Genomic DNA, 60,948 nt, shown 5'->3' on the forward strand with positions numbered 1-60,948 from the left:
ATTAATTTTTTATTCATTATAGGACATATATCATATGACTTTGAAAATCAAAAAACAAAAAAACAGAAAACCACAGTAATACCGAACGGGCCCTAAATTTTTGTATTTGAGTTTTGATGGTTTTGATGTGGAGTATTACAACCCGTTTTTTTTTTTATGTACATTGGACTTAACTGATCCAGTCGGATCTCAAAACTTGATTAGTTCACTTACATAACTGATCCAATTTTATGTTCTAAACCGGAGCAGTTAAGCGTTAACTTTTCTTAATCGCTCCACCCGGCCCCCAACTGATGTGGTTCATTTCCAGATCAATTCACCCCATTTTAACTGGATCAGTTAAGATATTTTTCACTAGTGATTGTACTTCAAAGTTGCATATAATTACTTAAGTTGTGAAATATTACTCCTTTTGTGCATTTTTAGTGTTTTTTTTATGAATTTCATGTATTGAGAATATAATTGGAATATCACTGGACAAACTTGAGCATTCGGAGCATTTGGAATGAAGTTATATCGAATAAGGATTGTTAAGGATATTTTTTAGTGCAATTTGAGCTGAAGTGAAGCTGGAATTGAGGAGAGGAAATGTAGAAATTGAAACATGTCTACTTTTGCCGTCTATAACTTTTGATGGGCTAATGATAATTTCATGATTCTTAGTGGTATTGGAAATTAACTTGAAGGGATCTCCAATAATAGGTTGCACGATCCAAGACAAATTATATTTTGGGAGATATGGGTTTTGCAAGTTCATACTATTTTGCTGAACCTTGTCACGTGTGCGCATATTAGTTAGTTCTGCCCTTTCAATGATTAAATTGATCTTCCTTATCTTGTGACTTACATTCCTAGTTTCCTACGAGTACTATAAGATACACTTTTATATTATAATATTTCTAATTAGGTTAGGAGACATTATATTTTTATTATTCAATTAGAGTTATTTTCTTTTCTTGGAGTTTTTCTCTCTCTAGTTCTTCCAAAAGACTCATATTATTAGCCTAGTTTACTTTTTAGTTACAGTTTGGAGATTCAAGATTGTGTCTTTAATCAAGATTTCATATTCATCTTCCATTCGAGCATTATTAATCAAGTTTTATTCTTTTGCTTTTATTTCCTTGTTATTCTGATCATGTTTTTAGTTAAGTTTGTTGCTTTTGTTACCATGATTTATGAGTTATCGTTTTATCTAAGATTGAGTTGAGCCCTAGTATGGATGTATCTTATATACTTCTTCCGTTCCAAATTAGATGTTACACTTTCTATTTTAAGAAGTTTCAAATTAGATGTTACACTTTCATTTTGGGTAATAATTTCTCTCTATCTCTGTCCTATCACATGGGACCCTTTTGTTTTCTTTCTCTATCTCTCTTCTCTCCAAAAAATTGTCTAGGAGTCCGTGATCTTAAAAGTGTAACATCTAAATTGAAAAGGAGGAAGTATGAAATTTTCTCTAAATCCCATGTTATTGAATTATATGCTTATGGTTTGATAAGATTGTGCTTGCAATCAATTTTACTCATAATTCATCCCTAGTTTTATATATTGCCAATGAGTGTTGGAGTTGAAATTATGATTTATTTGTTGTTGGATTGTTATTTCATTAATTGAGTTCGTCAACTGAAGTAGGATCTTACTTAATATAATCTTGTCATTAATTAAATTCTCCATGAAATAGGAGAGATCTAAAATTGGGAAATCTTGTCATTAATGTTTTGATATTGACTTTTAATGTTTCTGATTGTGTATGTAAACCATGAAAATATGAGACATACATGTTGTTTTGTCTTTTGTTATCACGAAAGTGAGTTCTATGTATTTGAGTATAACAAAGGATTTAATTTCAGTTTGCAATTATGCTTTATTTTTAAGTTATGAAGGATTATCAATCTTACCAAAGCTGTAATTGCACAACAGGAATGTCAGTTATGTCTTGATTAATTTATTTAGTGATAATGCTCAATCTTAGTATTTTAATCATCATAGTTACTATTATTGGTATTTTTTTGTTACTATTTTGCTTCTAGTTATTTCACATCAACTTGGATATTGAACTGTTTAGCTATTACATAATTTATAATCAACTAGAGTTTAAGGTCTTGTTTGGTTGTATATAGGAAGTTATACTTCCTAGGAAGTTATTTTTTCCATGTTTTTGAAATTCCTAGGAAGTGTAAAATTGTGTTTGGTTGATAATGGGAAGTAGAACTTCCTATGGGAAGCTCTACTTACCTAGGGAGACCTAGGTAAGTAACTTCCTCCATTTTGGAGGAAGTAGAACTTCTTAGTAAGTACAAATTCTCATGGTTTTGTCAACCAAACAACTTCACATACTTCTACTTTCTAGGAATTTGCACTTCCCATGATTTGTTTTGTCAACCAAACAAGGCTTAATATTGCACCTCCTTGAATTTGACTCGTATGTACTACAACACGGGTATTCACTTAAGATCGACTATATATAACTTTCAATACCTCAGATGTGACAAATGACAATCTCTTTTTCGTGGCAGATGATAATTTTCTCCTCGACGAAACATACTCTCAAGTCATACACTCATACTCTTCCATTCTAGTGTTAGTTTAGACTTTAGAGTACCCTTGAAGCATATCATGTTGTCAAACAATATGATTGTAAAACTGTAGTCATTGAAAAAAGTATAGAATCATATAATACTGTAGACAATCCATTTTTCATCCCATTTTCTCAATATTGCAAAGCCAAACCTTAACTTACAAGCTACACTTAATGGAAAAAATTGAACTATCAAGAACACTAGTTCTGATTACAATTAGGATCATCAAAAGTATGGTGGTCTATAATCATGTTCAATTATAGGCACAGTTCTAGTTGCAGTAGCAGTAGGAGCCTTCACATGCCCAACCATGGTAACTTGCAAAGCTTCTTCCTCATATGCCCTTCTCACCATATCTTCCAATTTCGACCTCTTCTTTGCTTTTGCAAACATGGCAACTAAGAGCAACCCCAACAAGAAGACACCCAATGCAGCCCCTACTGAGCTCCCTACCGCGATTTTCCACCTACTGATCCCCTTTGTGTACTCAGCTGGAGGAGATGAGCGCGAGCTCGAACCAATAGTCTTTATCACCAGCCCTATATGACCCTGCTTCTTGGCTTCACAAACATGTGGTGACACCATACTTGTTAATGTCACCTTACCTTGCACTTCAAAGTTAGCACAATATGGCATTTTATCCTTCATACTCTTAGAATCAATCTGAGTAATATTAGTAAAATCCACCTTAATTGGATCCCCATCAGCAACAATTCGGAGCTCGAATGGGTCTGGACTACTTATGTTTTGATAATCATCTCCACCATTATAAGCTAGGATGCCTAAAATTGGTGTAACAAGTTGATAACCTTGTAATTTATAACTATCATAGTATATAGTAGACCAATTTAACCCAAGTTCTTGTCTAATTAGTATAACTCTCTCTACACAAGGATTAATCATAACACCTTTCCTTAAGTAAAACTCCTTAACTCGACCACCATACCTCCTTAGACTACCACATCGAAATCGCGCTGTATCAACCTTAATACCAGAGAGATTTGCTGGTAAATTTACATGGTTTACCTCTCCTGTTCTGAAGTTCATCTCATCATAGAGTCCAACTGTGTAGTCTCTAATGGCAAGATCAAGCAGACGAGCAGAACGAATATTAAGGACTGTTTTATCGTCCGACGTCGATAATGTATCTGTACTTACTGAAGAAAATGATGCTGAAGATGAAGATGGTGATACCAATGATATAAGGGGGAGAAGCATCAAAAACAGGGGAAAAACAGAGCCCATATGGGTAGAAGGAAAGTATAATAAAGGGTAATTAAGGGGTGATTAGGAAAATTTACGACGATTTCGAAGTCGTTTTTTCATTAAAAGGAGTGTTGCTAATGAAAGGTAGCAGACTTTTTGGGGAATTCAGGGTGGATTGAGGAAGAGAGTATGTGAGAGGGAAAGGGAAAGCTTATAGAAGAACAGGATTAAAACAGGGGAAGGATTAGAAGAAAAAGAGGAAAGTAAAGTAGATGTTTGTTTTTCCATAGCATGGTGTTTAATTGTGGATAGAATATGCGTTTGTTGGGCCATCATAGCTTTTAAGTCAAAAGGGTTCCCTCCTTTTATAGGCAATGGCCAATGTGAGAGTAGCAAATGATTTGCTTTGCACTACAGTCTGCATGTATTTGTATAATTGTATTCATTCTTTCTAAGCCACGGGTTGTATAATCTAAGTTAGAAAAATAGTAACTATATTTTGGGGTTGATCAAATATGAGAATATACATGCATGTCATATTCTAATGATATGGTCAAAAAATTTGATTTTCATAGAAGAAAGTTATCAAATGTTTCATGTTGCATAAGTTATCTATCACACAATATGGATATATACAAGATTAGATACTTAAACTTTAAGATGAAAAGATGACAACAGACATGCGGATTTACATGTTGAATTAGATGCATGGTAAATCAGGATTAGGCATGAGTTAATAATGTTATGTCAGGCTAGCATTTTTTTTCCAGCTTTATCAGCACAAGTGTCATATCATGGCGTGGGACAACTTTCGGCATTTTTTTTTATGTTTAGGTTAAAAATAGAGCTTGATATATTAGTCAAACCAAGTAAAGTCATCCGTCATGGTAGGTCCAATTTTCAAAATTGTTAAAGACGTCGTTGCCACGATCCTCAAGTAATATATGACATTGCATCAGGCTAGCAACAAGCTCGTATGAGTTAGGCTTAGATCAAGCTAGCCCAAGCACGGTGGCATAGAGGCACGACCCATGCCTAGTGAAGATATCGTGGAAAAAGATAATAAATTAGGAACGGTTATCAATTAAATTATGCAGTAACATAAAATTATAATAACCATCAAACAGTTAATTTTATTTTTTTTTGAAAAGGTATTGATCTTGGAGATCGTAATTCGTAACAAGAAGTTGCCAACAATTTGAGGTAAGTAGGGATTATATCTTGTGTCCAATGTCTTTGTCTATTCAATAATCTAATATAAAGTATACTACAAAGAAACAATAATAGAACAAATTAAGCTTACATTTTTAAGTACTGTAAAGTTTTACGTACCATATCATATTTGTGCTGGATTAGATCTGGAACAATGATCTCTTGGTTTAATTTGTAAATCTTTTGGACAGAATGGACATTCACATGACTGACAATAGATCTCAAAAGTGTAATTTCTACTGGTAATCATAGTTAGTTAGTTACAACTTACGCAAATGTCAAAAAGATTAAGCCCGTTGATCCCATCTTTATTTAATAATAATGGGGTCTTTACAAAAACGGTGCAAGTAGCATGTCTTGGAGCACTAAAGTTCTAACAAATAATAATTTAAGCAATTAGATTTGAGTAAAATGTAGGCAGAAAAGAGGAAATATTGACTATTGAGGTGGAAAAAGTCAGGTGACAAAAGAAGAAATTAAGAGAATGATTTGGAGCGTGATGGTGATGATGATCATTCATATGATAAAAGTTTAGCAAAAAGAAGACTGGGGCGTGCTGTAGGAGTACTTATCATGGGATAAAAAAGCTCAAGTCAGAGGCATATGCAAGTCCTCCACTTTAGGGCTCAACTACTCATTCATTGTGTTCTTCTTATGTCTCCTAAATCTAACTACTTTTGTGGGTGTCATGTCAGCTTAGTGTATGTAGTCTAAGATCTTAGGGATTTCCACCCTTGTATTAATATTCAAAATATTGGTTATTTTTTCTGCTACAATTACAGAGAAGTTGTTGTAGTGTTGTGGTCTCATCTTTGATCTCTCACGCACAAGAGTATTATTAACATTTTGCGTAAAAAGAATAAATGACTGATTCATGAAGTTGATACTAAAGTTCATTAAAATTGTATCAATATTAAAATAATTCTTACTGGTACTAAAGTAATTCTTACTTTGTTGGTACCAACTTATACCAAAAGTTCATTAAAATTGGTACCAATACCAAAGCGAAGTGAACCTTGGTACTAACTTCTACCAAAGTTCAGTATAATTGGTACCAATATCAAATTAGCTCTATACCAAAGTGTAAGTAAATTTTGGTATCAACTTTGAGTTTTAGTATCAGTTATACTTATTTTGATATATACATCCGATCCACATATCAAAATGAGAGGTCATTTTAGCCTCCCACGTTGAGACGCCTAGTGAAGCTCACAATTAAAGCCTAGACGGAGTCATATATGATAGTACCCCTCCCCCTCCTAAATAAATACCCTATTTATATATGTTAACTAAGCAGTGATAAATTCGTAACAGTTTTGGCCTCAAACGCAATAATAAGTTTTGGAATATAATATTTGTGTTGATGACATATAAATTTTTTTATCTTTTGTAAACATTTCTATCTTATTTTGCTACTTCTACAAATATATACTATATTATCCACACAAACACGATATCCCAAAACTTAGTCTTGTATTAGAGGTCAATCTGCCCTACCCATTATGTTTTATGCATATACTTCCTCCGTTTTGAATTATTCTTCGCTACACTTTGAAAATTCCACTATTAATCTATGAGGTTTAATCATGTATTATTTACTATTAAATAAAATCAAATGTTATAATGTAATATGTTGTTGGATTCGTCTTAATGTATATTTTTATAGAATCAAATTTTTATACTTTACTTTAATAGACAATTAAAAATATTAATAGTAAGTAGTGAATCATCAAGTGTGAAAGTCAAAGTGTAGCGAGTAAAAAAACGGAGGAAGTATGATATATCCATCTCCCATGTTCAATGTCGTGCTACTAAGACACAAATTTTTCAACATGTTCATCAAACAAGAGGAGAGACTCTTGCTCTTGAGCTTATCATGAGTAACAACCAATACACCACTTTCACTATCGGAATCAACATAGTTTACATATCGGCGAAGTTTATGGGTTCCTTGCCTTTCGTGGGCTTACTATCCCCCGATTGCTTGTTTTTCAACTTGTAGCATTCGGACTTAATGTGTCCCTTTAGATTACAATAATTACAAGTCTTGTGCCTATTAGAATTGGGCTTCTTAGACTTAGAACACCCCCTATTCTTACCACCATTACCACCTTAATTAGTAGATGCAACATCATTTGATCTACCCCTAAAAACAAGCCATCAATAGAGTTTGATGACATGTTGACAAAGCCTTTGCCAACCACTAAGTTCACTTTGTGTGTGAACTTGGTGGGTCTCTCCTCTTTCTGTTGTAGGCGCTTATGGGGTAGGGCCTTGGAGTTTGATTAGTATTTTTGGTGTTATTGGAGGTGTTTGGAGAAACTCAAGTCAAGGTGGAGAATTGTAATGTTTGCCTTGATGTTTCGTGGCCAAGGAGAAATGAGAGGAAGATCTTTGAAGCTTCGCACAGCGCAGCCCGGATCACCAAAGCACGAGCCCGACCTTGGGGTGCAGCCCGGGCCGGCGGTGGACAGCCCGGGAGGGTGGTGCATCAGCCCGGGCGGGTAAGTCATGCCTCCAATATTTTGCCTTTGAGGCAGATTCTTTTCGAAAAGCCTGCACCGCCCTGTTTCAGGATTTTGCGATTTTAATCCAATTTTTTCGAATTTCTTTGTTTTGGGGTTTGAGTGATTTTGTAAACTTTAGGAGGTCATATATAAGGCATCCTAAAGTCATTTAGAAACCTAAGATTCAAATTAGCCGCAAATATAACTCACTCTCTCCTCACTCTCTCCTCTCTCTCTCTCTCTCTCTCTCTCTCTCTCTCTCTCTCTCTCTCTCTTCTTCTTCTTCTTCTTCTCCATTGTAATTCCTCCATTAGAGAGGCTAATTAAAGAGAACTCCAAGATTCTTGCTTATGGATGTTGGTTAAGGTTGACCAAACCACGTAAAATCTTTGTATTTCTTTATTGCTTACTTTTCTCATTTAAAGTTTACAACTTTGCATTTATTGTTGAACTTGAACTTAACTAACAAACCTTAGGTCCTAGAAATTGCATTTATTGCTAACAATGTTCATAATAAATTCATGTGTTCAAGAATTCAAGATTAGTTGTAGTTGATGTACTTTAATGAAATTGACTCCTTAGATTTAAAAGCTTTTACCTATAGTTCAAAATGTTTATACCTATTTTAAATTAAATTGAAATCATAATTAGCATCATGATCTCAAGGTGATTGATTGATCACAAATCCTTGTGTGTTAGGTGCTACATCATAATATAGGGTGTAACAACCCACAAACCACCGCTTATTTTGTAAAAGAAACTCAAATGACATGAAATAAATGACATGAGATTAATATAAAGCAGCACAATCCATAAATATTTACCACATCCAACAAAAAAATTGGAAAATTTGGAAAGAAAGTATGATACAAATTGAAAATCTTCACGTTTGTATTATCTTTTGTATCTTGGAGCCACTCACAATCCTTTTTCGGCTACACTTAGATACAATTACAAAGCAAATGTTCTTAAAATAAAGTACACTTATGGAGGAAAAAAAAAAGAAAATTTTGATCCTGTTCAAGGGCCAACAGCAAGGCCACATTAGAATCAAGATCTACGTACGTACAATGTATGCTGCTATAACATTGGAGAAAAGAGAAAAAGATACATAAGATTTAATCATCGGAAGTTAACTTTAGCTTGATAAGTCATGCCTACGCTCCAGTAAGGAGGGACAACATTATAGGCAACAATAGTCTGACGAGTGGTGTATGACTGAAGTTTGAAAGATAAGCGTTGGCCTCCTAATTGAGCAAAGGCTTGGTATGAAGCTCCCCAATTGTGGCTCATGCTAATCCACCCTGTTCTGCTTCCTTTTACCCACATTTGAGCTATGTCACCAGCACCACCAACGTTCATTACGTATGTTAACAACCAGTAATTGTTCCCTTGGAAGCTAAATCTTATGCCTCCTCTCTTCGCACATGGAACCCTGTCAATTAATTAACCAACAAGTACAATCGAAAAATTAGCGTGCATATCCTCGTACCACATATGCTAACCTCTTAGGACATGTTTTCCAATTTTTGGTTTTATGAATATAAAAGTCATATGATATATATAAGAGGTATAATAATCTTAAATTAGTCATACTTATACTAAACATGTCCACTTTGAAAACTGACAACTAAAAACTGAAAATTACGAGCCCGTTTCGTTATCCTTTTTTGTTTTGAGTTTTCAGTTTTTTTAAAACTAAAAACTGATTTTAACTTTTTAGTTGTCACTTTTCAAAATCATCATGTTCTCAATAAATTTAACTAAATTTTTATTCATTATAGGACATATATCATATGACTTTGAAAATCAAAAAACCAAAAAGCAGAAAATCACAGTAATACCGAACGGGCCCTATTTTTTTTTATTTTCATATTTTTGTTTTTGGTTTAAAAAAAAATGAAAACACAAAATGAAAAACAATAAGGAACGAGCCCTTAATTAATATGTATGACTTAAGAGCATAGTGCATATATGTAGTTATGTACCTCCGGTACTGGACTGGAATGATGCCAGCCCTCCAAAATGCAAGTTTCTTAAATGCAGGCATGGAGAGGTCGAAGTGCACTCGAGGCGGGTTGCACCATCCACCAGCATCGTTAGACTGACCCCAATTCGGAGGGCACAGATTCGTGGCAGTGATGGTAATGGAAGTTGGTCCACCACCATAGCCATAACCACCACCACGTTTTTTATTGCACCATTTTGAATTTGCACACATTAGTTGGTAGCATGTCCCACAACCATATCCGTTGTTGAACAATACCGTGCTCAAGGCAGCTGTATCTGTACCATACCCATTGTTGAACAAGTTTCCATATCCACAAGCTCCTCCTATCAATTACGAAAGGAAATTATTAGTAATGTGTTTGTAAGAGTCATTTAATAATGGCTTCACTATATCGAAAACGAGAGTTATTAGGCTTGATCATGCATGCATGTATATATTTGCAGCCGGAGAAAAATTCATGCATGCATGGTACGGTACTTTTATTTCGTTTTGCATGATAAATGGTACTCCAATCAATTATAGTGGTGTTAATGAAGCTCCTTTTATCTCAAAAAATGAATTCTATGTAATAATTTAACAGACTATTTTATACACCTACTACACGACCAAATATGAGTATTTTTGCATGGTTACACGTTTGTTCAGATACTAGTTCATGATGTAAATTTATAGTTTAATTTGAATGACAAAGTTTTCAAGTGATAACTTCTTGTAAGACATTAGAATGTACTCCAAAACATATTACAAATTCTCTCTAAATTGAAATAAAAATTACTTCTGATCTAAGTACTAATGGATTGTTGTGAGATCATAAGAGCTTAGTTTTTTTATATATGAAACTAAGTAAGGCAAACAATAATTTGGGAAGCCTTTTCTCAAACTTACTAAAGATGACACTATCATATTAATGAAGCAAAAAACCAGCAACAAAAAAATGATGCATGATGGATTTAGTTATTTACCCATTGTCGCAGAGGCACTCTCATCACCATAAAAAGTAGCATGAGCAATCTTCCATTGGGTTGGCTTGAAGTAAGTAGGATATCCATTTGAAAATCTCACCATTTCTAATAATACAAAGAATCCGACTGAAAAATAGAGGCTAATTTTCCATGAACTTTGCAAATTAGAAGCCATGATTAATTAACTATTCTTTGATACTAGGAATGAAAAGTGAACTAGATGTTAATTTGAATGATTTAGTTACATAAACCATAAGCTTTATATAGTGTTACCAAGTAGGTAGATTCTTGAATTTCATACTATACAAAACCTAAAGTCTTAGTGACTCCCACGAATAGTATAGCAGAATATGCACAAAAGTAAGTCTACGTTATTTCCACGCACGGATGTTGCTATCGGAGATTCAATGTTTTTGCTAATAGAAGACCAAAGCCGTCCATAACGTGCTGCCAAGTTATATGCAATTGTCTATAGAGTTTGGTAGGAGGAATCTTTTTTAATTTATAATGTGAATCGGATATAGTCCCTTTATTTATTCAATTGATGATATATGCTAACAAATTATGCAACAGGCACAACGTATTTTATTGGAGATATGTTTAATTACATGGGTTGAATTAAGTAAACCTTATCTTCATTAGCTACGTAACCTATAGAAGTCCTCCAATCATTTTTCGTATAGCTGAATAACAAGAGACATGCATGCATGCATACATGCATGCGGTTAGAATGGGTGCACCAAGATCGTAGCTTCGCATAGGCGGCTAAGGCCATGTGCAGGGTGAGCAACTGCACAGGGTCCCCCAAAAGATAAGGGGCCCAGTTCTATTAGTTGTCCTCTTAAAGGGGAAAAAAACCTAACTCTAATTACGAACTATTCATTTTCAATTTTATAGAGGGTAATGTTGGAAGCAAATTTTAAATTTTTTTTGTTTGGTGTTTCTTCTCCTCCTATTCTCCAAAAAAGACCATTAATGACGACCCTCCCATCTCTTCCTATTCACCAAAAAAATGTAATTTTTATAATTTAATTTAGCACAGGGCCTCTAGTTTTATGAGACGACCCTTAACGTACCTAGTTATTTTTTCTAAGTTTTTTTCATAAAGCATTTATGTTTTGTGATAATGTAGTTTTTTTGTAAATTTTGAAAAGAGTAATTTTATATGGTATTCCTCTGTTTTTGACTTTTTTTGTGTACTACTCTAGCATGTTTTAGTATTTTAACTAGTGAGTGTCCCGGGCGATGCTCCGGGTTGTTTATTTTCTTAGATTTTTGTCTTGTGAGGAAAAAATTGACCACAATAGTCTATTATCATTACCATTAATGTGTTAAATATCTTACTACTTGTATAGTCTTTTAATTAGATATAATTACAAAACCTTATTATATTTTATTTTGAAATATTAATCAAAGATGTTATGTTGGATCAATGGTTATATTAAGCTCTCAAATTTCCTTTCAAAGGTCTCGTGTTTGATACCTTCTAACCACACAACATTATTTTTTTATTTGAGAGGTTGTTTGACATGAAAATAGAGCATATGCCTTAGAGTGTTAGAGAAGAGTGCCACATGGCACATAGACGTTCTTATGCACGTCTTTTAATATATTAGTATAGATTGGTACCTTTTAATTATTTTATTTTCTATATGGTACCTCTTTAAAATCCCTCCATCTTCTTAAAAATGAAGTTAACCACTCTCTACAAGTCATCACTGCTATTATGGACATCAACCAGACTCATTAACCTCGTTTTGCTGATTCCTCTCAATGAAATTTTCCATGCTCCTGCCCCTGCTTCTATCATTGGTGCTATCATCGTTTCACAACTTTAGCTCTTTATTAATAAGGATGTTAACTATAACTTGGGTGTACGTACCACCATAAACTTTGGTTAGTAATTAAAATATCACATACTATTGGACTTGATGCAGTGCGTATCATCAATGACATTAGAGGTATTTTTTGGGTGTCGTCGGAGCATCTTGATTTTTTATATATATTTTTCCCATTTCCTGCCTATTTTCCAGTCCTATTTTTTCATCTAAAACCTTTTTTTTCCCTCCAATTATATGTAATTTCACCGCTTCAAATGCTTCACTGAAGCAAAATCTCTTTGTTATTTGAGATTGTGATGAAGTCTCTTGCAATACGACGTCAAAATCACCTAATCTGCATCCATATGCGGCGTTTCACAGAGCAAATGAGGTGATTTCGACGCTGCAGAAGAATGGAGGTTGCTCAAGTCTAGACATGATACATTCTCTTAACTTGTTAACAAATGTTTTCTATTGCCTCTTAACTTATCAGGATACATTCTCTTAACCTCACATAAATAAAGTTGAACATTAATTCGAATCTAATCATATACAACCACATACAAACATAAGATTAGAGGTGGCAAAATGGACATGTACCCGATACCTGACCTGAGAATACCCTACTCAAGAGTATTTCACCCGAAAACAACCACCCAAAACAAAACCCGAAATAACTTGATCCGTAAGAACCTAAACCCAAATATGACATGTGCACGAAAAACAACCCAAACATAACCTACCCGGCCTGAAGTGACCCGAAAATAATATTGCAATATTTTTCATGAACATAAACTTTTTTGGTAATTAAGTTGAACAACCAAATAATAGAAACAAATAAAGAAACATAAAAACTTCTAAATCAGAGCAAAAAGTCTAAATATCACATGACTGCGTGGCACCATTAATTCAAAATATTAATGTAGGTAAAAGAACTCAAATTGTTTTTTTTTTAAGAAACTTGAACTATTCTAGTTGCTTGACTCACTTTAAGCTGGTTAGTATATGTTTTATTTATTTGTTACATAAAGAAAGTCGATCTAACCCGACCCAAATCAACCCAACATGATGTTGACCCAAGGCATCAAACTCGTTTCCGACCCTACTCGAATTTTTATGGTCTCGAGATGGGCTCAAACACGAATGGACCCGAACAAAAGGTGATCTGAATATGATCCGTTTACCACCTCTATATAGTTAAAATTAGATATAATAACACAACCAACCTGATATGAACATATGATGGTTCCAATTCAATTAGTAGAATGCGTCGTTTGAGCTTTTATGATCGGGTCTTGTGTGCTCAGTCCTGACCAAGGGTGCTTATCGACGAGTCGAGCCTGAATAGCACTGGGCTCGACTCGAGCTTATTTAACTTTTCATGGGTTCGGCTCGGCTTAGCTCGTGTGCTCGTCGAGCTCGTGATTAGAATTTGCAGCTTGAGCTCGACTCGTAAGCTCGTTTAGGCTCGGCTCGTGAGCTCGATTATGCTCAGCTCGGCTCGTGAGCTCGTTTAGGGTCGGCTCTTCTCTATCTTTTTTGTTTTCCTTTTTTTTAATTGTTTTTACCTTTTTCTTTTTATCTTTATTCTATACCTTAGTTAATATCTTAAAAGAAATACTTAATATAATTTTTAATATAATATAATAATCAAGCTATTCACAAGTTTTGTCTAGCTCGGCTCGGCTCGTTTAAGTCTCGAGCCGAGCCGAGCCCAAGCTGCTCCTAAATTGTAGACTCATTATCACTCCTCGTCCTCACACGTGAAATAAAACGAGCCGAGCCAATCCGAGCCGAGCCGAGCCGAGCCCAAGCTGCTCCTAAATTGTAGACTCATTATCACTCCTCGTCCTCACACGTGAAACACTTGTTAAGCGACTTACACAAACACTAAGGTGAAACTCAGTCGTCCAGCCCTTGCTGTAAACGCATCATAGCAATTAGGAATTAGCAAGTATGGACAGAAAAAGGAGCAGAGAGGAGAGAGAAAGAGTAGGCGGAGGCGTCGCCGAACCACCGCCCAGATCCTCCGGTCGCCCTCTTCCGCCGCCTCCCCCTCTTCCATCGCGAGGCCTACCTGGTCCCCCTCCTCTTCGTGCGCGCTTCCAGCCCGTCGATCGTGAAAAGGTCCTTCTTTATCTTCTCCTTTTTTTTCATTATTATTCTTCAATTTCTTCTTCATTTGTCAATCCCCTTAGTTTATTTTCCCTTTTTTGAACGTTTCTTGGTGCCAATTTAAGTTCATGTTATTGATTTTGGAATTCGGAGAATTAGGGTTTTGGGTTTAGGGTTTAGGGTTTATTTAAGTTCTCATACTCTCAGTCATTTACAAACAAATTAGTCTTTGTGGAAATGCAACATGATCTTGAAGGGTAGAGGAGCACATTACCAAAGTTGGAACGAAGATTTTTCGAAGAATCATAGATAGTGTATTACTGTCCCTACTTATGTTGTGGTTCTTAGAATGTTCTATTCATAGGGTGCAAATGCAAAGTTAAATTGGGGTATTCTAGTTTGAACATTGTAGCTATGATAATTGGTCTGGTGTCATATTTGTGTGCTGGTATTTGCTACTGTATTCCAGAGGAAGTGCGTTTAAATATTTTTGGCTGATTAGAACTGTGATCCTATCTATTTGGTGGTGGAAAGGAAACTGTGAGATTTATAGTGGAAGTTGCGTATTTCTCAAACCTTTTGTGCTATGTTGCTCAAACATGGTTTGAGTGTCTACTCGGATACGGGTGTCCAAGTGTCCGACTCAGCTACTTTGTAGAAAAAAGACAAGTTTTAAGTTTAAAATGGAGTATCCAATTAAAGTGTCGTGTCAAACATGACACAACCCGACACCTGGTTTTTGAGGTAAATGGAGGTGTCGGAGTAACATAGCTTTTGTGCTCTTTTGATATATGCTTACAAGTCATAAAATGTTATGATTTGTGTAATTATAGTAATACACTTCTCTTTTTGTTTGCTCAAACTAGCCTCCTTAGAACTCATTCAAGCTCTGCTTCTATTGGGCATCCATCCGAAATTATTGTATAATGAATGATTCTTAGTGCGAATTGGTATCACATTTCTCCTTTTTCTTTCTTAATTCTCTAGTTTCTTTGAGAAATGTGTTGAAATTGTCAACTTAACTTGAAACTTTAGTAGAGTGCTTGGAAGCTGTATATTTCTGTTCATGCATGTGATTTCTAAGAACTACTGAGTTGATTCTCTGTCTTTTGCTTATGCAGACTTGTCCATTGTTGCTTCGGGTTTTCACCAAGGTATGTGAATATCCTTAGAACTGTAGTTTGCGTTTGTCATATATCCTTCGTTGGAATTCTTTGTGTGTTCCTTTCATTAATTCCCATTGTTTCTTCTGTACACATGTGGGACAGTATTCCTGATGTCTTTAGGGTTTTCGTATATTTGTGAAAGTGCTGAATGTTGAAACTTCTGATGACTTGATTTGTTATTAAATTGTAATTTCAGGATAGATGTAAACTAAGCAGTGGGATTGAGATGGCATTAGCATGTTAAATATTGTTTTAAGTTTTTCTTTTCTTCTCTCAGTTCCCTATTGTTGGTTTCTGCATTAAGTGCAATACCTCAGGCTCAAATTTGAGATCTGGAAGTAGTGGGAGAGGTGGAACAAAGGTTCCATTGGGACTTTGGGAGATCAAATAGAAGAGTTATATGCGGTAATTGGCTTATCTGCCTATAAAATATTTTGTAATTGAGTCAATAATGATAACTAAACCCTTTACATTAAATACATCTAATCAAACTTTTATAAGGCTCCATCCCTTTTGGACGTTTATCCTGATCTTTGTGAGAATAAAAAAAATGTTTTTTATGAATTGCTTAAATGTTTTTTAGGAATTGGACTTTGAAAATTTAATTCCAGAGTTAGCCCAAATGTGATGTTTGGATAGCATATAATTCGGATTTGGTCCACCTCTTGCATTTAACACATAGCCCAAATTGTTGGACTTCTAAATGCCATTTCAGTACATGGAATTTTAAAGTTCACTAAGCCTTCGTTATTTATCATTTTAACACCAAATTTTCCTCTCTCTCCTATATATCCACCTTCCAGCTGCCATTAGAGCTCCGTTTGCAGCTCGGTTTTCCAGGGGATCCTCCATAAGATAGTGGTTCAAGCATTTATCACTCTCGATATATCTATCATGATATATTTTTTTCATTCTCCTTGATTTTCATGCCTCTGTTTTTCTATGTCAAGGCTATTCAAGTGCTTGGAGAATATCAATTCCAATTTTCAATCTAGAATTGTTCCAAAGTGTTTAAGTCATAAGCACACCACCTCAATTTGAGTCATACTCCTATTGTTTTTTTTTAGATGCAACATTTGCTCTTTTTAATTCTCTCACCAAAAACACGAATGTTGCATCTAAAAGAAACAAAGGAAGTTATCATTGAAGTATCAGAAAGAATCGGGATGGAGACACAAAAAGTTCAATTACACCAAGGTGAAGGCGTTTGTGGTGTAGGAGATAGGAGTGGTAGGCTTCTTTTTTAGTGGGTTTTTTTGTGCCTTATACCACTTCTGCAGTTTCTCTTCGCTTGCAAAGACAAATGAAATTTAGTTTTTCCCATTACTTTCTCAAATAATGACATAAATAGCAGAAGCTTTTTAATTTCCTTATAACAATTCCTCACTTCCCAAATAGTATGATGGAATGTGGAATTCTAGAATTATTTCTAGTAATTGTCAATTATGTTTGTAATTGAATATTTTAGATATCACATTTCAAAATTAAGATCAATAGATTTAAATGACATCCTTATATGATGAACCTTATATATGCAATTTAATAACGTGGCAAGACAAGGGAGATGGACGGAGTGTGGCATGTTAATTGAGTTGGCCAAATATAGTCGTTTCACTATTGGGTTATTTACTGGTCGTTACATGGTAGTTTTTGTTCAGAGTTTTTTTGGTCCCGGTTATCCTCCCAAATTTTATAATTAATGGCGTAGTATAATGATTTTCTGTACTCACAAGTGGAACCAGTTATTTATTTTGCTTCTGAGGCAAATTTGGAGGACTCTTGCTCTTCTTGACAATCAAGTCAAAAAGCTTCTTCATAGCCATAGATTATAATGATCATTGATCCATCACAAACACATATACCTGCATCTGATTACAATTTGTAGCACTTGGGCTTTTGCACTATTTGATGCTAATTTTGAATTCTTAACTGTACTTTGTTTATTAATAAATAAAAAAAAATGTTTGTATGTAAGATGTTAGATTTATCTTGATGTATAATGTTGAATATATTATTGTGTTTTCCACTCGGATAATTTTAGATGATGAACAGACAGAGTTACGTGTTAGAGAAAGTAGAATTTGAATTGTTGCAATTCAAAAGAAACGGAGGAAGTACATTGTAGGATACGGATAATAGGAAGGAATGGAATCGATTCTTCAACTTTTAGACTACTAAGAATTGTTACAATTAAATTTAGCATCTCTAATTATAATTGGACTATAGAAATAATTGATAGTTTTGCATGTAATATCTATCAACAAGGAGATCCATGCTACCTTGCTGCCTCATGTCTTGGAAAATGGTAGCTCATGTCTTGAAAATTTATGTGATGATAAATTCTACCCAATGTGTTGGCTGCTCCTCCTCGTACTGAATATTTTACCTTTAGTAACTATCCTTTTTGACTGTCAAGGTGCTTGATCTAATTTGTGCGCAAACAAATATCGATTCAGAGCACAATAAACAGAGAAGCAAGAGAGAGAAGATGCAGGGTTGGGGGGGGGGGAGAGAGGGAGGTAGCTTTTATGAGACGATGACCTGACGACTAGAACCAGACTGAAAACTTGTAGGGATTGGCTTCAGTCAATTTCAGGCGGATGAACACAAATTTATGAACCATATTATTAACGTTTTTAAAAGATGCTGGTGCTGGAATGCTAGAATATCAAATGAATGAGTCAAAGATATTATGCTGCATTGTATTGATGAGACATGCAATAGGAGAAATGAGCAGATGCTTTGGTTTTGCTATTATGCTCCAATATGCATTTCTTGGTTTGGCTAAGAGCTGTTTCATTTTGATTTTAATTATGATGTTTTCTAGACTGGAGGTCACCATACCCAAGAAGATTTTTCAGTGAGAGGCAAGGAGCCCAAGGATGAGGTCCAAATATATACATGGATGGATGCTACTCTTCGAGAGTTGACTGATCTTGTATGTATGCCAATTCTTATTTCTGAGTTTTCATTCTGTATTTTGAACTCTCCCCTCCCACCGAAATTGACAGCTTTCTTGTGTGTGTATCACACTGATTGTTATAATTACCTGAAGGTGAAGGAAGTATCTCCAGCTGCCAGAAGACGAGATGCGAAATTGTCTTTTGCAGTTGTATATCCTGATAAAAATGGGCGCATGCAAGTAAAGAAGGTATTTGCTGAATTGCCTAAGCTAAATCATGGATGATTGTTCATTTGTTCCTTTTCTGCTTTTAGACTTTGCAGTGTTAATTCAAATCTACTACCTCTACATATTGACTACTGAGACAAGCAGTTCTTCCTCAGTATGAGTGTTTCTATACCAACAGAAAAATACTTGATAAACACAGAAAGCAGCATGCAAAATAATAAAAGGAAAAGGAATTAGTATTTGGGCATAAGGGGGGGGGGGGGGGTTGCTAAGTTCCATTGTGCTAAAGTAGACATGCCGAAACTTTTGGTATCAAGGTGTTTAAACTTTAAACTGTTCATGTCAACATTTTTTCAGGTAGGTGAAACCTTCTCAAATGCAAATAAAAGACGGTTAGATGACAACAAGGCCTTGTCTGAGATATACTTCCAGGTAAATCTTCATCACACAGCTATACTGAAGTTTTGTTTTCCCTAGTCTCCGTAGATCAAGAGGATCAGTGATTCTATACTTTCTTTTTCCTGGTACTTCACAAAGTTAATCACTTTCTAATATTTTGTAGATTGGAGATTACTTGGATGTGTCAATTGAGTAGAGCGGAGTGGCTGGCTGCACATGCATAGTTTTGCCGAGGCACAGATAGATGGCTTCTGTTATTCGTTAAAAATGGCATATAGAGTAATAGCAGCACGACATCAATGCTTAAGCTGTCATGCCTGCAAGTAATTCACATCTCGGCTATTCCTTTTAGTAGTCTGCTTTTAAGAGTATGATTCGTGTTAATTTCTTGTATTCTGATTTTAAGATTAACATTAAACTGTTAGCATTTGTTTCTATGGCTTGTAAAAGATGCCTTGATTAAGTAGTTGATACGAGCGGTTCAATGATCTATATGCAAAATGTATTCATTTTCTCACTTGCTGATTTTCAAAAAATGTTTTTGCTTGTTTGGTTAATGCTATAGAATTCATGTACACAATATATGAAAATGTACACAATCATGATCTAGTTGATTGTTTCACTCAAATGATTCAAGAGCCTGTATAAGAATTACATACAGAATTCAATTCAATATCAATCTGTCTCTAGTATGCAGGAAGTTTACAAGAATATACATAGATTACGTAAATTTATTTGTGTACTGTAACACCTGGCAGATTTTTTCACATGCATCCCACAATTTATAGATCTTAGTCATTTGAATCTCCAAAGGAACTAATATACCGCCCCTGTGGCCAAAAACATAAGTTCCTCACATTTGCATGATCAGCTGAATATCTTGCAAAATATTCTGCAACAGAGATTATCTTCAATAAGAGTAGCATTTTAATAATGGAAGTCAATATATACATTTATAGCTAAAATTCGTAGAGCAAAATATTCCGAAATTTTGACAAGAAAATCTCAAGGTTCAACATATTCTAAAACTGTTGCAAACTTTTACTAGGTAAGAAATCATCTTAGTTTTTTAGGGTATCATTTTCAATATCGAAGTGTTGTGTTATATGCATTTCGAATTTTTTGAAAATACTCGAAACCTTGGATGAATTCTTAGTAATGAAAGGGCGAGGTTGTTTCCAAATTGGATGTTGAAGCTTGTTGTTTTTTGAGTTCCTTTTTTTTTTTTTTTTAATTCAATAGTACTTAGTTGTGATTGGAGTCACTAGATCTAGATCAATAAAAATAGAAGGGATGTTAAACCACTAAAAGTTTTTTGTTCCACTATAAGTAAGGTGGTCGTCTCACAAAGTAGAGTGAAAAATAGTACCACCAAAACATTTAAGTTCGTCTAAAAATACCAATTAAACATTTCCTATTACCAAATTAAAAATTCATAATACTGATACCATCATAAGGCTTCTTGGCACCTGTACTACCAAAGTGTTTATTGCAACTTTTTCTAGTACCAAAATCCAGTGATATAGCAACAAATAACTACTTAGTACCAATATTATTATGTGCTAGACCATTCTCAATAAGATAGGACTAGGGAAGAGGATCCCTATTAAGTGTTAAACCATGGAAAACTGAGCATATCAGGTGATTGGCAAAGGATTACAGATTCATCTTGTGTACCTTGCCTTTAAGCTTGGCTTCCTTCTGGTATTGTCATTAGACGCTTTTTGGAATCATATTCTAATACCGTTCCACAGCTGCAAAAAAATGTTTCATAATCATCATTAGACAAGGAGAAGTATGTTTCTCAAGTTAACAACCATAAGTTTTACCAGTAGCTTTACTCTTACTTTGAGCATTTCAAATTGTTCGTGGTGCCGCCACTGGAAACCGAAAGGATAGTCCCAAAGAAGGAGAGGTTCTCTGTACCACAGTTGGGACAAGTGCCCTAGCAGATACGGTAATAGCGTGTTAATCACATGACTAGTATATGCTAATCAGATTCATATATCATAAGTTTCATTAATCCGGACTATTACCTTCAATATAAGAAAATCTTTGACAATAAGCTTTGTGATGGCCTGAGATATCCACAGTATAGCTGGCAATGCTGCAAACCATACGAAAATGAAACTGAAAGGCTCTGGAAGCTGCATTAAGGCCAGTGCAGACAGACAGATTGATCAAATAGTGACCCGAGAACGGAAAACAAGAAGCATAGTATAGTTATACAGATCTGACAATGTTGAAACAGGAAGTGAGGTTATTACCTCCAACAAGTAAGTGATCTCAAATCCGGTCAAATCATCCAGGAAAAAGAACCTGTTTAAGCCAACAATAGTTGTCATTTTCATTTTCTACACCAGATTTGTTAAGCTTGCACCCCTATCTGCCTATGTTACTCATACTTTTCATTTCCTTTCGAGGACTCATGTAAAATCCTCAGACTCTCACTTGGATGTGAGCTTCTTTTAGACAAAAACACGGGTAATTTCATAAAACAGTCTTGTCAAAAATTGGATATTACATGTTCATGTCTAACACTTTTACCAGAGTTTGAGCAAATTAGAATAAAAGGGAGAGGCCAGTAAACCGATATGAACTTTGTCATCATGATACTCACAGTCCAAGGGCAACGACAGCAGCTGGAACATTCAACAAGAACATTTTGAAGTAGTCAACTGTGAGGTCACTGTAGACCTGTCAAACTAAAGCTCATCAGAAAGAAAGAAACAAAAACCCTATGGAATATATTGAGCAAACAACAATCTAACACAGAAGCAATATATTGACCACTTTAAGCTAGTTTCTAACTAGTGTTGGAACCTAAAAGAATTGTAATTGACAAACTTGAACAAATTAGCAAAAGCTAAAACATATGAAAGTTAATAGTACATGCATTAACACGACACATAGGAACACTAACTGAGACACCAATGTTAAACTCATACCTTTCTACTCCTAAGACTGCACCGAGGACCCTCCACAACGATCATACTACCTTCTGTCTGCAAAATAAGTGACAACAATGTACAAAATGAAAATCAGTTAAGATTAGAAAATGACTAAATGGCCTTTTCTCTCGCTTGTTTACTGTTTATACTCATAAGAAAAACACTTCATACGAGCAATCATTTTCTTTTGTTTACTATAGGTTAACCGTCAACTGAAAGGTACAGACCTTAAGTTTCAGCCTTAGTTCATCAAACTCTTCATCGGACAGGATTGGATTCCCAGCTACATAAGCCATGGAAGCTTCTAAAAACCTCTGCTCGTCTGAACCTGTTTTGTGAATTATTCAAGAAAACAGAACAAGTTATGCCTTTTATTATCATGATTAGTCAGGAAACAACTGAATATCTTCAGATGTTTTGACATTTTATTATTGAAACTAACTTAGCATTACTATGCTGCTTCCTTCCCACATCAATTCTTCTTTGAGGTTGTCGAATTCCTCGTTTGACATGATAGCCTTTCCCTCATAGTAGAATGTCTGATCATGGTAAAGAGGTTGTATTAGGCTTTTGCAAATGAAATGTTTGGTTCTAAATACCAAGAAGTAGGGGTGAAAAGAGAAGCTAAGTAAACAATGTGGTACGATGTGTTTACCTGTAATGCTTGCAGGAATTCCTGTTCAAGCTCTCCAAGTGATTTCTTCTTCTTGTCTAAACTACAATATTGTAACATATTACTGTCTACCACTTCATCTCCAGCTTGACCTGAATATACAATTGCTCATGTCTAACTTTTGATTGTCACAGTAGATTAATTAGATTGAAAAAGCAGAAGAAACTTGCTAATATGAGTTTCTCATGGGGTTATGTCTGTTTTCTACAGTTTTCCTATGCATTAATACTATCTCTAGAGCCATAGGAGAATCTAATGACTAGTAACATACTATATATTGGTACGATCACACGATCAGGAGTCAGAGTGCACATATATATGACAAATTAGGATTCTCTACATTTCCTTTACTCCATTCCCTATCCTCTGATACCACACCTAAGCTATAAAAAAACAATCAAAAGTTAGAAAACCACCTCTTATTTCCCCTTCATGCATTTCCATTCCGCGTATTTTCTGTGTGGCTGGCCACATGATTAGCAAACCATATGACCGCGTGTGTGAAAGACAAACTAGCTATATTAAAATATAAGTAACCCTTTCTATACATATAAGTAATCCCTAATAATCTCTAAGACAAGTGACCCTAAAGCAACCTTCTTAGATGAGGGTGTGCAAGGAGTCCAATAGCACAGGGCCCCCAAAATATAAGGGCCCCAAAAATATAAGGGCCCTAAGATGTATTGTTCCTAAAAAAATGTACTTCATATTTGAAGAAATCACTCTTGTTTTCCACCTTTAATAAATTTCTTCGTGATCAATCTTTGAATAATCAACTTTTCATCTTTAATATTTCAAACTTCCATCTTTATGTTTTATAAGTTGGGGGGATAATTTTCATGTTATAACCGGCCCCCAAAATCTTCAAGACGGCCTTGGTAACCACGACAATTATAAGTAATCTCTACTGTATTAATAAGTAACCCCGATAATTATAAGTAACCCCTAATAATCTCTAAGACAAATAACCCTAAAAGCATTAGTATCCTCTAGTATATTAATTAGTAACTTCAAAATATAATAGCTAACATTATACTACGTGAACTGGCGGCGCCATCAAGTAATGGTGTGGCTGGCCGTATATAAGAATTTGCGAAAAACATATAAGACATAAAAGAAAGGCAAACCTTGCTTATCAGTAGCAGCTTTAGGTGGAAGAAGTAAGAGCTTGCGCCTAATTGCGAGACGTCGAACACCCATGAACTTAGCAGAAACATCCTTCAAAGAGAATGATGTTGATGATGATGATGATGATGAAGAGACAGAAACTAAGGGTTTTCGAATTGGAGCAGTAAAAACACTTGGTGAAGTTAAAGCAGCAACCCCTAGTTTGGAAGCCATATTTAATTTTTTTAAAGCTTAATTAAGAAAGCTAATTATTTTGTTTTCTCCCTCTTTTTATATATTTTTTTCAATCCAAACAGAGCATTGTGTTCAAAGGTGGCAAGAGAAGTGGAGAGTTTCTGGGCATTGTGAGGAGAGAGAGAGAGAAAGATTTGTTTGGAGTTTTGGAGGGGATCGTTGGAGATAAGGCAAACGGTCAAATGTGTGGAGGGAAATAATTGGGACTGTAAAAAAATCTGGTACTTCTGTTAGACTTAAGACTCTTATGGAGTTGGAATATTTGTTGGTGTTGTTTTTTATTTCACAAGTTGTGCCATGTCATCAAGGTGGAATTGTGCTTGGGGTATGGCTTGTCATTGGTTGACACGTGGTTAGATTCGAGATGTCGCGAGGTTTTTTAATATAAAATTTTGGTGAACTCAATTTCACACGCTATCTTATATTTTAGGAACATTTGTTATATTCTTTTAAACTAAATTCGAGTTGCCTGATAGGTTAAGGGGGGTTTCTCATTCGTAAAGTGCTTGTTATATTGGTAAAGCTTAAATTAAAACCTCTAGTGAAATTGGAGCAACTCCTTTACTAACTGATCCACCCACTTCTTGATTAGAAAAGTTATTTAAACTGCCAAATTTGTATCATTATATTCGAATTTAGAAACCAAATACCTTACAACCAAAATTGGTAAGAAGAATTCCTCTAGGCTACACTTGCGGCCCCTATCCAAAGGCTCATTACAAGCCAGACACCCCCAATTCTCCTCCCCTCTTAAATCCCAAGCAAATGCTTGAGGTAGAAATTGAACCCTAGATCTTGCTAGGGAAGATGAGAAAGTTCACCACTTAAGCCAACCCCAATTTCTATAGGAGTATTGTTTAGTAGCCTATTTTTTCTTTTTCATCCGTATACTACTAGCTTTTAAATAATTTTTTAAAAGTAAATTGATTTCTCTATTTTGTCTTCCTTTAGCCCATATCCAGTACCCACTTCCAATAGAGGTGGGCACGGGCCGTGCCGGGACGGCCCACGTTCCAAGCCCGCGTGCCTCGTGCCACAATGTGTCGTGCCAAAATGGGCCAAGAAATGCTCGTGTCGTGTCGGGCTCGTGTCAAGTTGTAAAATCTAAGGCCCATGCACGACCCGGCCCACGTGTCGTGCCGGGCCATCGTGTCGTGCCATCGTGCCGGGCCGGCTCGTGCCGCGCCATCATGCCTTATACAAATTTTAAATATTATGAGATTTTAACCAAAATAAGCGTGCCAACTTGCGGGCCGACCCATCGTGCTCGTGCCGGTTTCGTACCAAACTTTTAGAATGTTGTTTATGCGTGGCCCACGGCCCACCACTCGTGTCGGCATGCCGTGTCGTGCTCATAACGGGCTCGTGCTGGGCCAGGCTCAAATCGTGCCGTGCTGAGTTGGCCCTCGTGCCGGCGCGGCCCGACCCATGCCCAACTCTAACTTCCAATTACAACCTACTATATATGTCACTTTCAGGTCGTGTTTGCATGTTCATTTCATTTTATTTACAACATTAATTTATCAACGTAAAATGTAAGAATAAATATATGACAAAATAATCTAAACGGGTTGTGCTCGGTTGCTTGTGTCATGTCGACTTCTTGTTTTCTCTTAGTAACTTCGTGTCCTGTGTCGCGGTTTCGATTGTGTCGTGTCAGAAACTGTCAGCCCAATTCTACTTGCAATAGTATTTGATAAAGCTATTTGACATCTCTAATCTACATTTCTTAGTATAATGATTGAAAAGAATGAGAAACTTGGAAGGAAACAAACTTCAAAACATTTACTAACAATAGCGCATTAGAACGTTATGCATGATCAAGTCATACCATACATTAATATCACAAAGTACAACATTTTTATCAATGTATATAATATAAGCTAGTAGAATAAGCAACAACACCATCAGAAAGAGTTAACAACACCCTTATTTAGATCTCTTCTCATACAATTATCAACTTATTAATTTGTGTTTTCAGTAAGAACATTTTGATCAGTCTTCCTGAAGAGTTTGTATTGAACATGCTGAGCGAACGTTCGAGGCGGAAAACGAGCAGGCTCTTCCTCTGCCACAAGGTCCGGCAAAGGCTTAAGGATGATCTTCTCTTTTGGTGGTTCACAGAAAACTGCCCAAGAAATCCTAACCTTCTCCTTATTAACAAGCCCTCTATGTAGGATACTTTTGTACTTTCCATTGCTGAGTATCTCAATAGTGTCACCAATGTGCATGATAATGGAATTAGGGACAGATTTTGCAGTGACCCATTTACCCTCATAGAAGAGTTGAAGGCCAGGGACCATGTTGTGTAGGATGAAAGTTAAGGCACTTACATCAGTATGAGCCTCAACTCCTAAGGCTAGCTCTGGTTGAGGGCATTTTGGGTAGTAATTGATCTTGAACTGTAGGAGAAGCTCTTCTATGCCTCCTACTTCTTTCTCTAGCCTTCCTTGTTCTAACCCCAATGCGAGTGACAACGCCGAAAGGATCTTGGTTGCTAAGGATCTTAGTTCCTTGGAATACTCTGATACTGCTGGACTGTGTCAATAATATGATGAAGGTGATTGTTAATATGAATGTGTAGAATGAATATACATTGTGGACGATTTTGCAAGAAAAATGGGAATATGTTTCATCTTGCAAGAAAATCAAATTTATTGGTTTTTTTTCGCAAAATTGAACTTTTAAAAGTTTTTATCTTGGACCAAGTGATTAAAACGTGGATTATGCACTAGGGTATACCTGTACCATGCTCTACATGCACTTGGGTACATGTACATATTCGCGCCAAACGATTGGTAAATTTATACTCGGCAAAATATTTAAAAAAACAACCTTAGAAGTAAAGCTTACATGTAATCCGCGGGAGTCTTAGGCCAAACGGACAAGTCCCTTTTATCTTGAGGAAAACTAAGGTGGAAAAAATAGTCCTCCCACTCAAGTTGTCCACTAACACTATTTGCTAACTTGCTTCCATACCCTTGGACATTCCCTGAAGCTTGATCATTAGCATATTTCTCCTTCTCCGCAATAGGGAGCTCGAAAAATGCCTCTCCGGCCACCTTAACGCGATCGATGAGCTCGTCAGATATACCATGGTTTACGAGGTGCATGACACCCCACTCCATGGCGGCTCTTTTGAGCTCGTGGATCGCCTTGTCTCGAACCTCTAGATCCTCCGACGCTATGTTTTTAATGTCTATTGTTGGAACTTGAGATCCTTCATCTTTTTGTTCCTCCTCAAAGACATTACCAATAGAGATTAGCTCCTCTTTTGGTCTCACGTACTCCTTAGGGATTGATTGCATGCCACTGCTTGCTAGTGTCTCAACTCTTGAAGAAGCAATTGTGGCCGTCATAACTATCAGCTTACAACAAAGCAATAATATAATTGTTATGGCAATTATGTGAGATGTGATGTAGCCTTTTTATAACAAAAATGAGGCATGACTAATTCATTAGAGGAACATTTTACACTGTAACGTACAAACTCCAAATCTATCAGTACAAGGGAAAAGTATGTTTGTATCAGACTCTTAGATTGCAAAGATAAGTAGATGCATGTAATTTTGCAAATGTGAAAGCTAGGTCATCACGTGATGAGGTGTGCTTACCAGTCCTTAGACTAGCTAGTAAGAAAGGCATGGGGTTAAAGACAAGAATGGTGGTTGGCAATTGTTCCTTCTCTAACAATCACGCGGGAACCCTTTAGTCATGGACACTAAAACGTCCGAGATTTTTCAATACAGTCCACTATGTAGTTATGAAAACCAAACACACAATGTGTAGACATATACTCCCTCCGTTTCCTAAATATCTTCCCTCTTTCCGTTTAAGGGTGTTTCCAAAAGATCTTCCCTCTTTTGCTTTATTCCTTATTTGGCAAAACAAATTTCCCTATTTACCCTCTCATGTCACTATCATATGGTCCACCATTACATTATTAATTCAATTTTACTCCCTTTCTCTCTCCTACTTTAACCCCTTTTTATTTGTTTATTTATCTTAACCCCTTTCTCTCTCCTACTTTACTCACACCATGCCCCACACAACTTGATTTCCCTTGGTATCTGTAGGAACAGTAAGTGGGAAGATCTTTAGGAAACGGAGGGAGTATATATAATACTAAACATTACATATGATTATAAGATTTTATAATGTTTTACTTTGAAAGATTAACCATTGAAATTGTAGTGATTAGTGGCTAAACGCTCACATTTCATTTCAAAAACTGTGTGTTCAAATCCTAGTAACTACACTTTGTTAATAATAAAATGAGATTATAAACATGTGTATTAGAAATTAAACTTGATCAGAATAGTGACATGTGTCATCATTCTTTTGATAGGAACGCCTTTTAATATATTTGTATACATAGATAATATTAAAGATATGCCAATGAAATTGGCCAAACTAGAAGAACAAATGATATTGTTAAAGACAAAGCCTTCTTAGTTTGAGTTACTTGGCCCATAGTAGAGGAGAAAATCAATGATAAGTTACATACTCCATCCGTTATAAATAAATGAAACTCTTCTCTCTTTTATGTGAGAGTTTTTTGAGACAAATGTTTCATTTATTCAGAATGAAGCAAGTATAAGATTAGTGATATACTCCACTTACTTTTTATAAAAAAAGGTAAGAAAAAATCCTCTTGACTGGCCTTACACAAGGCCTCCCACCAGAGGCCTATTAGAGTCATACGGACCCCCCTCCCCCCTATTTCCAAGCAAATTGCTTGGGGTATGTAAAAATTGAACCCTAGACTTTGCTAGCAAAGATGGAAAAACTCATTATTTGAGCCAACCCCAATTCCTAGTATACTCCACCTATTAACAATTAGCTTTAACATGAAACTTATTTTATATGTTTATTTAGTCAAGCACCACATATGTAAGACTTTGTCTTCCACGCTTGCCAAAACACACAAATTTGGCCATCAACTATGTATTTGTAAAGATTATAAAAACAACTGCTTCTACTGTTGTGATGTGATGTTCAAAGATTAGCTGCTGTTTCTGGGTTTACAAGACATTTTCTGCCTTTTAGATATTTGGGGGTCCTCATTTTCTCTAAAAGACTTATAGCTTCTCAGTGTGATGCTTTAGTGGATAAAATGACTTGTAGAATCAAGATTTGGAGCTCCATACATTTATCCTATATGGCTAGAGTTCAATTGATTAACTCTGTCTTCATGAGCCTTCACATGTATTGGGCTCAACTTTTCAATCTTCCCCAGAAAGTTCTTAGAGATATTGTTCAAGTATGTAAATCTTTTCTCTAGAGTGGGCAGTCTTTTAGTCAGAATCCTGGGTCTTTTGCTTGGAGTAAATTGTGTCATGTGGTAAGAACTTTGGTGGCCTGGGTTTTAGGGATGTATTTCTTTAGAATATAGCTCACAAGGGCAAATATATATGTATGGGTTGTGGCTAATAAATAAGATAATTCTTGGATCAAATGGGTGAATAATTCTGTTTATCTGAAGAATGCAATTCTGGTGGGAATACTCACCAAAAGCTAATTTCAGTTGTACTGGAAGAAAGTTTTCCATGTTAAAAATATTTTGAAGCAACACTATTCTTTAACTGATATGTGTGCCATGCCTAGTTACTCTTTAAAGGTTGTTTATAACAAGCTTGCTGGTGATAGTGGTCCTGTGCGCTGGGATTTTTTTGTCTAGAATAGGCTGAGTGTGCCTAAACACAAGCTCATCTGCTGGTTGGCAATACAAGGGTGTCTGAAAACTGCAGAAAGACTTGCTCAAATTGGATGTGCATCTTTTGATCATTGTTATATTTGTGCTAATGAAGTAGGGAGCCATTGTCATTTATTCTTTGGTTGTCATCTCAGTTCAGTTTGCTTGGCAAACATTAAAGTTTGGTCGGGTATTACAACTCAAGCTGAAGACTTGCAAGGCATCATTAGCTGAATTCAGCATAGTAGAGCTTCTAAATTCAAGAGAAGTAGCGTGTGGTGTGTTGTTGTTTATACAGTAATTTATATAATTTGGAGGTGTAGAAATGAGTGCTTCTGGAATGGGGTTATTCCTTTACTTCCTAAAATCATTAGTGACCTCAAGCAGATCATTAAAATGCGAATTAGCTTGGTTTTACCTTAGAAAATTTCTGTTAGAGATAAAAACTGGAATGGGCTATAAGCCTTAGCTTGGCTGTTCTGTTCTGTTGTTATGTTTTGCTGCTCTTGTTCCTCGCTTCCTGCTTGGTCTTGAGTTGGTTTGGTTGTACTTCCTCCGTTTTTTATTAGATATTACACTTTTCAAATCACGGACTTCTAGATAATTTTTGGAGATGAGAGAGATAGAGAGAATGAAAAACAAAAGGGTCTCATGTGAACATGTGATAGGAGAGAGATAGAGAGAAGTTATTACCCAAAATAAAAGTGTAACATCTAATTTAAAACTTCCTAAAATAGAAAGTATAACATCTAAAAAGAAACGGAGGAAGTAATTGGGTTGCTTGGTGAGATAATACTTATCTCTTACTTAGCAAAAACAAAAGATTATAAAAATATTTTAAAGGGAAATTCCTAATGGTGGGCTTCTATTCTTGAGAATTCCTAGTGTAGATTCAACTTCTTTTTTCTCTATTGCTAGGACATATTTTTCCTAATTTACCCAAAAGTAGCATTAATAAGGCTCAAATGTTAATTTCATGTTTAGTTTTAATATTTTATCTGTTAAGTTTTGTCTAACCCCTATTAACTATGGTTTATTTAGGTTTGGATTTCTAACAGCCGACGAATGGGATCTCAAATTTTTCCAATGACCTCCACATATTTGCACTTTCTACGATCCCATGATGAGACCGTTTCTTGTCAGAGATAAGGACTCTAGAGTGTCACGATGCATAAGAATGTGATTATGTGAAGCCCTTAAATCATATTCAAGGATCAACACTTAAACTCTATCTAATCATTCTAGATTTATAAAACTACAAAAATTGTCATGCTTATAGATGAATTTGTAAAAAAAAAAAAATCAGGATAAGCTTTCTTTGTCAACTACCATCCATATAGATTTCTAGCTATCACTATTCAATTTACACTACTCATATAGTAGTAATATATACTTCCATGAATTTTAACTACCATCCGTATAGATTTATGAACATTTTTGTTAGTCAGTTAGGAGTCTAAACCTAAATAAATCATGGTTAGTAGAGGTTAGACAAAACTTTATAGAAGTGTAAAAACTATACATGAAATTAACGTTTAAGCCTCATTAATGCTACTTTTTGGTAAATCGAAAAATTGAGGCCTAGCAATGGGGAAAAAACAAGTTGAATAATCTACCATTAAAAATTCTCAAGAATAGGAACCTACCATCAGGGATTTTCCTATTTTAAAATATACATTAAGACTAATCCAAAACTTTTGTACAATAACTAATTCTTCGGCCCGAGCATACCACTAATAAAAACATAGAAGAGTATATATTGGTTGGGGTTGGCATTGCATCATAAGCACAAGCCCATAACTTAGTGGTTATATAATAAGTGACAAACTAAAAGGTCAAGGATTCAATACCTTTCATTTTATGAGTAACAAAAGAGTATTATTATCACTACAAAATTAGAGCATTATAGAAACAAATTTTGGCCACGACTTTTTGAACTGTTGATAAATAGCAACATTTCCATTGCCTATTATAAAGTGGTGTTTTTACTCTAATTTTCCAACAAATGAAAGCAACATGTTTTTGATATGTTGCTATTGAAAATCAATGGTTTTACATTTTGTTACTTAATGGCATCATATTTTCGTTTTGTTGCCAATTAGCAACAAAGTACGATAATAAGTTTTAACTGTTTTTAGATTAATTTACTTTCAATATCTTTAATTACTTCCTTCGTCCCTAAATAGAGTGGTCCATTTTTCTATTTATGTTTGTCCCAAATAAATTTCTCATTTTCTTATTTGGTATGGATTCACCAATTAAAATATGCTTTTGCTTTCAACTTTTATTATATCACCCACTTTTCCTTATGGCTCGGTCCACATTATCTCTTCTTAATAAACAATTCATAAAAAAAGTGTACCAATTTTTATATTTAATTATGATTTAATACAACTAAGGCCCTTACATAATTTCTTCTTTAACACTTGTGCCCAAAAGAAATTATCAAAATAAAAAAAAATAAAAAAACACTTATACCAAGAAAAAATGGACACTATATTTAAGGAAGGAGGGACTAGGGAGTACATGTAAATTAAACTTAGCAGAAACTAAGTATAAATTCCATGAAGTTTGCTAGCCTATGCATAATTCCAACAGAAAAAGTGTTCCTGACTTTTTATTAGCATAATTCCCTGGCCATATTTCTCCTCTATCTTTCATCAACAGTCAACACTGAGGTAATATCTATCTGTCTCCTTGAACTACTACTTCATCGTATTTGTTCTATATACATGCATTAATTTTGCGCGATTTATTTACCCCTTTTATTGCTTAAGTGTTTCTTGTGTTTTTTTTTTCTTTCAGGACTTGATTGATTGGGGGTAAATAGTAGAAATTAGGTTCTAATTAAGCTGGGTTTCTGCCAACATCTTTCTTGATTGTATGTTAGGTTCAATCTATGGATTGATTTAGTTGGTAACTTGTTTTTCATCTAGAAGAACTGTTGAAATTGAAAGATGCACTGTCCAAAAACAAAAGAAAAAAAAAACAGTAATTGAAAGATCAAACTATAGTATCTGGTAAGTGGCAAGTCTAAAGTCACCTTATCCAAATTTCAAATATGTGGCTCACATAGTATACCTTCCTTTCTTTGGCCCAGTTAGAGCAATTCTAATGGTAGGGTAAAATGGAAGTTGGCTCAAAATGTCATGTAGGTTTTCGAGCTAATTCAATTTTAGGTTAACAACTTCCACAATAATTAGCTAATATATTTATTGCTTGAGTATGTCCCACTTGAAGTAAGATAGTTTTTTTTATAGAAAAGAATATAGAAATTATTTACCAAAATTTCATGTGTCCACAACTTTAGCTCAAGCATATTGACTTAGTTAAGCTACATTGATTAGCAAAATGAAATTTCAACTACTTACTTCAATGGTTGGGCAAATTGATTAACTTTTTTTTATTTGCTAGCAAGTCCCTAATGCTCAATATTGGAAATGCTCTTACTGGAATGAGTGTATGAGAGCAACTCCAATGGTGAATATTAGGGACTTGCTAGGAAATAAATAAAAAGTTGAGCAAGTAGCTCAACCATTGGAGTGAGTAGTTGAAATTTCATTTGCTAGTCAATGTAGCTTAACTAATTTGCTTGAACTAAAATTGTGGGTCCATGTGGGAATTTTGATGAACTATTTCTATATTCTTCTCTAAAAAAAAAACGATCTTACTTCAAGTGAGACCTACTCAAACAACAAGTATATTGGCTGTGAGAGTTTTGGCTTAAAGTTGAGTTAGCTAAAAAAAATCTATGTGACACTCTAAGCCAATTTTCATTTTGCTTTACCATTGGAGTTGCTCTAAATAATCCCCATTTCCCAACAAATGTATACTTCAAACAATTCAACATACAACCTCCATATCTATTTGTTCTTTCTCCAGATAAAAAGAAACGGAAGGAGCGGTATTTATTCAACTCCCTTCGTCTTTTTTTACATTTATATTTTCCATAATATAATGTCCCAACTTACGTGCTACATTTTCTTCTATGAAATTTGTTGTTCTAGATTGATTCTAAGTTAGGATCCTTTTTTTTTACAAGCTTGTTATCATCATCCTAAAATAGAAAATACTTCCTCCGTTTAGAAATAGTTGCACCGTTTCTACTTTTCACGCATGCCGATGCATGATTTCAACCATTAATATCTTTAATTATCAATAAGTAAAAATTATAAAAAGTTGATATTAAAAAAAATTACATCGAGACAAATCTAACAAGATCCCACATGACTATGTTTTTTCTAAAATATAAATCACCAAAGACAATATAAGTGTAAGATGTGAATAGTGCACAAAATAGAAATGGTGCAACTATTTCTAAACGGAGGAAGTAGATGTAAAGAAACAGAGAGGATCCTAATATACATTAATCCTAACTGTTTCATCCTTAATTTTGGCATTTGCACTTTTTTTTATCATCAACTAATAAAGTTAACATCCTGACTTCTTTTATCATCCCCAACACTCCACACACATCTCCTAACTTCTTTTGCCAAAATGAAAGGTAACAAGTGAAAAAAGATCAAGGGAGTACTTTGCAATTTACATGTTTTTTACATGTTAATGCTCTTTCAATTGTATCTCCATGTTTTTTAAGCACACATGTAAATTATATAGTCTATATCTTGAACATAAAAAAAAATTGTTTTGATCATTGTAAAAATTTCAACACGAGTAAAAGTTTTCAACGTGAAATGTAAAATACTCAAAATAGCTGATTACAAACAGAGCCCATATATAATTCCCTTTTTTCATACTATACCACATGTTATTTCTCAAAATATGATTTTGCTCAGTGATAACATAAGGTGTTTCAAATTGCAATCACCTTTACATTTTGGTCTATACTTACCTAATGAATTCTTGATGTTGATGTTGATGTTGAAGGTGAAGAGTATCTAGATGGCAAGCTTTTACCTCCAAGGCCCAGCTATTGTTAGAAGTTTTGCCCTGTCTGCTTCATCCAATGGTATCTTTATAGTATTACTCTTGCTCACCCTCTTCTTACACTTTCATTGGCTCCTTGCAAGTAATGATGTGATAATTGGTGTTTGTAGGATCTCCTGCGACGACTCAGCGAGTTGGACCAGTGGTGTTGGAACTTCCATTAGCTAAAATACGGAGACCACTAATGCGTACAAGAGCAAATGATCCACAAAAGGTCCAAGAACTCGCGGATAGCATCAAGGAGATTGGTCTTCAAGTGCCTGTAAGTACCATATTTCGTTCTTACAAACACGAATAATAATGACCAAGAAATATCAGCTTTGATGTTAGTGTCCTCTGTGAAACGCTGCTGCGGGAGTCTGCATCTGTTTCGGTTATAGAGCTCAGAACTCACGAGATAGAGAAGAGATCGAGAAGATAATATGTAACCTTCAAATACTTTTTACAGTATCTAACAAGTCACAGCTAATAGAAGTACTTCCGACACCAGTCAAATATATACAATTCAGATCCAGACACTCTTAGCCAACCAACAACCAAATCACTGCCATGCCTTCAAATTTAGATCATTAGCATTTAGCAATAGGTACATCCATGGGTGATTGAACTATATATACATAAAAACAAGCTTGTTTCTAGGTGATAAAGCTAGTAGAGCAGATCTTTTCCCATCTCCATAATTGTTACATCTCCGTTACACAAATTGGTCACGAATTTTTTCGGTGAATTATCAGAGGAATGTTTGTAATAAAATGCTTCCAGGAACAGTTGTAGGATCAGGAATTGGAGGTATTCTCAAATTTGAGGTGATTAAAGAATGAAGTTGTTCAAACACTGTAGAAAAAAGTCTTACAGAAATAGAAAAATTCAGAAAGAAATCAAGCAACAAATGCACTAGCTAAAAAAATAGGAAGCTAGATTCACATAATCTGATTGTAGAAATTGATAACAAGAATTTAATGACCAAAAGATTACCAAAACTTCTGTTGAACGAGTGAGTCAAGAAATTAAGAAAAAAGTCTCTGAACAGAATCAGAGAGCTTTCACAGTGCTTATCTAAGATGCGAAGGATCAAAGACGCAGAAGAAGTGCTCTAGCTCTGATACTATGTTATCAGCTGAGATCAATCAATGAATACTTCATTTTTTACTGAAATTCTGTCCAAGACAATTTTACAGTAGATAGAATTTGAGAGAAGAAACTAAAAGAGAGGTTCTTATCCACAAATATGTCTGAATAACTATGTTATTTATGTGATGCTAAATATACTAATACATCTTGCTGTCGTATTCAATCAGAATACAGCATAAAATCTTACGACCAATCAGAAGACAGAAATAGAAGAAGCTGGTTAGTCTGGTATTCGGTTATGTGCCCATTGTGGGTTATACTCTTGTGTAGTTGTGTGTGCAGGTGTAGGATGGCCTCTGGTGTAGAGTTGTAGACTATAGGAGTTATCTTCTTGTGTGTCTGCTAGGATCATTAACAAATGGTTTCCCTATTTGCCACCACTGTCAAAGTTAAGAAAAAACTGCGAAAAAAGCCGCTATCATTATGCTGAATGTGAGACTGATATCTTCTCACTCTTTCAACAAACAACCTCCTGGGAACTACTGAATCACTTCTTTCTTGAGATTTTTTTTACAGATTGATGTTCTGGAGGTTGATGGAGTGTACTACGGTATGTCGATGTAAATATAGTAGTGTTCTACCCTGGCTACTGCTTTCTAATATGTCACTCTTGAGCAAGCACCTAATATTGTTCTGAAATAAACTGTTCAAAGTCATGCTTGTTTAATTAGTAGAATAAGTTGTCTTAATCTATTTACTTTAGGTTTCTCTGGTTGCCACCGTTACGAGGCGCATCAGCAGTTAGGGCTCCCAACAATACGCTGCAAGGTCCGGCGTGGAACAAAAGAAACCTTAAGGTTGCCTTACATACAAATCTGCCCCTTCGAATGCAATTTTAGTTTATGTCCTTTCGATTCTAAATATATTAGCAACTTCATGAAACCTTTTCTATTACATTACAGGCATCATCTTCGTTAAAGCCGGTGGAGTAATTTACATCTTGGATTTTCAGCAATATTCTCTGCATTATTAACTAATTGCCATAGTAGCTGCACGAAATATATACATGATGGATATCATGATTATCAGTAGTTGGCCAAAACAGAGAAAAAGAACAAGGGTCAATGTTCAAGCAAGGAGATGCTTATTTATACCTGTACCAATAAGCAACATTTGATCTCTGTACCAATAGAATTTGATACAATGATTAAATGATAACACTACTCCAAACTTATAGGAGTAAGTAGGGGCTTGTTTGAAAAGAAAGCTTCCAGATTTGCTACCATAATATCTTCTGCAGCATTAAAGGATTCCGGAGTCAAGACAGCTCGGTGAGAAGACAGAACCACATTCTCTAAACCAAACAGTTCTTTAGGAACATTAGGCTCGTCTTCAAACACATCAAGACCAGCTCCACCAATTTTACCTTCCACCAAAAACTGCACCAACTCAGTCTCTTTGATTAGAGCACCTCGTCCAATGTTAATGACAACGCCTTCCTTCCCTAACGCAGCCAAGACGTCCTTGTTGATCATGTGGTGCGTTTGGTCGGTTAATGAGCAGCAAATGATCAGGATATCGCTTCCACGTGCCAATTCGGAGACATTGGCATAGTATGGGAGAGAAACCGAGGGTTTCTTTTGCCTAGAGTTGTATGCAATGTTGCAACCAAACGAAATAAGTCTCGTTGCAACCCGAGAACCAATGCTTCCAAGGCCAACTATGCCTACTCGCTTTCCACGCAACTACAATTGAAAATTATCTAGTTATTGAACTGTATCAGCAAGTATTCTTCAGAGATATATGGACAGAAGTATAGTAAATTACTCCTAAAGGCCCCGTAGGTGGTATTAAATGTCATGGTAATGAAATCATATATAATGTATAATTAGTAAAACCTCATCTTCATCATATCACCATGGTAATTCCATCCTTAAACATTTGATATTCTTCACAATTTACAATTTCCACTCCATACCATTACTGGTAATGGTAATGAGATTTTATAAAAATTCACAAGTCCAAGGATTGGTCTCTCTTGGATTGTGTTAATCTCCATAATTGGAGATGTAACAGGAGACATATGCATTGATCCATATTTATAGGGAATATCACCTAATTCGCTATCTAATTCGCCTTTTGAAATCGCCAATTCTCCCAAAATGGACCAAAAATGAACCAAAACCGACAATTGTAAATCAGGCTAAGCAATGTAGATAGTAAAAATGACTTGGGGAGAAAAGTCATTTGAGGTGTAGGAAGGATGAAATGATAAGAGAAATTATGTGCTTGTGGATAGAGTAGTCAATTAGGTAAATATCTTACGAGGAGTACAACTTTTACATGTTTATGGACCAAACAACTTCCCCTCATCTTACTTCGTAGAAAATTCTACTTCCCGTAAATTTTTATGTCAAATAAACAACCCCAAACCAGAAAAAATTCAACAAAACAAGCAAAAACAGGGGGACTACTATAAGGCCCATTCTTTTGGACTTATTTTCAGTTAATTTCAGTTCAGTTTCGTTAATTTCACTCTAATTTCTCTCTACAATTCAATTTCTCTCACTTCAGTTCAGTTTCTCTCCGTCCAAAAGACCGGATACTTGTATGTTGTATGGAATAAAACAAGAGAATTTACAAAAGTAAGCAAGCAAGGCTACTCACTCTAAATCCAAGAGGAAACTGAGGTAGTTGAGGCCAAGACCCGGCCCGAACAAAGCGATCAGCGAGCGATATACGACGGAGCACATCAAGCATCAATCCAACAGCACAATCAGCAACATCATCAGAGAAAGCGTCGCCAACATTCGCGACTGATATGCCTCGACGACGACACTCTGAGATATCAACATGATCAACTCCAACGCAGGAAATGAGCACGCACTCTAAAGAAGGCAGACAATCCAATATTTTCTTCCCTAGTGGAGAGAGCCCCACGCAGAGGAGAGCGCGCGCGGAAGAGGCGTCAGTGGAAGTGATGGGATCGATGAGAGTGAATGTGGGGGAGAGACGGTCGTAGAAGAAGGAATTGTATGAAGGTAAACTATGGATTACGAGAAGGGGTTTTTGTTGAGAGTGAGATTGGGAATCACCCATTTTTTATGCAAATTCTACGGTGCTCTCTGAGTAGTGAACTAACTAGATGTAACTTTGTAACTATGTAAGTAATGTAAGTGTAACTTGGGTAAATTCTAAGGGTAAATACAGAGGTCAACGACTCAACGGACAATATGTTTACGTAATTTGAGTACAATTCATTCACGCAATTGCAATTATGCCGAAGGTACACCAAGGACCTTTGGGTTCAATAATATGACTTTTTATCTCTCATATGGAAGATCAATGTTCAAATTTTGGTGAAAAATTTTTTTCAATATTGTTGGGCAAAGGAGAGGTTTCGAGCTTGTTGGACCATTGGGTGAGTGGCCCTGTGTGAGGGCAGCCCAGAGGAAATTCATTTTCTTGAGAGGGGTCCAAAAGTATGGTCCCATTTTGATTTCTGAGCCAGTAATGTGGTTTATCAATTATCACAATCTTAGAAGTTGCAAAAAATCCATCTAATCTGCCAACCTTATTCAAAGTCGATCCAATAATAATGGGTAAGACCAAAATTTTCATCCTGTTTTAATTAAATGGGTTGACTCTATATCTAACTCGTTCAATTAAATAGTTTGGGTTAGGTTGAATGGTTGAATATCCAATCTGGATTCAACCCATCTAACCCGTTTATTTGATGGGTAGGTTTCAAATTGGGTTGACCAACTAACATATTTATTTTTCGAAACAGGTAACCATCTTAAAAAGTTAAATGAACAATAAAAAGGATTGGATTGGATTTTGGTTTTTTTCTTGTTATGTATAGAATCTCTTAGAAGTTTTTCGAATGTGAGATACTTATGTAATTGCTAATCAACTTGCCATTAACGAAAATTGAAAAATGCTATTAGAAAGGGTTAGTGGGTCAATCACCCATATATTATCAGTTTGGCTTTAACTAAATAGGTTGGGTTGGGTTCACGATCTCAACCTGTCTAAGCAAACAAGTCAAGTCGTCTAAGTAACTAGTCAACCCGAATCCAACCCACGTCGACTCACTGCTAACTACGGCTATGTTCAGTTCACCTTATTTTTGCTTATTTCAGATCTAATCAGATCAGATCAGATCAGATCAGAAAAAATAAGTTCAGATCAGATCAGATCAGAAAAAATAAGTTCAGATCAGATCAGATCAGATCAGTTCAGATCATATCATGCTTATATTTAAAAACTTATTATTATTAAATATCTTTCACTACATATTAATAAAAATTATAATAATTGAATATTAATAAAGTACTCATTGAGACGAATCAAACAAGACCCCACATGACTATATTTTTTCTTATATATTGAGAAAAATCTAAAAGATTATCTCTTATTGTGAATAGTGTCAAGATTCTAAGTGACAAAGATAAAAAAAATACAAAGGGGTATTATTATTTACTAGTATATTTGTTCAAAAGAATTATTATTGTTGTTGTTGTGTACTTATTAATTATTAATATTGGTAATTATTATTAATCTTATTGTTACCATTATAAATGTCATTGTTATTATTATATTAAGTTATTTTGTTGTTATTAAATAATAGAAAATTAAAAGCCACGTGTTAAGAACATAAGATTGACGCAAAAATAAGAAATATATAAAATATGATATCTCAAATTCATGATAACGAAACTACTATGTTCGGTTACATTTCAAAATAAGCTAAGTGTGAGATACAAATTATAAATTTAGATTCGGTATACCTCTTCCTACCGAATTTCAAATCTCTCTAGCTATTTGAAGTTGCACGATATTTATTTATTTTTTGCTCAAGTCATAGTTGTTTGTATATCTTGTTCTATTTTATATGGAAAAAAAAAGAGTTCAGTTTGCCGACTTCTCAAGTGTGAAACTTTTTTTAAGGGAAAGTGTGAAACATTGTATAAGTGCTCTTATAAAATAATGACTTGAGTTATATAATTATTTTTAGTAATAATAATAATTATGATTATAATTATTATTGTTGTTCTTATAATAATGATAATAATAATAATTATTATTAATAATAAAAGTTGTATAAAAGTTGTAATAGAAATAAAATGATAATAATAGTAACACTATAAAGAATATCTTATAATGTATTGCATAATATGATTTACAAAGTAATAATATAATAGTAATAATATATATTTATAAAAGATAAGATCTTGTTGAAAAATAAGTTCAGATCAGATCATATCAGAAAAATAGTTCAGATCAGAAAAAATAAGTTCAGATCAGATCAGATCAGAAAAAATAAGTTCAGATCAGATCAGATCAGATCAGATAAGTTCAGATCAGAAAATTTCAGGTGAACTGAACATAGCCTACGTGATAAACTTGTGCTTAGGAAGACTCAATATGTTCCAGACCACAACATCCCATGTAACACTAGTCTGCTCACCCATCAACTTCTCGTATACACTCTTACCACATTAACTGCTCATATTACTAAGATCAATTTTGTGAAGACAACTTTCTTAGGCAGAACTGCTAATACTGTAGCTCTAATTATGTTTTTAATCTATTTAACACTAACTTCAATACTGGGAACATATTGGTACCAGTATACAAAATTTCTTCCTTGCCATATTACATACACCAAGGCAATTAGACCAGCCAATAGAACTTGTCTCTGGAACTTGGATCTTCTACTGTTCTAAATTTTTCTAATCAAGTTGTGCATATCTTTAGTTGTGCTTCTAATATTGAACCAGATCTTGATGAGTCTCAAACACCCAACACTAAACTTATAGGAGTATAATAGATTCTTGTGATTTTCAGTAGCATTACCACAAATCATTTGAACTCGTACCATATTGAGCTAGCATTGCTGTTGTTTGAAGTTTTTCCTGCAGTGCTGCTAACCAGGTGATAAACCTGTGCTTAGGAAGACTCAATATGTTCCAGTCCACAATATCCCATATAACACTAGTCTGCTCACCCTTCAACTTCTCAGATACACTTTTAGGGGGGGGTTTGGTATAGAAAAACTTGATGTAGAAAACAGATTCAAATAAGCTTTTCCATTTCTAATTGTTTGGTATGAGTGTTAAGTAACAAATACCGTTTTCAAGGGGAAACATAATCCCCCCATTTGTTATCCTTATCAAACTAGTGGAAAGAAATCATGTTTCCTTCCTCAATCATAAACCTCTCAATTGTTTCCGTTCCACTAGGAGTATAGGATACCAAACAACGGTAACAATTATTATTTCCATTTCCCCTCCTTATCCAAATCCTTTTCATTCCGTTTCCTTTAATCATACCAAACGCACCCTTAACATAATAACTGCTCATATTACTAAGCTCAATTTTGTGAAGACAACTTTCAATTGTTCTTTAACAGAATACATTTTTCTCCAATACCAACTTGCACCTGAGGTAGGCACATAATCCCACCATCCTGCTTCTTTCAAGAACACTGAATTTATCCATTTAAGCCAGACACTATATTGCTTAATTGATATGGCCCAGACATACTTTCCAAGTACAGCAACATTCCAAAGCACAACATCTCTAAATCCAAGCCCTCCGGGCAGCTGACTTTGAATTGCTTAGTTTCTCCCAAGCTATAGCACCAAGTTTTGAGCAGAAATACTGTCCACTCCAATGGAATGCTCTACATATCTTGCTTATCTCTTACAATACTTTCTTTGGAAGTATGAATACTTGGGCCCAATGCATTATGCATATGACGTAGGCAGATTAGCGGAAAAGTTCGAAAAGGATTTGCGGAAAAAGGCCTGAACTGTTTTGCGGAAAATGGGCCGACGGAGTCTGATTGACTATTGTGATACCTTTTCGGAAGCGGAACGGCCCAACGAGTCAAACTCACGGCTATGCCGTGATGTATAGGCGTTGTAGGCCATCCGGGTCCGTTTAAGGCCCGAAATCAGCTTTTTAATTATTTTCGAATTTAATTATTTCCTTAATTTCGTTTTAGGGTTTTGTTTAACGTATTTAAACATGCATTATTAGGTCAATGTTTGGAGGCAGTTTTTGTCTTTTAATAATATCACAGAGTTTATACTCTTTCTGGTGGATTCCGGAGTTTTTACAAATTCATCGCTTGTGAATCTGCTTGTTCTTAATTCGAGATTAGTGCTTGCTAATCTCCATAGTTTCCGACTGCGTCAGCATGTGTAAAATAAAAAGTGCAGAGTTATACCCTAGTAGTATAAGATAAGTTTCTAGAGCTCCAGATTTTGATTCTCATTGTCATTTTCTCAGTAAGTGTTTCACACTCAGCTGCATATATCTTATTGGCACACATGGGAACATCAAAGTATGGCCTGTATTACGGCCTTAATTTACAAAGTATGGCAAGAGAAGAATAATGCTTTGTGGAATATGCAAGTTCATACTATATATCATGTAATTAAAGATATACAATATACTGCTAGGAAGCGTAATGAGTCTAGACTACCCAAAAAGATAAAGGATGTATATATAGCTTGGTGGTCTGAATTATGTTAGTTGCTGCTAAGGTGTGGTGTTTGTTCCTGGTGGCCTAAGAGTGTTGTTGTGGTGTCTGTCTTCTTTGGACTTAGCTTGTAAAGTTGCCTGATCAATATAATCAATATAAACTTGCCAAAAAAAAATACTTGAAAGGTAGCTATATCGAGCAAAGCCTGATGCTTCAATTATATGTGAGATTCATTCCACAAGTGTACATAGCAGACTAGTTTATATTTTCTTTTACTTATCTATATTTTCTTTCTTCATTTATGTATTAATTTTGGTTTTTTTATTATTGAAGAAATTAACAAAAATAATCCCAAATATTAATTATCTTTTCGTATTAAACCCAACTTCATTTTTACTTAAAAAAAAACTAATTATGGGGGGAGGGCAATTTTCATATTAGACTCATTTGATTGCTAACTTATACACTAGGTTGCTCTTTATATCCCTCTGTATCACTCATTTTTTCACATAGCTTTATTAATGTATATCAATCTTCTATATTATTAAAAAGTATAGACCAAGCAAGAACTCTAAAACATGAATGTCACGTGACATGAAAACCTTTTTTTTTTTTTTTTTTTTTTTTTTTTTTTTTTTTTGGACATCGGTAAAACATACAAGAACACAAACGAAACAAACTTAACTAACTACAGAGTGACATGAAAACCTTTCAATAAAAGAAAATTCACATTAATAATCCCAATTTTTATATTTTCTCGTTTTATATTACTCGCTACACTTCTCAATTCACAGACTCTTAAGCAATTTTTGGAGAAAAATGAGGTAGAGAATAAAAGGAAAAGGGACTCATGTGAAAGAAGAGAGATAGAGATAGTTTATTACCCAAAAAGGAAGTGTAGCAAATAATGTGAAACTTCCCATGATAAAAAATGTAGCGGGTATTATGAAAAGGAAGAATGAAGTGTTTTATTTCTAGTAATGAAACATGATCGAGTTGCTTTTATGGTATGAAAATTCTACTAGTTCTTCCATGCAAAGTTTCAGGCCATACAATTGCTTTTGTATACCAGAGTACCACACACTTCTCTCAAATTTCATAAATCTTGAAAACTTCAAAGAATTTAAAATATAAAAAATAAAACAAATCATGCATTTAAATTTTAGTAGTTAGAGATTTTAAAGTTGTGCATATAAATAGAACTTTATATCTGGATATCAGCTATTTTTTTCTTCAGATTCGTTACGTCAATAGCAATGTTCCCCTCATCTATGACCTGTCATTCGAACATTACGGGGTGAGTAAATAATATCGAAAAGGAACAAGAAAAAAAATAATGAAGTGTCATGGGACTTGGGAGAATATACTTCCTCTGTTTTTTTAGTTGCAACAATTTTTATTTATAGATATTTTTATATACTTACGACAATTCCTTTTTTGGTAAATGTTTTGAGACACTTTGATAATTTTCTCCTCACTTTACCTATCCATATGCAAAAAATATGAACAATTAGGTCAAATCTTACTAGTCCTCTTCTTGTCACATTGGGATAAGTTCACAAGACACAATAGGCGCATTTCACAGATTGGTAATAAAATCAAACTTAAACAACATAGTATGAAAATTAAGATACAATGGTTGTCTGGCTTTATTCAAGATTAGTTCCTCCGTTTCTAAATACTTGCACCTTTTTTATGTTTTTACGTTTGTCAATATATTGTTTCTGATAGAATATGTCAATATTCTAGTTTAGTCAACGTGTATCTTATGTAATCTCCAAAAGAATATTCTTTGTATAGTTTCCTTGTTTATAGGATTCTGTTACCTTGCATATATGTAGACTCTTGTAACCTAATTTGAGTTAAGGGAAATTATCATTTCTAATATGGTAATCAGAGCCTAGGTCAATTTTTTTTTTCTCTCCCCTAGCCGTCTTCTTCTTCGCCGTTACTGCTACGGCTTTTCCCTTCTACCTACCATGGCCGACAAACCCTCTGCCATCACCCTCAACATCAAGCATCATATCCCCCTTGTTCTTGACATGGAGAACGTTCATTACTCTTCATGGGCCGAGCTTTTTAAGATTACCGCTCGAGCAAATCAAGTTCTTGATCATATCATCCCCCCCACCACCCCTACCGAAATCAAGGACAAAGAGTTATGGAACCATCTTGATGTTGTGGTTCTCCAATGGATCTATGGCACTATTTCTGAAGATCTCATGCTCACCATTCTCGAGCCCGATTCTACCGCTCAACAAGCATGGGAACGCCTCCGCGACATTTTTCAAGATAACAAGCATTCACGTGCCGTCTACCTTGAGAACCAATTTTCTAACACTCATCTTGAAAACTTCAAGAATGTTTCTGCGTATTGCCAACGCCTCAAACTTCTCTCCGATCAACTTGCCGGCGTCGGATCCTCGGTCTCTAATCAAAGGCTTGTCCTTCAACTTGTCGCTGGCCTCACAGATGCATATGATAATGTGGCGTCTATTATCCAACTGAGTGAACCTCTTTATCCCTTCTACAAGGCCCGTTCAATGCTCACCTTGGAGGAATCACGTAAGTCACAACAATTGGGTTCTTCCTCCTCTAATGCTCTTGTTGCTTCCACCGAGCCTACCTCCAACGACGGGTCTGACGAGCCACCGGCAGAACCACCACAGCGGTCGTCAAGTTCTCGCGGCCGCGGCCGGGGTGGTCGTGGGGGACGTCATCACAGCAGCCGCGGTTGCGGACGTGGCAAACCGGGAAACCCCGCTATGCATCCCAGGTATCCTCCTCATGGTTTTTCTCATTCCCCCTACGGGCCCTCTTACTATCCGCACCATTATTATGGACCCCCTCCTACATGGGCCCAAGCCCCCTGCCCATATCCTACTGCTCCACAGAGGGCTGCTCATCGGCCACCTACTGGACCCGGTCTTCTTGGGCCTCGGCCAGCCCAGGCCTATGCCGCCACATTTGATACGGCCCCTGCTTCCACCGAGAACATTCCCACCGAAATTGATGCGGCATTTCACACTATGTCTCTCAACCCTCCTGATGACAATTGGTACATGGATATTGGGGCCTCATCTCACATGACGGGTGATTCAGGTACTCTCTCGTCTTATTTTAATTCACGCATGAATAAATCTATTCTTGTTGGTAATGGTCATACTATACCGGTTCTTGGTCTTGGTCGCTCTTTTCTTCCATGCAACTCAACCCGTCCTACTCCCCTCTCTCTTAATCACGTACTTCATGCCCCTCAAATCATTAAAAATCTCATTTCTGTGCGCCAATTTACTACTGACAATCATGTTTCTGTTGAATTTGATCCGTTTGGTTTTCATGTGAAGGACCTTTGGACGGGGACTATTATTATGAGATGTGATAGCACAGGGGATCTCTACCCTATTTCACCCTCCACTACACCTACAACTACAGATTTTGCCGGCCTCTCCACCACCACATGGCACAACCGTCTAGGCCATCCCGGCGCCCCAGTGCTCAATGCTTTAAAATCGAATAATTTTATCTCTTGTACTTCCCCTTGTGGACTTTCTTTTTTTCATGGTTGTCAAGTTGGTAAACACATTAAATTACCTTTTTCATCTTCTAATAATACTACTATTGCGCCTTTTGATATTGTTCATAGTGATCTTTGGACCTCACCTACTTTGAGTTCCTTTGGTCACAGATATTATATATTGTTTTTGGATGATTTCACGAATTTTCTATGGACTTTTCCCCTCACAAATAAATCCCAAGTTCTCTCCACCTTCCTTAACTTTCGCCAATATGTCAAAACTCAATTTGAACGTGATATTAAAAGTTTTCAATGTGATAACGGTCGTGAGTTTGATAATTCTCCATTCCAAAAACAATGTGCGCAACATGGCATGTATTTCCGTTTTTCTTGCCCCTACACTTCATCTCAAAACGGTAAGGCGGAACGTAAAATAAGAACCATCAATAACACCACCCGTACCCTCCTCCTACACGCCTCCGTCCCTCCCTCCTTTTGGCCCCATGCTCTTCAAATGGCCACTTACCTTCACAATGTTCTCCCGTCCAAAGTCCTTTCTTTTGCCTCCCCCACCCAAATTCTCTACAACCGCCATCCCTCTTATTCTCACATACGTACTTTCGGATGTCTATGCTATCCTCACCTTCCCTCTACCTCTATAAACAAACTCCAAGCCCGTTCTGCTCCTTGTGTCTTCCTTGGTTTTCCCTCTAATCACCGTGGCTACAAATGTCTTGATATTAACTCCAATAAAATTTACATCTCCCGTCATGTCACGTTTAATGAAGACATTTTCCCCTTTAAAACTATCCCTTCCTCTACACCACCTTCCTACTCCTTCGTTGATGAACCGCCCATCTTATTGCCCCTTAACCCCCCTCCCTCAAACGGCCCACATATTCCCGTTCCACCTCCCACCGCAAATATCCCTCCCCTGCCCAACACTATAAACCCAGGCCCACCCCCCACTCACCTCTCGGACCCCCATCTCCCTGCCCAACCCACTCCTCTTAATACCACTCACTCCACTACTACCAACCCGCCCAACAACCTCACGCCTACTCCCACTGCCCAGCCCCCACCCGCGATCACTGACCCGCCCACGCCTGCTACCCAGCCCCCACCCGTGCTCACTGACCCGATAACAAGCTACTACGCAACCATACAAAAGACCCGTAGAATGCCCTGATCCCCCCTTCCCAGCCACCTAACCCACCTACCCACTCCATGACCACCCGAGCCCGTCTTGGAATCCGCAAGCCTAAACACATTCTCAACCTTTCTGCTTCCACCCTCTCTCCCTCCCCCATTCCTACCTCCCCTCTTCTTGCGCTCCAAGACCCAAATTGGAAGGTAGCCATGACTGATGAGTATCATGCTTTAATTAAAAATGAGACGTGGGAGCTTGTTCCCCGCCCTTCAGATGATAATATTGTTCGCTGCATGTGGCTTTTTAAACATAAATTTCGGTCTGACGGTTCTCTTGAGCGGCATAAAGCCCGTCTTGTTGATAATGGCAGGTCACAACAGGTCGGTATTGATTGTGAGGAGACTTTCAGCCCCGTCGTCAAGCCGGCCACTATACGCACTGTTCTCTCCCTGGCTCTTAGCAAATCTTGGTCTATACACCAGCTGGATGTTAAAAATGCATTCTTACATGGGCACCTGCAGGAAACAGTTTATATGCATCAGCCCCCTGGCTTTCGCGACCGCACTCACCCAGATTATGTTTGTCGCCTCCGCAAATCTTTATATGGTCTTAAACAGGCTCCCCGAGCCTGGTATCAGCGGTTTGCCACTTATCTCTCCTCTTTTGGGTTTCATCACAGCCAGTCTGATCACTCCTTATTTATATATCATCGTGGTTCTGATGTTGCTTATTTACTGCTCTACGTGGATGACATTATTTTGACTGCATCTTCAGACACTCTGCGCACTACTATCATGTCTCATCTCAGTGCTGAATTTGCCATGACTGACTTGGGACCGTTGAGCTACTTCCTTGGTATTTCTGTTACTAAATTTGCAGGTGGTTTCTATCTCTCTCAGAAGAAGTATGCTGAGGAAATCTTAGCCCGTGCTAATATGTCATCATGTAAACCCGCTGCTACTCCGGTCGACACCAAGGCCAAACTCAGCGCCTCCTCCGGTCCTTCTGTTGCTGACCCTTCTCTATATCGTAGTCTGGCCGGTGCTCTTCAATACCTAACTTTTACCAGACCAGATCTTACATATGCGGTCCAGCAAGTTTGTCTCTTCATGCATGACCTTCGGGAACCTCATTTTCATGCCCTTAAACGTATCCTCCGATATGTTCAGGGTACTCTTCATTTGGGTATGCATTTGTATTCCTCTCGCTCCGCGCGCTTGGTCTCCTACACCGACGCTGACTGGGGGGGCTGCCCCGACACCCGTCGCTCCACTTCGGGATACTGTGTCTTTCTTGGTGATAATCTCATCTCCTGGTCCTCCAAACGGCAAGCCACTCTCTCTCGCTCCAGTGCTGAATCTGAGTACCGTGGTGTTGCAAATGTTGTCTCTGAAACTTCCTGGCTCCGCAACCTGCTACTTGAACTCCACTGTCCCGTGCGTCAAGCCACTCTTGTTTATTGTGACAATGTTAGTGCAGTTTACCTCTCTGGTAACCCAGTTCAACATCAACGCACTAAACACATCGAGATGGATATCCACTTTGTTCGTGACAAGGTTGCCAAAGGCCTTGTTCGTGTTCTTCATGTTCCCTCTCGATATCAGTTTGCGGACATTTTTACAAAAGGTCTTCCACGCCCTCTCTTTGAGGAATTTCGATCCAGTCTCAGCGTCCTCCCTAATCCCGCTTCAACTGCTAGGGTGTGATAGAATATGTCAATATTCTAGTTTAGTCAACGTGTATCTTATGTAATCTCCAAAAGAATATTCTTTGTATAGTTTCCTTGTTTATAGGTTTCTGTTACCTTGCATATATGTAGACTCTTGTAACCTAATTTGAGTTAAGGGAAATTATCATTTCTAATAGTTTCAAATATATATATCTTTAATTATCAATAGGTAAAAATTATAAATCTTGATATTAAAATAATACATATTGAGTCGAATCTAACAAGTCTACATGACTGTGTTTTTCTAAAAATATAAATCACCAAAAAAAAATCAAAATCTAAGATGTGAATAATAAATACTATATATCCAAATGATATAACTATTTTTAAATGAAGGGAGTATATGCTACCTATAATAAACTTCTTTTCATCATATTGACTCATTCATCGCAAGTGAAAAAAACAATCCCTCATATACTTAAGCCACTTTATTACTTTCCCCTTCTTATTTTAATCAAAACATAATACTTCTATTGATACTCCCTCCGTTTCATTTTAATCTACACACTTACAATTTTCACGCATGTCAATGCAAAACTTTGAACACATATATATATCTTTAGTTTTGTATTTGTAAATATCATAAAAAGTATATATTAATAAAATCATATTATGATGAATCTAACAAGATCCCACATGACTATATTTTCATCCGCGTATAAATCACAAATGATGGTCAAAGTGAAATTTGTGAATAGTGTAAAATGTCAAAGTGTGTAGATTAAGATAAAACGGAGGGAGTATTAATGATGATGTCAATTAGGGGTATAAGTGCACAGCGAAAAGTTCACAGTACAATCTAGTTCAAATTTGTCGAACTGAAAAGTATTATTTAGACTGGACACAATTTTAAATTTTTAATTAAGTCCAAATATTTTCTGATTGGATTCGGACTCACCTTTTTGGAGTCCAATAATGCTATGTTTGGATAGCAAGATTTCATTTCAAATTCTGGATTTGGATGAAATCTATTGTTTGGATAGCATGGAATTTGAAATTATGGAATTTGTCCAAATTCTTATCAAAAGCCTATATTAGTAGAATTTAAAATTCAAGCTATTACCTTGTCATTTGAAATTTTCTCCTCATACATATCTCAACTCCATGAGTATCTATATCCCAACTTCACTCATTCTCTTTCTAATATTTATTTCTGTCTCCTTTAATAAACCCATACTTTTTCTCTCTCCTCCATTAAACTTCTATTTCTCTCTCCTCTATCAAACCCCCTTTATAAAACAGTGATTAGAAATTGAAATACGAAGAACTTTAAATTCCAAATTTCAATTCCATTATTTGAAATAAAATACAAGTTTCCAAACACTACCTAAGTCCAATTCGGTCCAAAATATATTTTAGTATATAAAAATATATTTTTATATACATATACATATAATATATATTTAAGTTATTTTAACCCTATTATCGCCTTTTGTATTTTGTAATTTGCATTTTATAAGACTTTAAAGATGTACATAACTTATTTTATGAAATGGATGTAATGAGTCTAACTTTTCAAATTTCAATGCTTCAATCGGAAAACATTGTGATAATAATATATATTATATAATAATTAAACTGGAGTGGACTGGATTCAGACTAAGTAAAATAATTTCGGATTGTGCTGGATTGTACTCAAAAGAAAGTTTGGATCGAATTCACACTCAATTTCTTAAGTCCAAAAAACTTTGGACAAAATTTGAATTTGGCAAAGTCCAATCCACTTACCCCCAAATGTCGATGTCGTTGTGGTAGTAATTTTGTATTATTATTTTGAGTATCATTTGTTCGATATCAAGTTTTTAGTATTTGTTGGTCCAAATCTCTGAAAACTTTCCTTTTTTTATATTTGCAATCTAACAAATCAACTCTATGTATCTCATGTAATATTGATACCTGAGCATGAATGCAGTGAACATAATTGGTGTTGACTTTCTTAGAAATGGCGCTGACCACATCTAGACCTTCTTGGATTAAACATTGAAGCACCTTTGAAAGAGGCAACCCTTCATCACCTTCAACATCCTCACATTTAGTGCTCACAATCACTTCTAAACTTTCTTTGAAAACATTTATAATCACATTATTATGATCATGCGCATGCTTCTCAATATTGGACACTTCTTTCCTTAGGCCATCTCTTTGGTCATTTAATCCTTTGATTTTTTGTTGCATCTGCTTTATGTACTTTACTGCCTCTTCCAGATGTGCAGAAATCGATGGCTTCCCCTTCAAAAACAATCGTTCAGAAATTTTATATCAAATTAGTATTCAAGCAAGTTTTCATGTAATTTGGAATAGATATGGGTACTTTTGGGAAAAAACTTTATCTACCCAGTGGGTCAACAACCCACTACTAATAGAAATGAATAAATAGTGGAATCCAACTCATCAATTCTAATAGTTTTTTAATGCTCTATTTCTAGTGGGTTAACTACCCACCGGGTAGATGTAGCATTGCCCGTACTTTTGTTGGGTAATTTACAGATCCAAGGTTTGGACATAATAATAATTGTTTCATATACTAATTATAGCATATACTTCAATATACCGATATTTAAACCCGTAAGGCCGTAACGCACGAGCTAAAATTTATTATACTTTCTCCGTTTCAAATTAAATGCAACAAAGAGGTACTCCCTCCGTCCCATAATATAGTGCCTACTTCATTTTTGGTAGGTCAAATTTTAAAATTTTGACCAAATATTCTGATTTGTATATATAAAAAACATATTCATGTGGGATCTTGTTAGATTCGTCTCACTGTGTAGTTTCATAATATCAACTTTTTTTATATTTTTTATTAATAAGGAATTGGAGATATTAAAGGTCAAAGTTACATCTTGAAGATTGTATAAAAAAGAAACAAGCACTATATTATGGGACGAATTTTGTTACATTTAATTCAAAATAAAGGAAGTAATTGTGATCCTAATGGTATTTAAAACAAGAAAAATTCATAAAGTGTCTCATATATATATAATTAGTTCAGTAAAACCTCTTGCATTATTATTAAATTAGTTCTAAAATTTTCAAGGAGATGAATGTGTTAGTTGCATTTAATACCCCTCAAACAAAAGAATGCTCTACTATCACGGGTACATCTTGCTTTAAAGTAGTATTTAAGTTAAATATAATGATACAAAAATTATAATATTCATAATGTATATTAAAAATAATAATTTATATATATACTTCCCTTAAATAAATTTTCGATCCAATTCAAAATCAAATAATTTAATAAGATTAATTTTATATTCTAAACCGGAGTTTTTTTTTTATTAGATTGACATTGGGGTCAAAAATAAAAGCTTAATATGTATTTCGAATTAGATTGCACTTAGGCCAAATCTAAATTGTAAATCGAACTTAATCATACATCAAAAATTGAAGAATCAAGACTAGAAAACCTCACACATTAATGATTTTTGATTTGTTTCTATACTCTTTGTCTCTCACTTGTAAATGATTACACGTGTTGTGTACACATAATGATCCCCTTATTTAGAATATGTTTTTTCTAACCTATGCCAGATGACATGGGTTAAGAATTTCAAGATCTCATTAAAAATACAACAATATTCTATTAATTAGGTTTAATAAATAAGGATAAGTAATGAATATAAAGATAATCATGTAAGAAAATTAAGTTTGATTAGATAGATTTTGAAATGGATACTTTTTGGAGTTCGTTTTTTAAGAGACGGTCTCACTTTAGTGTTAACATGAGACCAACTAATGTCATGCTAACATCACGTGCATGCATCAAACCAGCTACAGAATTAGTTAAGTGGTTGGACCTATTAGTTATGCTAACCTAAATTGCTTCTGGATGAATTAGTTAAGCGGTGAAGTTATATTAATTAAGCATTGAATTATATTATTTAAGAGTTGAAGTATATTCATTATATCATAGAAACCAGATTATTTTAACACATTTTACTAATAACTAAGAACTAAAAACCATAACTATTAAACTTACAAATATAACCATTAATCCATAACCATAACTATTAAACTTACAAATATAACCATTAATCCATAACCATAACTATTAAACTTACAAATATAACCATTAATCCATAACCATAACTATGACTAATAATATGAAAACTATAACTAATAACGTGTAAACAATTACTAATAACTAAAAACCATAACTATTAACCTTTCAAATATAACTATTTACCCAGTTGCATAACTATTTACCTGAAAACAATAACTAATCACCTGAAAACCATAACTACTGACCTGAAAAAAATGTAACTTTCTACCTAGAAGATGTAACTCATAATAAGATATTCATTAGAGTTTAGACCCATTGATAGAGGGAAACAAAGAACTTTGATAAATTCTCATCATCAAGATTGAAGAAGTCGCGAAAAAGGACGTTATATGGTTGAAAGTTTCATATGTTTAAAAAAGAAAAAGAAAGAGATGTAGGCTTTAGAAAGAGATGGAAATTGGGTGGAGGAGAGGGAAATGGCAGCGCAGAGGAGAGAGAAACACAAGTTGATAAAAGAAGGGGATATAGGAGATAGAAATTAAAGTTGGCATAGGAGAGAGAAAATATAAATTGAGGGAAAATGAGATGATTTTACTAGCATAACTAATAGGTCCAAGCGCTTAACTAATATAATTCAATGCTTAACTAATATACTTCAGCGATTAACTAATTCATCCAGAAGCAAATTAAGGTTAGCATAACTAATAAGTAGGTTCAAGCGTTTAACTAATACCACTGCTGGTATGATGCACGCGCGTGATGTCAGCATGACATCAATTGACCTCATGTTAACACTAATATGAGACCATATTTTATAAGAATTTGTGTACTTTTTGTATATTGATATCTTATACAGGTTTTTTAATATTCTTAACCTATGTCTTATGATATAGATTAGAAAGACCCATCACAATTACTCATCAAATGCGCACCCCAGAGAAATTTGCTCGTGATGCACATTCCTAATGTAAGTAGCTAGATCTGGGAAATTTCCATATACTTCCTCCGTTACAAATTAGATGTTACATTTTCTATTTTAAGAAGTTTCAAATTAGATGTTATACTTTCATTTTGGGTAATGATTTCTCTCTCTCTCTCCTATCACATGGGACCCTTTTGTTTTCTTGCTCTATCTCTCTCCTCTCCAAAAATTGTCTAGGAGTCTGTGATTTTAAAAATGTAATACTTCCTCTGTTTTTTTTAAATGTTACATTTCTATTTTAGGAAGTTTTAAATTAGATGTTACACTTTTATTTTGGGTAATAACTTCTATCTATCTCTCTCCTATCATATGTTCACATGGGACCCTTTTGTTTTTCATTGTCTCTATCTCTCTTCTCTCCAAAAATTACCTAGGAGTCCATGATTTAAAAAGTATAACATCTAATAAAAAACGGAGGAAGTATCTAAATTGAAATAGAGGACGCACAATAAAATTATCTCCTTTGGAATAGAGACTTTCTTAATGAAGTAACATAATTGTATGCAAATATTATAACATCAAGTGGTTCTTTTTTCTACAAATAAAAAAGTATCTGAGGACCATTTGTGTAGTTATTATACTGCATAAATTTTACTGTAAATGATGTATGCATTCATTCTCTTTCTACATTAAAATAATCCAATTTGCTACTTCTTATAATCGAATTCTCCTTACCCTAATTAAAAAAACAATTTTTAAAAAATAAAAAAACATACTGTAGTAACGTATACATAACAACACAAGTATATAAAACAAAATCTATATATTGAATGACTCATAAAAGACAAATAAAGATACGTTAATGACCAATAAATGGAGATAATACGTACCTTAATATATTCGAGAGGAAGAAGAGATCTTAGAGAAATATGAAGGGAAGACATCTCAAGTCTTCTTTGTCTCTCCACTTCTCTATGTATAATCTTCTGCTTTTTCTTCTTATCATTAGGAATTATATCAACATTTTTATGATCATAATCAATAGTTGCCCTTAAAGTTGACGATAATGATCGTTTTTTAAGTTGGACAATATGATTATTATTGGTTTCCAAAGAAGGATCTTCAATAAAAGTGGGAAATTGATTGATAAACTCATCATTTTGTTGTTGTTCTTGTGTAGGGATTATTTGATCACCTTGATCTGCTAATATTTGAGTTGCAGGTACAAAATCGGGGATGTTATAGAATAATTCATCATTTTGTGAGCAGAAAGGATCAAATATTGGAGGGGAAAGATTGTTCATCATTGTATGAGTTGTTTCTTTCGTTCTTCTCTCTACTTCATCTCTTTAATATGTACAGTAGGAGAAGTAAAGTGAGAACTAAAAAATATTATCTATAGCATTATAAAAATTAATAAGATCTTTGCACTAACCAAGATTATCTAATTTTGTTTGCAAAGTGGACCCTTGCTTGTCTAAGAAATGACTTCATATTGATTGCTGATATCTCCGAATAAAGCACAGGTGACAGAATAACACCATTATTTTGGGTTTATGATAGAGGTGATTAAAATGCGGGCCGGGCCGCTATCATTAAAAATCGATCAGTTGATTTTGGGCCGATTTTTGTTGTCCAAAGCGAGCTTTTAATAGATAATAGTACTTTTTTGGGCTAAAATTCGGCCACATCAACATTTAAACCAAAAATTCATTTTTGGCTTGTTCAAACCTGTCCAAAACCAAAAAATGGACTGGACCTAAAATTGGATCCAAAAAATTTGCGCAAGCCCGGGCATTTTCAGGACGGGACTGCGGGTCGGTTTACCTCTGATCGCTCCAGTTTATGAGTATAGTTGTTAATTCGACTATGTAGGTTGGGAAAAACTATCTACTCAGTGTGTAATAATCAACCCATTATAAATAAATATTAATAACTAGCGGAGTGCAGCCCCCTCAAAAAAAAAAAAAATAACTAGCGGAGTGCAGCTTAGCAGAGTTAATTATTTTTTATAAATGTCTATTTCTAGTGCGTAGTCTACCTAGTGGGTAGATGTGTCAATCTCCATGTAAGTTGGGTTCTAATAAGATTATTTATTAGGGTTTTGTCATGTTCGGATAATCAAATCATCTCGTATCAAAATGTCTATTTTGTGAATTTGTGTTTATGTTTGGTCATATTGAGATCGAGTTAATTATTAATCAACTTCCACTACAAGAAAATGCCAAATCAACGACGGCTTTCTAGCGACTGCTGTAAAAACAGACGTTGTTCTTCTAATTAGCGACGGTTTTAAGTCGTCGGCACCACCGACGGCTTTTAAATGCAACAGCGTCGGCGTAAAACGCACGCTCATTTCAACGTCAGTCTAAAGCGGTCGGTGCTCTAACTAATTTAAATTTTAGATTTATTAGGGTTTAGGCGTCGTCTATTAACCGACTCTGGTTAGTAGAAGCGGTCGTTGATTATTTACCACTTGCATCAAACTCGCAAAGTCGCAACTGCTTTCTCTAAACTTCCTCCCACTGAACTGTTTACTCGTTTTTTAGAAGGTTTTTGCGAACCGGCGAAACACGCACCGCCACCACTGAACTGCATTGAAGGAATTTCGGCGACAGGCGACCTAAACCACCCTACCGGCGGTAATTTCTACCCCTCTTTGTTTATGAATTTTTTTTAAAAATAATTGTTACCCTAAAAATTGGGTTTTTGGATATAGGTGGCCAACACACACCACCTTACGCCGGCGCCGCGAAATTCATTACTCCCTCCGCCGCGTCTTCCTCCAGTCCAGTCCATACATTCTCTCTTTGGTAATTGTTGTTTAATTTGTTGATGTTGTTTTGTTCTTTATCGAGAATGGTGGACTCGGTGTAATATGGTTCAACAGAAATTTGTATTAGAATCTTTTAAGAGATTTAACATTACCAAGAAACAGATTATAGCTTCATCAATCCAGAATTCATTGTCGTCAACATACCTTATGTTATGTTGATGGGAAAAAAACCTGCACAAGATTAAACTGCATCTGTTCAACAAAGAATTGAAAAACTTGTACAAGCAAAAGACTATGACTGTTTAGCTTGCTGATGGTTAAATTTTTTGCATATTGTTACTTGTTGTTAGTCTCAGTTTTTCCCTCTCCTACTCTTTTTGCTTTAAATGCTCCTTAAAAGCAACAAATATGCAAAGTTATCTTTTATTCTCATAGTTTCCATCCATTATATCAGAAGATTGATTATAATTTTTTCAGTTCTTCTGATAGAAGCTTTCAGGAAGCGTCTTAGTATAGCTGATAAATTTCTATAAGCATTAGCCTTTCTTGATAATTTAGTGCTAGTTCTAATATCTTCATTCTTATGTTTGAAGGTGTTTGGGATGAATGTCTGAAACACATATTGCCTTTGCAGCTATCTCATTGCTTCCATGGGTTTGCAAGTAATATGGAGCTTTGGCCTTGCGTTGATGGATGCGTATGCCCTTGCAAAGAAGAGAGTACTCCATAATCCAATACTTGTCAGCCTTTTTGTAATTGGGTAAGGCCTTCGTTCGTTTACAACTTTATACTTTTTGAATTTGCATACTAACCTCAAGGCTGACCGCTCCTGTTGGGATTAAGTCTTTGTTATTGTTATTGTTGGCATGATGAAAAACAAAATGTGTCAGGCAACAGATTACTGAGAAACATAGCCAAAGATTCAAATTTGCTTCCCTGCCTGCACCTTCTTTACTCACATATTGGCTTTGTGATCTTAGAGCTAGAAATTTGGGTAAACGGGTAGTGTTCATGTTTGGTCTCAGTTGGTTTTTTTTGATCTTTTACAAACATTATAAAATTATCTGTCTACCAAGTATGGCCTATGCAGAATGTATGATAAATACATAATATGACAAATTGATCAAATGAGGTTGGGTTTGAGTTGATTTCGTGTCATATCTTGTGGAGTTTGGCTTCTCTTATTACCTTCAGTGTTCGTGTCATGTCAGTTTTGGTCTTGTTGTGTCACAAATTGCTAGCTCTAGTTTGTGATGATAAGTTCCTGGGTTAATTAGTCTAATTAGAAAAATTGTTAGCTTAGCTTGTTTAACGAAAAGCCTTATTCTTGCTATCTTGAATAGTAAGTTTATCTAATTGAAGGAAGTTAGCTTATGCTACTATAGTTATGGTTCCTAAATAAATTGGTATATAGTAAAGCTGGGTTATAATTAGTGGGTTTTATTCACCAAGATGAGTTGATATACATGTTCGATAAGTATGTTTGATCAAAATATGAAAATTATTTAAGAAGGAACTACTTGTAACCCTGACAATTACAATATACATTATGTCATTTTTGAGCAAAAATATCCACCGGAATCTGCCAAGAGGTAGCAATAGGAATTATGAAGTATTTGAATGTCTAGTAATTTACAACCTTCTTTTGAGAAGGATATAAGTCACCATGTGACCTATTGAATTGGTAGAAATTGACATGTCGACATTTCTGTTTGAATTGTTGTCCATCTTAAGTTGCAATAAGGCTTATTAGCCTTACCCCTGGATTAGCAGTACACTTTTTCTGTTTGGCCTTTGATCCAAAAGACGACTGACTGGCCTATTGCTTGACAATTGATAAGAAATATTGTCAACTTAGACATTTAATATAGTTCATCGTGCTTATAGTTAAATTGTCTTCTAGTAGGGACTCATGTACTTTCTTTGCGTAAAACAATTGTTAAAGCGGCTTGTTTGAAGCATCACAGTTAAGTTCAGCAACCACATAAAGTCATTGTGTCTGCACAAGTGTGATCCCCAGTGTCCTGGTTGGGTGACTGATAATGATGCCTGAAGTCCCTATATTACTTTAATTGACAAATGTTTCTGATATCAGTGATTGGACAATTCTTAGGTGCATCTTATAAATGTAGCGTTTACTTCCTGGTGATGCCAATCATGGGGACTTGCTGCTGGCCATGAAATTTTAAACTCTGAATACTCTAAATTGCAATGTTGTCCTAAGATTCTAAGTTTAGAAAAGGTTCAGGAATATAGTTCTGTGTTATGGCTAAGCCTTTCTCTAATATACTTATTGATTACATGTGAAACATGGATTTTTTTTTAAGATGGTGCTTGGAAAGTGATGGGTCCTTGGAGTCAATAGGATATTAGTATTTTGAGCTATTGAGAAAAAGTTGTACTCAAATACTCTGTAGTCTTAATTATGTTTTTATTTTCTTCTTGGACAACTCATTTCTATGCATCCGACTAATGTTAATATGTGGTGGTGCATTAATCCTCCTTTATTTGGTTTTCCTCATTTGCTGTTGTAATCAAATAGCCGACCAGGGTAAACTTGTGTACATCTGAAAAATGTAAATGAAGGCAAAGGAATAATGTGGTAGAGAATTGTTTTAGCCTTTGGCGTTGGGTATACTATATTCTGCTCAGTGTCTGCATTTAAATTTATGAATTTTCGCTACTGCCTGCGTTATCATTTACTTGGCCCTATATGAAATTCTTTAGATATTGACTAAAATGTCTGAACTCTTGCAGTTGAGCACGATATGGGCTGAAACAGCTGATAATGCTCGGTCGGCAGCTCGAAGTTTTGTTCTTGGTGGCCTATCTGAGAAACATCATGGTTTAAACAACTTCTGGACTACCGAGAAAAATGATGTATGCATTCCTAACAGGTGCTTTTTGTTTTTGCACTTTCAGCTCAGTTTCTGGCAGTGTATGTTGAACCCAAAAACAAATGATTCCCTTAATCGAGGAATTGAAGCAATTATGGGATGTTGGAGCAACGACTTGATTTCCCGACACCGGGATCTATTTTGCTTACATATAATAATCTAGATAGTTTGTCTAATTATAGACATTTAGTGTCTATATTTATCGGCATCCACCTTATTACTTTTTAGATTTGTCGATATATATTTTTGTAGAACTCGACTTCAACTTTATTCCTCGATATCGGGATGTATTGTGTATATAAATCTAATTTATTATGTTTAAATTGCATATTTTTTTAGTTTAAAATATAGAATGCAAAAGAGACGATGCAGGAACAAGTTTAATGGTATATATCGGGGTGTCGTACAGGTGCAGCAGGTACAGATTTAATTATATTTTGGAAGATTATCATATTATTATGTAATTAAAAATACGACGGCTTAATATCAAAACAACGACGGATAAATAGTCGTTGTACAAGAAAGTAGTGCTGCCACGAAATTTTTAGACAACGATGGCTTTAGAAAATGGCGACGGTTTACAGTCGTCGCTAAGATAACGACCGCTTTCAAACGTCGTTGCTTCAACGACGGTTTAAAACCGTCGG

At 35.4% G+C, this 60,948-nt stretch overlaps 8 protein-coding genes and 1 long non-coding RNA gene across 14 annotated transcripts; 3 read left to right on the forward strand and 6 right to left on the reverse strand.

Annotated features, from left to right (window-relative positions):
- Positions 1-2,680: 2,680 nt before the first annotated feature.
- On the reverse strand, positions 2,681-4,131 carry LOC104892375 (hypothetical protein). Its single transcript, XM_010678294.3, has one exon. The coding sequence runs from the start codon at positions 3,822-3,824 to the stop codon at positions 2,805-2,807; it is 1,020 nt and encodes a 339-aa protein (XP_010676596.1). The 5' UTR covers positions 3,825-4,131; the 3' UTR covers positions 2,681-2,804.
- A 4,108-nt stretch (positions 4,132-8,239) lies between these two features.
- Positions 8,240-10,709, reverse strand: LOC104892376 (expansin-A7). Its single transcript, XM_010678295.3, has 3 exons — positions 10,478-10,709; positions 9,493-9,838; positions 8,240-8,939 (listed from the first exon to the last, which is right to left on the reverse strand). The coding sequence occupies exons 1-3, from the start codon at positions 10,650-10,652 to the stop codon at positions 8,627-8,629; spliced, it is 834 nt and encodes a 277-aa protein (XP_010676597.1). The 5' UTR covers positions 10,653-10,709; the 3' UTR covers positions 8,240-8,626.
- A 3,461-nt stretch (positions 10,710-14,170) lies between these two features.
- Positions 14,171-19,624, forward strand: LOC104892377 (histone deacetylase complex subunit SAP18). Its single transcript, XM_010678296.4, has 6 exons — positions 14,171-14,424; positions 15,534-15,566; positions 18,406-18,516; positions 18,634-18,729; positions 19,066-19,140; positions 19,271-19,624. The coding sequence occupies exons 1-6, from the start codon at positions 14,254-14,256 to the stop codon at positions 19,301-19,303; spliced, it is 519 nt and encodes a 172-aa protein (XP_010676598.1). The 5' UTR covers positions 14,171-14,253; the 3' UTR covers positions 19,304-19,624.
- A 67-nt stretch (positions 19,625-19,691) lies between these two features.
- On the reverse strand, positions 19,692-24,302 carry LOC104892379 (PGR5-like protein 1A, chloroplastic). Of its 2 annotated transcripts, none has more exons than XM_010678299.4 (11): positions 23,859-24,302; positions 22,714-22,823; positions 22,501-22,597; positions 22,286-22,386; positions 22,056-22,112; positions 21,728-21,804; positions 21,375-21,426; positions 21,144-21,254; positions 20,955-21,052; positions 20,790-20,861; positions 19,692-19,999 (listed from the first exon to the last, which is right to left on the reverse strand). In XM_010678299.4, exons 1-10 carry the CDS (start codon positions 24,070-24,072, stop codon positions 20,792-20,794), a joined length of 987 nt encoding a protein of 328 aa, XP_010676601.1. In that variant the 5' UTR covers positions 24,073-24,302; the 3' UTR covers positions 19,692-19,999; positions 20,790-20,791. The 2 variants fall into 2 exon arrangements, with proteins under 2 accessions (XP_010676601.1, XP_010676600.1); XM_010678298.4 differs by having other exon boundaries at positions 20,785-20,861; positions 23,859-24,301.
- A 1,563-nt stretch (positions 24,303-25,865) lies between these two features.
- LOC104892380 (leucoanthocyanidin dioxygenase) lies at positions 25,866-27,513 on the reverse strand. The gene is made up of 2 exons (XM_010678300.4): positions 26,947-27,513; positions 25,866-26,631 (listed from the first exon to the last, which is right to left on the reverse strand). The coding sequence occupies exons 1-2, from the start codon at positions 27,450-27,452 to the stop codon at positions 26,058-26,060; spliced, it is 1,080 nt and encodes a 359-aa protein (XP_010676602.1). The 5' UTR covers positions 27,453-27,513; the 3' UTR covers positions 25,866-26,057.
- A 4,786-nt stretch (positions 27,514-32,299) lies between these two features.
- On the forward strand, positions 32,300-37,632 carry LOC104892382 (sulfiredoxin, chloroplastic/mitochondrial). Of its 2 annotated transcripts, none has more exons than XM_048645119.2 (6): positions 32,300-32,466; positions 34,676-34,757; positions 34,846-34,997; positions 36,383-36,426; positions 36,570-36,663; positions 36,769-37,632. In XM_048645119.2, the coding sequence occupies exons 2-6, from the start codon at positions 34,691-34,693 to the stop codon at positions 36,796-36,798; spliced, it is 387 nt and encodes a 128-aa protein (XP_048501076.1). In that variant the 5' UTR covers positions 32,300-32,466; positions 34,676-34,690; the 3' UTR covers positions 36,799-37,632. The 2 variants fall into 2 exon arrangements, with proteins under 2 accessions (XP_048501076.1, XP_010676604.1); XM_010678302.4 differs by having other exon boundaries at positions 32,308-32,466; positions 36,383-36,416; positions 36,769-37,231.
- On the reverse strand, positions 36,928-39,122 carry LOC130591548 (glyoxylate/hydroxypyruvate reductase HPR3). The gene is made up of 2 exons (XM_057394906.1): positions 38,474-39,122; positions 36,928-37,551 (listed from the first exon to the last, which is right to left on the reverse strand). Exons 1-2 carry the CDS (start codon positions 38,903-38,905, stop codon positions 37,027-37,029), a joined length of 957 nt encoding a protein of 318 aa, XP_057250889.1. The 5' UTR covers positions 38,906-39,122; the 3' UTR covers positions 36,928-37,026.
- A 5,256-nt stretch (positions 39,123-44,378) lies between these two features.
- Positions 44,379-56,059, reverse strand: LOC104892383 (transcription factor bHLH126). 2 transcript variants are annotated; one of them, XM_057394907.1, is made up of 3 exons: positions 55,519-56,051; positions 51,597-51,929; positions 44,379-44,580 (listed from the first exon to the last, which is right to left on the reverse strand). In XM_057394907.1, exons 1-3 carry the CDS (start codon positions 55,933-55,935, stop codon positions 44,509-44,511), a joined length of 822 nt encoding a protein of 273 aa, XP_057250890.1. In that variant the 5' UTR covers positions 55,936-56,051; the 3' UTR covers positions 44,379-44,508. The 2 variants fall into 2 exon arrangements, with proteins under 2 accessions (XP_057250890.1, XP_057250891.1); XM_057394908.1 differs by lacking the exon at positions 44,379-44,580 and adding an exon at positions 44,599-44,787 and having other exon boundaries at positions 55,519-56,059.
- Positions 56,060-56,842: 783 nt separating this feature from the next.
- On the forward strand, positions 56,843-60,616 carry LOC104892384 (uncharacterized). Of its 3 annotated transcripts, XR_008969308.1 has the most exons (5): positions 56,843-57,004; positions 57,178-57,270; positions 57,348-57,441; positions 57,998-58,164; positions 60,162-60,616. It is a non-coding gene; the product is annotated as an uncharacterized LOC104892384 (long non-coding RNA). The 3 variants fall into 3 exon arrangements; XR_008969306.1 differs by lacking the exon at positions 56,843-57,004 and having other exon boundaries at positions 57,023-57,270; XR_008969307.1 differs by lacking the exon at positions 56,843-57,004 and having other exon boundaries at positions 57,025-57,270; positions 58,039-58,164.
- Positions 60,617-60,948: the final 332 nt, after the last annotated feature.

The sequence above is a fragment of the Beta vulgaris genome, chromosome 5 (assembly GCF_026745355.1).
Source record: "Beta vulgaris subsp. vulgaris cultivar EL10 chromosome 5, EL10.2, whole genome shotgun sequence".
In the NCBI taxonomy this organism is placed as follows: domain Eukaryota; kingdom Viridiplantae; phylum Streptophyta; class Magnoliopsida; order Caryophyllales; family Amaranthaceae; genus Beta; species Beta vulgaris.

Coding starts and splice junctions, on each gene's coding strand:
- LOC104892375 (XM_010678294.3), bottom strand. CDS start 3,824: ATGGGCTCTGTTTTTCCCCTGTTTTTGATGCTTCTCCCCCTTATATCA.
- LOC104892377 (XM_010678296.4), top strand. CDS start 14,254: ATGGACAGAAAAAGGAGCAGAGAGGAGAGAGAAAGAGTAGGCGGAGGC. Junction 15,567..18,405: donor TGCTTCGGGTTTTCACCAAG/GTATGTGAATAT, acceptor GATGTTTTCTAG/ACTGGAGGTCACCATACCCA. Junction 18,517..18,633: donor TTCGAGAGTTGACTGATCTT/GTATGTATGCCA, acceptor AATTACCTGAAG/GTGAAGGAAGTATCTCCAGC.
- LOC104892379 (XM_010678299.4), bottom strand. CDS start 24,072: ATGGCTTCCAAACTAGGGGTTGCTGCTTTAACTTCACCAAGTGTTTTT. Junction 22,598..22,713: donor AATTCCTGCAAGCATTACAG/GTAAACACATCG, acceptor TACCATGATCAG/ACATTCTACTATGAGGGAAA. Junction 21,053..21,143: donor AAGATTTTCTTATATTGAAG/GTAATAGTCCGG, acceptor CGTATCTGCTAG/GGCACTTGTCCCAACTGTGG.
- LOC104892383 (XM_057394907.1), bottom strand. CDS start 55,935: ATGATGAACAATCTTTCCCCTCCAATATTTGATCCTTTCTGCTCACAA. Junction 51,930..55,518: donor TTCCTCTCGAATATATTAAG/GTACGTATTATC, acceptor TTGTTTTTGAAG/GGGAAGCCATCGATTTCTGC. Junction 44,581..51,596: donor TTCACTGCATTCATGCTCAG/GTATCAATATTA, acceptor TTCGAATGACAG/GTCATAGATGAGGGGAACAT.
- LOC104892376 (XM_010678295.3), bottom strand. CDS start 10,652: ATGGCTTCTAATTTGCAAAGTTCATGGAAAATTAGCCTCTATTTTTCA. Junction 9,839..10,477: donor GAGTGCCTCTGCGACAATGG/GTAAATAACTAA, acceptor CGTAATTGATAG/GAGGAGCTTGTGGATATGGA. Junction 8,940..9,492: donor ATTCCAGTCCAGTACCGGAG/GTACATAACTAC, acceptor ATTAATTGACAG/GGTTCCATGTGCGAAGAGAG.
- LOC104892380 (XM_010678300.4), bottom strand. CDS start 27,452: ATGACGGCCACAATTGCTTCTTCAAGAGTTGAGACACTAGCAAGCAGT. Junction 26,632..26,946: donor AAGACTCCCGCGGATTACAT/GTAAGCTTTACT, acceptor TTATTGACACAG/TCCAGCAGTATCAGAGTATT.
- LOC130591548 (XM_057394906.1), bottom strand. CDS start 38,905: ATGGGTGATTCCCAATCTCACTCTCAACAAAAACCCCTTCTCGTAATC. Junction 37,552..38,473: donor AGTTTCCTCTTGGATTTAGA/GTGAGTAGCCTT, acceptor TTTCAATTGTAG/TTGCGTGGAAAGCGAGTAGG.
- LOC104892382 (XM_048645119.2), top strand. CDS start 34,691: ATGGCAAGCTTTTACCTCCAAGGCCCAGCTATTGTTAGAAGTTTTGCC. Junction 34,998..36,382: donor AGATTGGTCTTCAAGTGCCT/GTAAGTACCATA, acceptor TTTTTTTTACAG/ATTGATGTTCTGGAGGTTGA. Junction 36,427..36,569: donor GTGTACTACGGTATGTCGAT/GTAAATATAGTA, acceptor TATTTACTTTAG/GTTTCTCTGGTTGCCACCGT.